The sequence below is a fragment of the Papio anubis genome, chromosome X (genome assembly GCF_008728515.1).
Source record: "Papio anubis isolate 15944 chromosome X, Panubis1.0, whole genome shotgun sequence".
Classification (NCBI taxonomy): Eukaryota; Metazoa; Chordata; class Mammalia; order Primates; family Cercopithecidae; genus Papio; species Papio anubis.
Window position 1 is genome coordinate 25,535,418 of NC_044996.1, and position 72,089 is coordinate 25,607,506.

General features: G+C 37.9%; 1 pseudogene; it reads right to left on the bottom strand.

Moving 5' to 3' along the window:
• Positions 1-23,611: 23,611 nt before the first annotated feature.
• Positions 23,612-46,091, bottom strand: LOC100999704 (annotated as a pseudogene).
• Between the last annotated feature and the right edge of the window lie 25,998 nt (positions 46,092-72,089).

Sequence of the window (72,089 nt, forward strand, 5' to 3'; positions counted from 1 at the left end):
AAACTCAGACCTGTTGGTAGTAGAATCCACTACTAAGCTCCTCTGCCTCTACATAACGAATTTAAAATGGTTGTTCCTTGGATGGACTTTTTTTGGTCATTATCCATAGGATGTATACATGTTAATAGTTTAATTATGAAGAATAATTCTGTTATCATTGTGACTATTAATTGTTCTTTGATATACATGTCAATATAGAGAAGATTGTGTCTGAGATTACTGTTGTGACATGAAAGATGCATGAAAATGAAACATTCTTGACAAACTCAGAAACACTTTTTATGGGCATACACACTTTGAATGAAGATAAATGTATATTTTGAAAAGAAAAGTGTATTGATGAACTTGTATAGGCATTACTTATTATTGGCATTATAGACGACTCATACTCAGTATAGTACAAATATAGTTTTGTGCCACTCCCTTAATTCATGCTAAAGGGCCAGTAGTTTTGCCACTATTGGTTTTGCACTGTAAGTAAAAATGTCAGCACAGAGAAAAAGACAAGGACTGTCTTAGTATTACTATGAAGATAGTCTTGATTTTGGAGACTCCATAAAAGGATCTCAGGTACCACCAGTTGTCCATGGACCACACTTTTAAAACTGCTGCAAACAAAAATTGACAACTACAATTTTCTAAAATCTCAGCTCTCACCTATGTCCCAGATCATGATGGATCTGTTGCCACCTGACTCCCTTACAAATTTACAAATTTGGTTCCCTAGAATGCCTGTGCCCACACCCAGATACCATTTGCAGTTCCCAAAACAAAGCAAAACAAAACATAACAACAACAACAAAACAGAGTCGTTAAAGTCTCCAAGATATGCTGATATGCTCTTTCTGATTCAAGGTTAAGTTTGTCCCTTGATTTCTTACAACATGAATTCCTTCTTATGACCTCTGATGACCTCTGTATTCCTGACTCAGCCCGGTGGGGCTTGTAGTTATCTGCTTATAAAACTATCTTCTTCACTTAAAGTTTGCCAAGCAAATTAGGTGAATGGTCAGAGATTGCTAGGAGGAAGGAATAAGAATGAAGTTTAATAAAATAGAAGATAATAAGGATACCTTCTTGATCACTTATAAGGAAGAAAATTCTCCAGTCAGGCTGCTGTCCCATTCTCTATAAAGGTGAATGGAATCATTCCTAAATACTTGATAATCAATGGTAATCTCCTATGACTTTCAGATACTGGGAGTATTTAGTCATTCTTAGTAGCTCATAGAAATAATGAAAAAAAAAAAAAAACAAATGAAAGAGAGAGGGTGGTCTTTCCTCCTTCCTCTGGCAAGCTCTGTGGTAGATAGCTTACTATGACACAAAAATTCAAAGCTGACATTTCTGTTCCATTTCTTATGGCTCCTTGCTCTGGCTATACAAGTTCCTTAGAAGAAGTTTCCTGTTAAGTAATACCGAGGTACTAGATTTTGTAGGGAATCCAACCTGGTTAATTCTGACAGGAAAGAGAGCATGCTAGAATCTTAAGTTACAGTAATCAAAGGGTCTAGGTGGAAAGGAAATCTGTATCTGGAAAGATGAGAGAAGATCTTTAGCCATCATCCATGTCATTCTTTCATGATTATCATTAGAATATCCTCTCTGAAGCATTTAAATTTATTTTTAAAAACATGTTGTCTTCTTCTTCCTCCTTATAAAAAATGGCAATGGTTTGAAAGCCAACAAAATTTGAATTTTGGATTACAGGAACTCCCAACTCCTCCAAACATGTTCAAATTACAGCAAAGGTATTTACAATGCTTTTACCTGATTCTTTGTATTTACTATAGTGACAAAACATTTTTGTTTAAACAAATATTAATTAAGTACTTGCTAGGTGCAAAAATCTATTGGGAACATGGGAAGTTGAAATAATTAATATGTGCTGTCTTGGTTCATTTTGTGTTGCTATAACAGAATCCTACAGACTGAGTAATTTATAAACAATAGAAGTTTATTTGGCTCATGGTTTGGAGATTAGGAAGTCCAAGGTCAAGGGGCTGCAACTGGAGAGGGCCTTCATGCTCATTATCCCAAGGCAATAGGCAGAAGAGCAAGAGAATGTGAGAGAGCCAAACTTGCTTTTATAACAAAGCCACACTTTTGATAACTAATCCTCTCCTGTAGTAAGGACATTAGTTGATTTACGAGGGCAGAACCTTCATGACCTAATCTCTGTTTATGAGGCCCAGCCTCCCAACACTGCTGCATTGGAAGTCAAGTTTACAACACATAAACTTTTGGGGACACATTCAAATTATAACATATGCCCTCTCTCCAAAAAAAAAAAAATCTTTAACTGGGGTGAGTGGTAGGAAATAGAGAGACAGATATTAATTATTTATAATATAAGTGAGTGAATGAAGGAGGCAGGATATACACCCAACATTGTACTAGTCTACCCCAGGGTTTTAACTATAATGTTGGTGGCAGACAGGAACCTGTACCAGGTGCATAATATTATCCTAATGAATCCTCACTAGGCATTCAGACACAAGGGCTGGTGGTTGGTGGAGAGCCTGCTTTTCAGCACTGCCTCAGGTTGAGGGTGGCCATTGTCAATGACTATCATTTAGACTCTGGATGTAGGCATGGTCAATTTATGGAGATCATTTTTATTCTTCCTCCAGCTGCCATCCCTACCAATACACTGCTCTTGGAAGTCTTGAGTCCCATCTGAGATGGAGATACTTATCTATCTTTTCTTGGGCAATACCACTGAAACATCATTGCAAAAGGACTGATTAACATTTGCTAGTTTTTAAAGAAAGATCCCCAAATCTCATAGTAATCAAGCTGTGATCATTAATACCAAGCAATTTGCTCAAAAATTTATTTTTGACTTTTTTCCATTTGGGTAATTAACATCATAAAGTGAGATAGGGATCAAAGAGTCTGGAGTGTCTCTTCCCTGTAGGAGATAAGAGGCAAGGTCAAAAAAATCAAACAGAAATTCATCTTCTATTCCACTCAGCTTTGATTTGGAAAGGAGGTAGTTAAGTTACAACATGAAGAAAGTGGCAGTTATAAAGCTTGCCTTCTATTGCATGCTTTTGCAGCAGCAATTACTTCAGCTACAAATCTCATTTACAGAACTCTTTGAAAGTGCTATCTGGGCGATGGCAGAATACACTGGAAATCAATGGAGGGTGATTTCATTCCCAAATTGAAGTTACCATTTAATCGTCAGGGAAAAAAATACACAAGCATACCCCAACCTCCTTCCTACTCATTAATAGATCCCTCAGTAGCAATTATGAGGCTCAACTTTCACAAATTCAATTACTACTCGAAAAATATGAATTATAAACACTCTTTACCAATTGAAATGCAATAGCATCCCAGCTTTCAGAAGGAAACTAGACAGGAACTGTTGGGAATGCTCATAATCATGATGCTAATAAGTAACGGCCCAGTACGCATAGGCTGCAAAACAGCCCAGCGCCTGCCTTTCTGCAACTACCATTATGTGATATTTAATTTCCTGATTTACATATAGCATCCTAGCAACCACCAAGCATGTTAGTGCTAATGGATCTAAAAATGATTGCACTGGGAAATCTGTTCCAAAGGGCCTCATGCTCCAGGGAGGGATTCTTTCTCCTTGGAGGACATGTCAATAGCCAAATAGATATGTGGGGAGTGGAGTTACTTTCTTTTCCTTGAGATTTTATTGCCCTTCCTGATCCTGTATATTCAGAGGGCCTGTAATCCAGGTTTAATCTAAATAGATGGCAGTACTGCCAACAGATCCTAATTACACATGAATATTCAATAGCACAACAGAGGGGCCTGGGGATGTTGCCTACTGGAGATGACCTTCAACCTAGCAAAACTGGACACTGACAATAGCCCTAAATTTCACGTTATTTACTATTCATTGATTTAAGACAGAAAGGGCACTGTCAAAACGTTCATGCAACCCAGGATTAGTGAGGCTTTAATGCTTTCTCTGGCACTCTCATTTTACTGTTAATTAGATTAGTTATCAGCCCAGTTAGGCCTTGTGATAAAGGTTGGTTCCTTTTTCATGTAGAAAAAGACAGATTTAGAAACAAGCATAGGGCCCAAGAGCTGGAGAAAAGCCAGATTTAAAAAAAAAAAGCTAGAGAGATCCTCTCTCTTTAATTCTAGCCTGGGTTCTCTAAAATCAGCTATCAGATGCTCTCAGGGACTTTTCCAGATAGGCCCTGTATGATGCAGTAGACTAGGAGAAGGTGTGGGAAATCCATTGTAAAGCTGAATGGCCTATTAGTTTCATAATGTTGTCAGGGAAGACTTTAGTGAAGGAAGGCAATGCTGAGTAATTAAAGATTCATTCCATTTTGTTCCTGAACTCATTTCCTCAACTCCATATTCCCTTCATTTCAACCATAATGTACCTTGATCCATGGTACTGAATTCTGATCCTCCTCTTTAACCATTGGCTCTCTGACCCTTACCTTCCACTGAATGTTCTCTTTTTGGTCCAATCATCACCTCCAAACTCTTAATTAGTCCCAATTTTCTAGCCCATTACCTCCCACTGTGGTTTGCCTCCATACTCACTGGACTCTGTGGGCAGCCATTTTGATTATATGCTCACTAATACCCTGCAATTCCTTAGCCCCTTGAAAACTCTGTCAAAATTTTTGCCTTGCTGATGCAAGTCCTGTGCAACTTCTTCTAACAAATCCATTTGCTTATCAGGTGCTAAGTGTTTCTAAGGAAAACTATAAAACTATGGAGATTTGATTCCTTATAACCATGACAGCTAATTTCAGCTGGGCCTTCTAGGATGTTCATTTACATGTCTTTTCATTACTTGTTGGCTTTCTTTGCCATTCATTCATTCTTTGGACAAACTTTTATTTGCCAATTATTACAATTATTATACAATTAGTACAATTATTATACATCCCAACTATGGCCAAAGCACTGAGGATAAAATGGTGATGAAGATTGACAAGGTCTCTTCCCTCATGGACTTTATCATTTAGCGAAGGAAGGTGGAAAACAAACGTGTTTTTAAAAAGGCAATTTCCTATTGAGATAAGTTCCATGCAAAAGAGTGCATGCAAATGTTCTGAGATGAGAATAATCTCAAGGGGTTCAAAGGATAGAATGAAGGTCAGTGTAGGTGGGCCAGAAAGGGAGAGAAAGAGTGATAAGATGTGAGGTCATAGAGATAGGCAAGGGATCATGAAAAAGTCACAGGATATTATTCCAGCACTAATGGAAAGCATTTTGAAAGTTTTAATCAGGGTACTCACAATATCTAGTTTATGCTTTGAAATGATCACTGTAGCTGCTGTGCAATGGATATAAGAGCCAATCATGGAAACAAAGAAACCAGTCAGTAAACTGATGAAAGATCCAGGTGAGGGATGATCATGGCTTGGACTAGGTTTGTAGCAGTAGAGGTGGTGAAAACTCTACTGAGTTCCAGTGAGAAAGCTGAAGGCTAAATAATGAAGTGCTGTTCCCAGGGTCTAATGAAATGACAACGGTTACCTTTAGAAGTCAGATTTGAATTGTCATTTTGCTTCATCTGAAGGAGAGAAATTGTGTTTTATCTTCTGCCCACCCCTCTACCCCACTTTGACTTTAGCTCTGGTGCAAGTGTTTAATAAAAAAGCCATCAGTATCTCTTTTCTCCTTAAGTACCCTCTCCCTGTCACTTTCTCGTGCTTGTTCTTACTAAAGCTCTGCACATTTTTTTTCTTCTTCTTCCCATCATTCAAACTCCCTTTGTCTTGCCTCCTCTATCCAGAGAGGTGACTACAAGGTGAGAATGTCAGTGACCTTGCAAAACTGTAAGGGCAGGCTATAGAGCAAGGTTAGGGGCTAAGAGTATCTCTGGAATCCCTCACAATAACCATGTGGGAGCAACTTTGCTACTAAACCTAGGAATAATCTCAGTGGCTACTACTGAGCTAGGTTTCTGAGAATGTCTTTTTAACTATCCTTTTATGGTCAGATATAGAAATGCCAGACTTCTTGAAAAAGGTTTTCAAAGGTACTAGCAGACCCCATCATGCTGCTTCATATTTGCAGAGCACTGGAAACATTTGGAAGGAAATAGAAAATTGATCCTGATATGTGCATTTACTCTGGACTTATACCATCTCTTATTTAACAAGCTCAAAGCAGTGCCAATGTTAATGTTTTATTACCTTACTAATCTCAACATCACAGCTGTGAGGCCAAATCAGTAGTCAGATTTGTCATTTTCTAGATCAATCAATCATCATAGATATTTTCCAAAGCATGTACTACTTTGAGCAGCCATGGCCTAAGTTTTGGCCTAAAATGTAGATGTGTGATTCATGATTCCTGTATCAGGGACACAAGCTGAATGTAGAAGAAACAATTCAGACAAAAGCAGCAATTAATCACATGCCAACCTGGATAATATAGACTCTAATTTTAGCATGAATTCTAAGATGGAAGCATCAATTTTTATATAATGTTGACCTGTAGACTTTTAGACCTGGGAAGGAACTTAGAGTCTTATCTACTCATTTCATAAATATCCAATATCTGATACCCAGAGAGATAAAGTAAACTAGCCATAGTCACAGAAAAGTCAGTGGTAGAGTCAGGACAGGGACCCAGGTTTCTCTGATTTTAAACCCAGTGTTGTTTATGTTATAAAAAACTTCCTCATCAGTCACATTCTCAGTGTGCTTCTGTGTTGCTACATTTTAATGACCATTTGACTGTGATGCTATTAATGCAAGAGGAACATCTGCAGCTTCTTTAGCCATTTAAGCACCTCAGGAATGGTTTATTATGGATATTCTAAATCTAGGGGCCAACGTTGTGTGAAACAGTTCTCTGAGATAAATATTCAGCTGCTCTCAGCATCTATTAGTAATCTCCAGGCTCTGCTCTATGCTCATGTAATTAATCAACAAGGAATTGACTGTCAGCAACATTTCTGGGTAAGACTTGGAGCTGGATTGGAGAAAACTTTGTCAGGAAAGCTCAGTCTAATGGGGAAGATATACATGTTACTCATGACATGAGTCTTACTATACTAGCAATATAATACTTGATCTCAAAAAGTTTCTAGCTTGATTTACGAAAAAGGAAAACCAGAAAACATAAGCATATATAAAAAACACACACAGAGACACATATATCACAGTTACATACACATATATCAAATTGTCACATATGTAGAGCAAAGAACTGCAATGAGTAAATCCATGAATTGGGGTTTTATATTGCTATTTAAAAAAGTATTTCATGAATGCATAAACCCTGGTTAAAAGAGGAGGCTAGATGCACTTGAGTTTCTCCTACATAATGCAGTCTGTATTGAACTTCAAATATTATTATTATCTGATATGGACTTTGATGATTTTGATGATGACAGATTACTTCACTTACAACAAATGTTCAGTTCACAGTAGTGGTGCAAATTGAATCTTATTATTGAATTTCCTGTGTATGGTATTATTATTTATTGTTTAACATTGGCACAAGGAGAAGACTGGGGCAAGTGGTAAAGAAACTGGTCTTTATTGAGTCCCTACTGTATACTATACACTTTGTGGAAATTATCCTTTAAACAATCTTGTGAGATGTGTATTATCTCAATATTAACAATGAGATAACTGAGGCTGAGACAGGATTGGAAATCAGATCTGACTCAGAACCCCATGCTTCTAACATATTACAGTATGTAGCCACATTGAAATATTCTATTTAAGTTCTGAACATTGAGAGTGGGGTGTGACCACTGGAGTTTTCCAAACACATTGGGAAAAAAAAATAGTTCAATTATTTTAAAAACTATTTTGATATATGACAAGTATTACAAACAATGAGTAAAATTTGAGGAGAGCAGTGTATTTAAGCTAAGTCAGGATTTGGTTTGAATGAACTTCTCCTACCTAGGTATTTGGTTATTTCTGATTAAAGAGTTAAATTTTTGCAGTGAAATTTTTGCCTGATTAGTAATCATCAGAGAGCGGGTTTTTGTCGTTGTTGGTTGTTTGTTTGTTTTTGCTGGACTTAAACCTCATTGGTTGAGTGCATGTAATTACTGGACCTTTACTCAAACCAAAAGTTTGGATTGAGGTAAGAGTAAAGGAGGAGGGCACATAAAGTATACATGAACTGTGAACTAAGATTCAGAGAATTTCTGATTGGTTTCTAGAAATGAGAGTTCCAGACAAAGAGTTAAAATTTAGGTGTGTGGGGAGGGGGTACATTTTAGCTTTTATGAAAAGCAGCTATAGAGTGTTGACATATTCATCACAAATTCTCTTTTGGTAATGCAGTTTCTAGAGTAGTAATGTGAGAGACATCAAATCTCCATGAACACTTGCATTATAACGTTCTAAATCTTTTCCTAATAGATGTCTTTTCAGTAAATCCTCACGTATCTGCCTTATTCTAGTAAACTAAAGTACAAAATTACCCTTTCAAAAAGTTCTGATGTTAAGGGAGTGATGAGACTAATCAAAGAGCAATGTTACTCTACACCCCTCCTTACAAGTGTCTAGTGGCGACATTGGCTTCTGATAGGACTTCTTTTTAATCATATTTTTCTTAGTAAGTAAATAATATTACTAGTTGAAATTCAAATATGTTTCATTAATAGTAACTTGACTAAGCTACATTCCAGTAAAGTCCCAATTACATTAAATTTAATTAACTTGGACCCCTAGTTATACTGAATTATGGCTTGTTGTTATTGCCTGTCTCTTCCTGAAGAAAAAATAAGTAAAAATGATGTCATATCAGGTATTTAGTAAAACAAAAATATCTCCATAGGACCCCCTCAATTCAATACAATTGCAACTATATCTCTTGGGATTATCTTCATAAGGTCCTGGGCAGTGAATAATTAAGAATGGTGTTCCTTTAAGAGCCTGAGGCAACAAGAAATTATTATGTTTTATCATTTAGATTCTAGTTTCTAAAGCAGAGATGTATACTGAAATACTATAGAAAGATTTTTTAACTAAAATAAAAGATAAAATTACAAAGGATTTTCACATGTATGACAGAATCTTAGAAGGCTGGAACAATGGACTGAAACTAACAATATAATATAATAAGTATAATAATAAGTATAAAAATAATACAATAAGTATAATAAGGACTAATGAAAAGTTCTGTACTCAAGTCCTCCCTACCCCCACATCAAAAGGTCCAGGTGAGGAAGCCAAGGTTTAAATTATTGCTTCTGAAAAAGCCCAAGGGTTTTAGTTGACTATAATGGCAAAACTAGTGAACACTATGTTGCAACCAAAAAAGTAATGCAATCTGAGAGTAAATTGTGTGTTTTCTAGATGGTTATAGTCCCAATATTCTCTGTGCTGATCAGTCACTTACATAACATGGTGGGGTTTTTTTTTTGAGGGGGAGGGAGCATTGTAGAATATTGACAAATGGCTGTGATAAGTAAAGATGACCAGAAGTTTTTAGTTTCTATAAGCAATGTTTAAAGGAACTGAAGGTATGAAAGCTTAGTTGAGGGTAGAGGGCTTAACAGCTGTTTTATAACTTATAACATGTTGACGTGTAGAAGACAACAGATTTATTTTGTGTAGCTTCAGAGGATCTCACTATAACCAATAGACTTTAAAAGATAGAAACATGTATGTGTTCTATGAGCTGATTCCTGCACTTTGTAGGGAGTTGTGTTAGATGACCTTGATCCCTTCAAGTTACAACAATCAAGCTTCTGAAATGTATCCAGCTGATTGTTAATCCTTTCCTCATCTTCAGGCTCACAGTACAAAATTCATTTGGCTGAAAGAGAACAAAAATCACACCAAGTTAGCTTGATCTGTATTCCTTCACACAAAATATAGACATTTCTGCATTTTTCAGGTAACTGTGTTGCTTTGTCTTCATCTGTTTGATTTTTCTCTATATTTTTGTCTGTTGCTCTTTCCTTCTCCCATGATTTTTAAATCATTTTTTGGAGATGCTATTATTCAAACTCAGCGAGTCTTAAGTTACAATACGGTTATATAGTATTAAGACCATCTCCAGTGTTGTGGGCTATGAAAATATGTCTTTTTGAACTGTGGATTTTAAAATGTCTACTCCCTTTCCTTCTTGACTGAAAACTAAAGTTTAAAGTATTGGAAGGAGGAATGGTAACTTTTGGGTAGATTTTTAAGAAACTTAAAAATAGAACAATTCTCAGTCCTGAGAAAGGAATGGCTTTTGAAAAAAGACCATTATTTGGCAGTTTTTAAAGGCACTTGTAGCAGCAACAGTAGCAGCACATAGAGTCCTTCCCTGGGGTAAACATAGTAACCATGCAAGAGGTTGCTTGACAGAAGGGCATTAGGTCATCCCATAATTTCTGTTAGCTCTGCCCTGCCCATTCCAAAAGCACTTCAGGCTAATAGTGTCTCAGCTTAATTGGTGGAAGAAATGTGTAGTCTACCACTATAAAAATAGATCAACCTTACTAAGCACATGAAAAAGATGTTCACTGTCACTAGTCATCAGTTAAATGCAAATAAAAACCATAGTGAGATACCACTACACACCCACCAGAATGGCTAAAATTAAATAAACTGACAAGACCAAGTATTTTTGAGTATGTGAAGCAAGTGAGATTCTTGTACTTTGTTGGCAAAAATATAAAATATTGCAACTGCTTTGGAAAACTGTTAGGTGTTTCCTTCTGATGAAACATACACCTACCCTGTGACCCAGCGTTTGACTCCTAGTAAATCTTCCCAGAAGAAATGAAAACATATGTGCACAAAAAAATACTTGTATAAGAATGTTTAAAGCCACTTTATTTATAACACCCCCAAGATGGAAACAACTCAAATATCCCTCAACAGGAGAATTAAAAAGTTATGACATGTTCTCAGCAAAAAGAATGAATTACTGATACATGCTACAGCAAACATCAATTTTATACATACATCATTGAGTAAAAGAAATCAGTCGCAAAATGGTGCATACTGTATAACTTCATTTAAATACATCTCAAGAATAGACAAAACTATCAAAATGGTGGTTGTCTGGGCCAAGGGTTGTGATGAGGGGTTGACTAGGTAGGAATACCAGGGGGACTTTCTTCTGAGATGATGGAAATATTACATATCTCAATTCGGGTGCTGGTTACAGGGATGTGCACCTTTGTCAAAACTCATTACATTGTACCCTTAATCATGTGCATTTCTCTATAGATAAATTTTACCTCGATAAAAACAAAAATTTTAAAAATAGGCCAATCATTAACAAATAAAACCTTTAATGTATAATCAAAGCAAGAATCATGTGCTCAGCTTTATATGGAGATGCAGCTTCAAGATAGTTTTCCTAGGTAAGTTCTCAACTGCATCACCTAAGCTCTTTCACCACACAGAAACACTGGAGTTTCCACCGGCTTGATTGCAGTGGAAATTAGCAGGAGGACATGCTCTTCAGAGGCCAAGAGATCCCTGCATAGTCTGGATACTTGGCCATTGAAATATGCACCTATCTAAAAGAGATTCTAAGGAATAGAAGAAAGTCTCAAATGCAAATTTGATGGGTAGGGAGAGATCAAAGCCTTCCATGTGGATTTTCATGGAAGCCATTGGTTAGTAAAAAAAGATTATGGCTTTAGAACTAGACATGCCTCTTCAGGTACTCAGTCCTTCATCTGTGAAATGGAGCTCATACAAGCTCCAATAAGGAATTGAAGTGAGGATTATCGATAATAGATATAAATCATCTAGTTCTGTGGAAAACAACCAGTTCAGTGACTTGTATGTGAGTAAACTGGAGCTAATACTAACATTCCATCACATTCTGCTATTGCCAGCAGAACAGCCCCTACACTCACATATTTCTGTCCCTGCTTATACTATCAATCCTCACGCAATGAAAACTCTCTTTTCCCATTCAGTATACCAATATATACATATCCTTCAGGCTTTGACTCCTTTGAATTTAACAGAGAATTACTCTTCCCTGTTAAGCCTAGCAGATTCCCTGCAAAGACCTCTACCTCTCTCTGCTTGGGGCTAAAGATATCTGCCTTGCCTTATAGATAGGGAGTAGTACAAATTAGATATACTTTGAAATTGAACAGACTATGATTCAAATCCTGGTTCTTCCACTTAATAACTGTGATTTTTGGAAGGTAACAGGCTCACTGAGGTTCAGTTTTCTCATCTATAAAGCGAAGAGAATAATAGTACCTACCTCACAAGAATAAATTATATAATATATGTATAAAGGGCTTAGTATGGTGTCTGGCTCATAGTAGATACCCACTAGGTGGCGCTTGGTATTATTAGGATCAAAGATATTAATCTGGTCTACCTGTAGGTGGACCCATTTGTTTGCCTTGTTCTCCTTTTAAAGGGATTATCTGTCTTCCTATTTTACTTTATTTTTGGTTGCCTTGTGCCCAGTTTGAACTAATCACTCCATATACACTCACACTATGCTACCCCTGAGCCCTAGACTTGTCCCAGCTTAGATATCATAGCTGATCTGTTCCTTCTTGTTTAAATTAACAGCTGGTAGAATGATATATGCTTTTTCCACTTGGTCAACCTATAGTCTCTTGACCTTGCCTCCTGGCACTCAGGCTCTAACCTTGTATCTATGTGCCATAAACCTAACAAGAAACATCTAGAACTTGGCTCAGTGCCCTCACTTCTCTTGGCTTGCCTTGTCCTAGTTTCACCCTCAATTCAACACCAACATTTAAATATTATTTACTTTCCCTATGTTTTATATTTCTGATTATGTCCTATTAGGAAGTAAAGGTCATGCTCTTATGTATTTGTTGTTCTTAGTGGCAAGTAGATAGATGTTCACTCAACTTCCATTTTCTGATCATACAGAAAAGACACTGCCAATGTACTGCACTGTACAATATGGTAGTCACTGCCATATCTGGCTACTAAAATTAAAATTAATTAAAATTAAATAATGTTATAGATTTGGTTGCTCAGTTACCCTACCCATATTTTAAGAGGTCAGTAGCCACATGTGGCTTAGGGGCTGCTACATAGGATAGCTCAAATATGACTAGGACATTATAAGATCTCCTTAATTATAGCAGCTGAAGTTTGCTGAGGAGAGAATGTGGAATGGCAGATAAATTTTATCTTTGGCCTTATAGTCCAAAGGGTACAAGTACAAAAAGTGGTTAAGGGCATGAACTTGAAAGCCAGGTAACCTGGGTTAAAATCACACCTCTGACATTTACTAGCTACATGACTTAGGGTAAGCTGCTTTTTTGTGTGTGCCTGTTTCTCTACAAGTAAAGTTTGGGTGATAGGAGTGCTTGACTTATAGGTAAATCTCATTAGAGGTTTAGATGAGATTGCATATATAATTTAAAACAGTGCCTGGTACATAGTAAGTCCTATATATCTGTTTGTTGTCATTGTTATGACATAGGGAGATAGTGTTTTAGAAACTGAATTTTAGGGCAATTGTCCACCAGCAATGCAGTTTTTGTAAATTATGAGTAGCAGAAACAGTGGTTTAAGAGACACTGATTTGACGATAATTCGAATACCTGTGGTATGTTAGAGAAAAGAACCAAAAATCAGATTGCATGCTTCACACTTGGGATTGTGTCTAGTTTTCCTGCAGAGAGGAAGAAAATGGTATGTTGTATTTCCATGCTGAGTTTCAAATCCTGGGGAGATATCCTAAGTGAGTGTGGAACAAAACAAGAGAGTCAGGAATGGTCAGAGGGGAGTATTAGGCTGGAAAATTAAATTGAAAAATAATCTCTGTAAAGACAGCAGTTGCAGCAAGAGGGGAAGACTCATTGAAGGAGATATTGAATAAACAAGCTGAATTGTAGTAAAGGGGATGAACCTGGGATACTGTTAGGTAATGAGGAGCTTAAAGAAACACATGAAAAGTACCTACAAAGAGGCATTTGAATCCCTTCCTTTTCTCCCTTTCAGGTTCATTGGTAGAGCACTACTCATAAACAGAAGGGGCCCACCTCATGTTGTAATGAAGGTCAAAAAGTTTGAACCTCAAAATCTTTCTCTTGCTGGCCTAACTCTGGATTTGGATTCTTTACCACAGAATAATTTATTTGGATTAAAGTATTGAGTAAGTGTACTACAAAAATATTTAGGTAACTCAAGCCCAATTTAGTCTAGTGGTTTTTTTTTTTTTTTTTTTAGCTGGGCTGGATGACCTCCTGGGCAGACATGTTGCCCTTGGTTCCCTTCCTCACCTCAAGCCTATCTATTCTACCATTCCCTACCCCAACAAAAACTCATCTGACTAATTTAGTCGTTTTCTTATAGCTCTAAGTGGTGATGGGCCAGACTGATAAAAATGCAGATGAACTGTGCTCAGAAAGAAAATCAAATAATATATTTGGATACCCTGGTGTGGCCACAAGTAGTATAGAGTCACTTACTGTAAAATTACTTTCACTGAATATTTGAAAATACTCAGTTACAGCAAACAGTCTCTGTAAAGATATGGAGAAAAGCAAGAGAGCAGTATGTATTTAGTGAAATGGAATTAAATTGTTATGATTCAGGCATAGAAGGTTAGATATTGTCAAAAGTGATAAAATGACACTACAGGGGAAGCCAGGGGCTGAAACATGAAAAGCAAAGCATGTTGTATCGTATTTAGAACAGAGTTGGAAACACAATAAATGTTGGGCAAATAAATGAGAATTGGGTGGTTGTGATAAGGATTCTGGATTTCATATTGTTGGTAGCAAATGATTAGTGGTGAATTGGAGAGAAAGATAACATTTTAAGAGATAACTAGGAGGGAATGTTGATAAGATTTGCTTGTATTGAAGGGATGAGAAAAATGGAGGAATTAAGAATGACTCCCACATTTCTGATGTAAACAATTGTACAGAGAGTGGTGCCATTCACTGGGAGCACTGAAAGAGGAGTATATTTGAGGTGATGGTAGATGATAAGTCTAGTTTGGGAAGTGTTGACTATGAGTTACCTGTGCATCATCTAAGTGGAAAATTTCAGGAGAAAGCCAGATAATGAATCTAGAGCTCAGGAAACATCATAGGGCAGAAGATATCAACTTGGAAAATGACTAGCAAAAGGCAGAAGAGTAGATGATATTTCCCAGGATGATTTTAAGAAAAAGAACCAAAGAATAAACCTAGAATATATCAATATTTAAGTGGCGGATGAAGTAAAATGAGCCAGTGAAGGAGAATGAAGAGAAACAATATTAAAAATGTGATGACAGCCAAGAAAAAAAATGATGTTACAAACATTACCAGAAGAATTACAAACACTTGGTAGTCAGTGGAAATATAAATAGTCAATGGCACACAGAAATCAAAGATTTTGCATTTAGAGGTAATTGCTGAGTTTAGTGAGATAATTTCAATAGCAAGAATATTTCAGTAGCTAGATTATACTGAGTTAAGATAGGAAAAGTAGAGCCAGTGAATATAGATTACTCATTGAAGATGCTAATCTATAAAAAGGTGAAGAAAGGGAATAATAGCTAGAGGGAGATAGAAAATTGAGAATGTGGTACCTTTTTTGTTTTTTGACTTAAATATATATATGACTTGAACATGTTTGACCGAGGGAAGGAGTCCGTTGCTTGGGGGAAGTTTAGAAAATGAGGTTGTGACATCCCTTCCTTTATGGAAAGGACATAGAAATGAAATTTTGACTGAGGTCACAAAAGCTACAGCACTATTGGAGTGAGCCGTGCCTGAAAATCTCATCTGGTGCATGAGTGATCATTAATTACCTCATGTATTGAGCATTAATGAGAAGGCGGTGGTGATCATTAATTAGGAGATGTTTGCAAGGTGAGAAAAAAGTGTTCACTCTTGAAAAATTCAATGGATGACATTAAAGGACAGTGACTCCTAACAGAATTAAAGAGGGGGGATTAATGACATGAAAACTTGCATTAAAAGATGTCATGAAATGGCAGCCAGGCAGGTGGAAGAGATCAGAAAACTCCCATTTTGAAGTGGCCACTAAATCTGTGTCTAAACAAGCAAAGGGAAGTGGAAAGTTGAAGTAATTGTTTCAACATCTCAAGGTCTCCAACCCCATTATGGATAAAGATAAATGTATCAGAACAGTTAGGACTTCCCAAAGGCATACGAGGCTCAAGGTTCATTTCTGGAGTTTGTGAAGCCTAGGAAGAATCATAGCACTATCTACCTATCCTATATTACTGATCTCCCTCTCCCAGTTTATACAAAAGGAACCAGATTGTAAAGAGCATTAAATAAAACTTAAAAGGAAAACAAAATGAAATCTTTATAAAGGCCATTCCTGTGGGTGTAGCTCCAGGTAGTTGGAGCAGTCCCTTCACTTTACTTGGATGATGAGTTTTTGTTGTTGTCTCGCTCTGTCATCCAGGCTGGAGTGCAGTGGTGCGATCTCGGATCATTGCAACCTCTGCCTCCCAGGTTCAAGCAATTCTTCTACCTCAGCCTCCCGAGTAGCTGGGACCACAGGGGCTCACCAGCATGCCCCACTAATTTTTTGTATTTTTTTTAGTAAAGATGGGGTTTCACCGTTTTAGCCAGGATGGTCTTGATCTCCTGACCTCGTCATCTGCCTGCCTCGGCCTCCCAAAGTGCTGGAATAACAGACATGAGCCACTGTGTTGGGGCCGGATTATGAGCTTTAAAAGCCCACTTTATGTCTGTGAGCTTCTGACTTGGTTTTCTTTATTTTAGCATAAGGTGGAATCTATCTTCTCCCCTAAGCTATATCATTAAGGTATATCTTCCCTAAGGTTTACCCCTTTTTCCTTGGAGCGTGATTTACCTGATATTTTGGATATCGAGGGAACATAATTAAAGATCATATACTGCCCATTTAGAATCAGACAGGTGAATCTTCAAGGCTTGCTGCTTTAGGTAGCTTTTTCAGCAGTTCCTTCTAGAACTGGAGGAGGTAAATTCATATTTTTAGTTTATTCATTCGTTCAGTAAATATTTATTAAGAAGTAGCTATGTTCCAGTTCCAGGCACCATGTTAGGCGTAAGTGATACAGTAGTGAACAAGACTGGCAAAACCCTTAGGAGGCCATATATACTACTGGAAATTTTGGCTTCAGAGGTTTCTTATGTCTTCACCCCTTAGCCCAGCATCTGATATTGCTACACCCTATTTTGGACAAAGAACCTGACCACTTTGTCCTGCCCTGTGACTTTCCTTCATACTGACCCACTCAGCCTTTTTGGTCACTGGCTTGCCTCATCCTGGCATTTAAGCCTCCTGGGTCCCAGACATGGGCCTTGAGACATGGGGCACTTTGCTACTGCTACTTTGCAGACCTGCAGGAGGCACTAGTACAAGGAAGTTATTTTGTATCAACCTTGGTTGTGCAGACTGCATTTCCAAATTTGGCAAAGAAAACAAAGAATTAGGAAATTCAAGAAAATACAGGCCCATATGCTAGCTGTTGGCTCCATTGCCCTTGGTAAAATTTGAGACACTGTACAAGTGAATGCAGTCTATCCTTTGCAACTTCGTTTGCACAATAAAGGAGTTGAACTAGATAAGTGGTTCTCATTATATTCAATTATGAAGAACCCTTATTATTATCAAAGAGTTTTACAGCTATGATAATGTATGCTTAATGTATCTGTGAGTTGAATACCTACTTAAAAATAGTAAGACTATAAAATTAATATATTTAATAATTACATCATCTGCATGGTTTGAAAAGCATAATACTTTGTTCATTCATTCAGTTATTTATTTACCCATTATTTACTAGCATCTAAGATGTGGCAGGAGACTTGCTAAGTGGTAGGGATATAAAGATGAATGAGCCGGGCCGGGCGTGGTGGCTCACGCCTGTAATCCTAGCACTTTGGGAGGCCAAGGCGGGAGGATTACCTGAGGTCGGGAGTTCAAGATCAGCCTGACTAACATGGAGAAACCCCATCTCTACTAAAAATACAAAATTAACCAGGTGTGGTGGCACATGCCTGTAATCCCACCTACTAGGGAGACTGAGGCAGGAGAATCGCTTGAACCTGGGAGGCAGAGATTGCAGTGAGTGAGACCCGTGCCATTGCACGCACTCCAGCATAGGCAACAAGAAACAAAACTCCATCAAAAAAAAAAAAAAAAAAAAAAAAAGAAAAGAAAAGAAAAAAAAAAAAAAGATGAATGAACCAATGTCTCTGTTTAAGACTCATGGTCTGTAGAGGAGACAAGAAAGCTATCAGATCATTGTAGGGTGATAGGTATTATGGCAGGGGAAGTGCAAGGTGCTCTGGCAGCTAAGAGGAGAAACACTTAATGCAGACTGGGGTTATCGGAGAGGGCTTTCCGTTGGAGGTCATTTCTTAGCTAAGGACCAAAGCATTAGGAAGGGTTAACCAGGAAAGAGTGGGATAAAGGCATTTCAGGCTGAGGAGACAGCAAGTCATGTTATTTATCATGACTACAAATGACCCTGGTGCATACAGATTCCTGTGACAGCACCCTACCTCAGGGTCTTTAATACATAATATGGGAAATGCTAGACTAAATATATATTAAGATTCTCTCTAATTTTTATAATTGATGATTAATCTATGGCCATTTGGAAAATGTAAAAAAAAAAAAAAAAAATTGCAAACAAACCAAAGGAACACAACCAATAATTCCAGACAATGACATTTCCTTTGCTTGATTTAATTATGGGGACTTTGAGACCTCCATCTGCCTAGGTCCTCTCAAAAGTGTCCCCACTTATGTTGTTGTGGGTGTGGTGAAAAGGGAATGCTTATATATGCTTATATACTGCTGGTGGGAATGTAAATTCATACGGAAATTTGTTAAAAAACTGAAAATAGAGGACGGGTGCTGTGGCTCACGCCTGTAATTCCAGCACATTGGGAGACCAAGGCAGGTGGATCACCTGAGGTCAGGAGTTCAAGACCAGCCTGGCCAACATGGCAAAACCCCATCTCTACTAAAAATATAAAAATTAGCTGGGCATGATGGTGGGCACCTGTAATCCCGGCTACTTGGGAGGCTGACGCAGGAGAATCTCTTGAACACAGCAGGCAGAAGTTGCAGTGAGCCGAGATCATGGCACTGCACTCCAGCCTGGGTGACAGAGTGAGACTCCATCTCAAAAACAAAAAGAGACCACTAAAAATAGATCCACCATTTGATCTAGCAATTCCACTACTGGTTATCTACCCTAAGGAAAAGAAGTCATTATATCTAAAAGACACCTGCACGTGCATGTTATACTGCAGCACAATTGCAAAAATATGGAATCAACATAAATGCCTATTCACTAATGAGTGCATAAAGAAAATGTGGCATATATACACTGTGGACTACTACTCAGCCATAAGAAGAACAAAATAATGTATTTTGCAGCAACTTGGGTATAGTTGGAGGCCATTATTCTAAGTGAAGTAACTCAGGAATGAAAAATTAAATACCGTATTTTCTCACTTACATGTATTAGCTAAGCTACGGGTATGCAAAGGTACACAGAGTGGTATAATGGACTATGGAGACTCAGAAGGAGGATGGTAGGAGGGGGAACAAGGGATAAAAATGTAAATATTGGGTGTAATGTACACTACTCTAGTGACAGGTGCACCAAAATCTCAGACTTTACCACTATGTAATTCATCCATGTAACCAAAAACCTCTTGTACTGCAAAAGCTATTGAAATAACAAAATTAAAACGGAACAAAAAAATGTGTCCCCACTTCATAAGAATTTTAAAAGGTGCTCTAAAGTTGTCGTTGTGGTATTTTTCCGCTCATATCCACCTTGAGTCTGAGTGATGACTCTGTGCTTTACAGCTGATAAAAGACTGAAACCTTTGAGCAGTACTGGCTATATAATTTGTGGGACACATTGCAAAAAGAAAATATGAACCCATTGTTAAAAATTATTATGAATTTCAAGGTGGAGACCACAGAACATTAAAACATTCATTGTTCCTTGTAAATTCTGGATATTAGACCTTTGTCAGATGGGTAGATTGCAAATATTTTCTCCCATTCTGTAGGTTGCCTGTTCATTCTGATGAGAGTTTCTTTTGCTGTGCAGAAGCTCTTTAGTTTAATTAGATCCCATTTGTCAATTTTGACTTTTGTTGCCATTGCTTTTGGTTTTTTAGTCATGAAGTCTTTGCCCATGCCTACGTCCTGAATGGTATTGCCTTGATTTTCTTCTCGGGTTTTTATGTAAATGCATATTAGTTCAACCATCGTAGAAGACTTTATGATGATTCTTCAAGGATCTAGAACCAGAAATACTGTTTAACCCAGCAATCCCATTACTGGGTATATAACTAAAGGAATATAAATCATTCTACTATAAAGACACATGCACACGTATGTTTACCGCAGCACTATTTACAATAGCAAAGACATAGAACCAACCCAAATGCCCATCAGTGATAGACTGGATAAATAAACTGTGGTACGTATACACCATGGAATACTATGCAGCCATAAGAAGGAATGAGATCATGTCCTTTGCAGGAACATGGATGAAACTAGAAGCCATTATCCTCAGCAAACTAACACAGGAACAGAAAACCAAACACCACATGTTCTCACTCATAAGTGGGAGTTGAACAATGAGAACACATGGACACAGAGAAGGGAAAAACACACACCAGGGCCTTTTGGGGGGTGGGGGGGTGAGGGGAGGAAACTTAGAGGATGGGTCAATAGGTGCAGCAAACCACCATGGCACACGTATACCTATGTAACAAACCTGCATGTTCTGCACATGTATTTTATTATTTTTTTAGAATAAATTTTAAAAAGAGAGAAAAAAAACATTCCTAGGGACCCTGTTAAGGGTGGATCCCTGTGCAACTGCACATGTTGCACACCCATGAAACCAATCCTTCCTTTCAGAACGCTTTACTGACAGTTTGGGGATCATGGAAGGGAAATACAACATTGAGGATTCTTTATCATCACCACTAGTAGTATATGTGGCTACTCTTAGAGCCCATAGGGACAAATCCATAATGAGGATTTCATAAAATGCATTTCTCTGCCTACCTCTTGGTTTGCTTCTCTGTGGCCTGGAGCTAGCTAACTGCTACTCCCTGCCCCTCCCAACAAATTGTGTAAGTATATTTACACAGTAGGTTCCAGATCAAGCTCCAGCTCCTTTCATGCCTGAGAGAGGAAAAGCTGTTCCTTACTCCTGTAAATTAAAAATAAACTCCTAAGCCTTCCTTCAGACTAAAAGAAACCCCTCTTGGCCAAGGGGATTACATAAAAACCTAAAAATCGAATTCCCAACCACAATGGGATGGGAGGTTGGACATAACGCCTTCCTTTTGTGGTTTAGATACAACTGACCAGCATTAATGTTAACATAAAGACTATAAGACTGAAAGAACAGACTCTTTGTGGCAATAAGATAATAAATTATAAACAGGACTTAGAGTCATGCCAGGCAAAGGTTAAGTTACACACCCCTAAAATTAAAGAATAAACTATGTCCTAACTGCCATAAGGCTTTTCTTTTTTCTCTAGCAGCTAAACAAGCAATGGCCTCAAGATAAGCAATATTAAACCAATTACAACTCATCCAGTTCACAGACACTGACTAACTGAACTCTTGTTCCACCAGCCATAACCACAGCTTGAACTGGATTAATTGGACAACAGATTGATTTCAGTGACTTTATCTTGATAAGAAGACCACTGACCATGGACTGGTTCTGGCTGTGCACTTGAGTGCCTTTGTATCCTGAAAACACCTTTTGATATATACGGCCTAATTAGAATACATTTAAATGTTAAGTCTCCGCTCCAAGGTGAACATAGGCCATATGTTACATGCATGTTTGTTCAATATGCATGTGTCAGGACTACTTCCATGATTTTTTGTTAGCTCCTCCTGTAACCTGTTGAATACATATACTTAGCCAACCTCTTCAGCATAAAGCTCCTACTCTAACCCCTCTTCCTTTGAAATGTCTGTCTTTGGTCTTTGCCAGAAGCACACTTCCCAGACTGTGGGATGGCCACCTTGCAGGCTGTAATCCTTCACAAGAAATAAAATCTTCTTTTCTAAATTTATAAATTGTGTGTTTTTTAAGTTAACACTTCCAAATGAGGACCGATTCCCATGTTCTTATTTTTAAACCCAAGCCCTGTCATTTTTAAGGATTATTGCTAATGAGAATGTCAACCTGTCTGAGACAACAACTTCCACACCCTCTACCTTGTAGCTTTGTTGAATTGTACTCTTTAACCCTAAAGGTAGTAACATTGGAAGTTGATTTATTCAGCAGTAGTGTATTTTTCAAAGTTTGAGTCATTTGGTTTCAAATTAAAAAGTACATTGTAAAGAACACTACCATGCTAGTCAAATTTAAACCATGTAAACCTATTGTGGTTTGCCTTTGTAAGAAAGTTATACAGCAGATATAGATCACACCTTTGTATCTTTTTGTAGTTCTCTAGGTCTCAGCTAAAACTATCCAGTGAGAAATTGCTAAAAACTCCCACAACTCCAAGTGAATAAGCGACAGTCCAAGCATAGTGTAGTCTAAATTCATAGAAAGCCATCACTCCACCATTCCAAAGCAATAAAGTCTGCAGATAGAGCCCTGACTCAATCATATACAGCAATTTACATTACCAAAGAGAACAGTTATTTTGGGGACTAAAATATCTACATTCAGAGTACTATATAGTTTCCTCCAAGAATAATAGATACATATTTTTTTAATTTATGTAACAAGGGCCATTCAAGGCACTTTCTCCAAAACTGAAGAACAGGTTGCCCCAAAGGTGATTCAAGTTCTTACCACTTGAGAGAAAGAAAATGGCTTGCAGTATTTACATGACAGTTTTTCCCTCTTGTATCCATCAAGGTTTCTAAGATCATAAAGCCAATCTACAGTCAGTGTAAGGGTATCCTATTTCAAGAAGAAAAAGAAATAAATGTTACTCATAATTCTGACATCACTAAAAACTTGTGCAGTGTGTTTATCTAGCCTTGTGTCTTTTAAAAAATATATATTTTTAATTGCACATGAAAATCACAAATACATTCTAGCCGTGAATGTTTAATAAAGAATAGAAAAATAAAAGTCCCTTTTGACCTCACCTGCCTCACTTCCACTCCTTTATCCTAGAGATAGAGGTGACCATTGAAAAGAAGATGGTTTGCATCCTCACTGATCTTATTTTATACATTTGCCTTTATAGGTGAATATGTAACTAGGAAAACACCTAGAATATGAATTCTAGGTCAGAGGATATATATATATATATGTGTGTGTGTGTGTGTGTGTGTGTGTGTGTGTATGTGTGTGTGTGTATGTGTATCCAATGATCTCTGAACTTTTTTTTAAATTTTACTTTAAGTTCTGGGATACATGTGCTGAATGTGCAGGTTCGTCACATAGGTATACATGTGCCATGGTGGTTTGCTACACCCATCAACCCATCATCTAGGTTTTAAGCCCCTCATGCATTAGGTATTTGTCCTAATGCTCTCCCACGCCTTTCCCCTCACCCCCCGACAGTTCCCAATGTGTGATGTTCCCCTCCCTGTGTCCATGTGTTCTCATTGTTCAACTCCCAGTTATGAGTGAGAACATGTGGTGTTTGGTATTCTGATCCTGTGTTAGTTTGCTGATGCTGTCCTGCTCCCCAAAGGGCACCCTGCTTCTGCTGGCTTAGTGTCTCAGAACTTTGGTGTCGTTGGTCTCAGATACCACTTTGCGGTTCACTATCCTGCAGGTGGTGGTCTTTTGGATGGTTTGCATGAAGTTGCTGCTGTATAGGGCATCACCAAGATTGAAGTCCTTCCTGTCTTCCCCCAGGTGGTGGTAGGTGGTGATCTCAGCCTCCAGTTTGACCTTGATGTCCAGCAGGGCCTCATACTCCTGGGCCTGGTGCTGTCCCTCTGCCCATGTCTGTGCTAGCTCAGACTCCAGGTGCAGCAGGACCCCATTGAGTTGCTTCATCTGCCTGCTGTAGTAGGCCTCCGCTTCCCTCAGACTGTTCTCCAAGCTGGCCTTCAGATTTCTCATCTAGTCCAGGTCAATTTCCAAGGACTGGACTATATGTCTGAGCTCTGTGAGTATCATCTCAGCAACTCTGATCTCAGCAGCCTGTGTGGTGACCACTGTGGTGCTCTCCTCAGTCTGCTGGGACCCGTACATATCCAGCTCCTCTGGGTTCTTCTGAGCCAGTTTGTCGTATTGGGTGTCTGTCTGATCTTACAGAGGTGCTGAGATTTGGGGGCATCTAACTCCATGGTCAACCCACAACTGGCAATCTGGGTTTTTAGGCCTTTTACTTCCTCTTCATGGTTCTTCTTCACGAAGAGCAGCTCCACCTTGAGAGCCTTGATCTCTGTCTCCAGCTGCAGCCAAGTGACATTGGTATCATCGGTGACCTTGCGGAGCCCATGGATGTCGCTCTCCACAGACTGGTGCATGGCCAGCTCTATGTCGTACTTGACTCTGAAGTCATCAGCAGCAAGATGGGCATTGTCAATCTGCAGAATGATGCAGGCACTGTCCACAGAATTTGCAAAGATCTGGGCCCTCAGGTCCTTCAGGGTCTTGACGTAATGTCCCCAGTCTGTGACCTAGGATCCCTTCTCCAGGTGATCCCGGATTTTGCTCTCCTGCTTTCGATTCTCTGACTCCAGGCCCCTCACTCTGTCCAGGTAGGAGGCCAGGCAGTTGTTCAGGCCTTGCATGGTCTCCTTCTCATTGTGGATGCCCCCCATTCCTATCAGACCCCTGGCCAGACAAGTAGACTGCAAGTCGCCCCAGAAGCTGGTGGAGTGGAACACGGAGATCTGGGAACCCAAGGCCCCAGCACCTGCATAGACACTGGTTGTGCTTCTGACCAGCAGGGTGCCACAGCTAGGCAGCTGGACTGAGCCCAGGGACTGGTAATTGATGGAGAAGGTGGTGGAGTGAGTGGTGAAACTCACCCTGTCTGGGGAGGAGAGCCAGAGGAGAGGACTCAGGTCTTGCTGACCCAGAGGACATATTTTTAATGGTCATAAACACTGCCAAATTTTCTTCAAAAACACCATGACCAATTTGAAGTACGTTGTTTGAAAGTGCCCATTGCTCTGCATCATTACCAATATTGAACATTATTATTTTACATTTTTCAATCTATTTTCTACTCTCCCCATTAATATTCTAATAGCTTTTGATATAACATAACTACTTTTGATATCTGGTAGAGCATGTCCTCCTTTTGTATGCTTTCTCACCTGTAGGATGAGACTAATAGTGGTATCCTCTTCATAGGGCTGTTATAAAATTTAGAAAAGTAAGCAGGAGTCAGATCATGTGCTGCCTGACAGGGTTTGGTAAGGAGTTTGGATTTTATTCTGAGTCAGACAGGAATTCAAGGAAGGGTTTTAAGCATGAGAATGGTGTGATATGCTATATGATTTAAAAGATGGCTCTGACTAAGAATTTTGCTGCTGATAAAGTTCAAAAGAGGCCCCACATATTGGTTTGCTGCCTCCTCTCTCAGACTCTTTATACAGTGAAATCTCTGCTGGGGTTATCACAAAGAGAAATGGCAGGGAGTAAAGTTGGGTGATTTAACAGGATGCCCAGTTAAATTTGAATTTCAGATAAATAGTGATTTTTTAAACTGTAAATTCTCCCAAATAATACATGTGGCACACTTTAAATAAAAACAATTGTTCACCAGAAATTCAAATTTGACTAGGCACTCTGTGTTTTACCTGGCAAGTGGTTATTATATAAACTCTCATGGTTCATTTTTTCTTCTTCATTTTAAACACAGATTCCATCATCTCTTCCTATTCTGAATTATTATGGACTTTTCTCTCTTTCTCAGTATACTCCTTGAAGGCAAGGCTCATATCTAATTCATTCACTGCTTTTCTGAACACAATGCCTGAATGTAGTAGTTACTCAGTAAATGTTTGTTGAGTAAAAATTAAGACATTTAGAAATAAGAGGCAAGGATAACTTGAATAGCCAGTATTTCAGTTTCCCTTCTGTATTTTAGTGTCAGAGTAATCTGCAAAGAGTCTACTGAGAGATGATTTTAATTAGGGCATTTGGCAATCTATAGAACTTGGGATATTAAGAGGAACTGGTCCCCATTGATTAAACTTCCAGCAGGAGGATGATACCTATTAGCTTAAAAGCTCTATTAGTGAGGCTTCTCAGGCTGTGGGCTATTCCCTTCTCTACAGCAGCACCATTTACTCCCTGGTTGCCTCATTCTACTCTGCTTTTGTTTCCAGAGGGAGACAAAATCAAGTCTTTTGAGTATTGGACATCCAGCCTCTCAGTTCTTCACAGTTATTTGTCCAAACAGTTTCTCCCAGAAGAGTAAAAGGAAACTTACTGGAATCCGATTTTGTGTGTGTGAGGTATTAAATTATTTGCCAGTAGATTTTTTTCTTTTTTTAAAGAAAGAATTCCTGGGTCTTTACCCTATTTTTAAAAAATCTTTTCTTTTTACTTGACATGTAATAATTGTACATATTTATGGGATACAGAGTAATGTTTCCACATGTGCACACAATGTATCATTCATGGCAACATAGATTAACCTGGAGGACATTATGTAAAGTGAAATAACCCAAGCACAGAAAGATAAATAGCACATGTTCTCGCTCATCTGTGGGAGCTAAGAAACAATTTTGAGCTCATGGAAGTAGAAAGTAGAATTGTGAATATTAGAGAATGGGAATGGTAGAGAGGAGATGAGGATGGGGAGAGGTTTCTTATCAATGGTTTTACTGTTCAAGTGGAGTAAAAAGAAGTGAATTCTAATAACAGTGGCTGAACTATATTGGGAGGGAGCAAAATGAAAGTGATTTTTTTTTCCCCCAGGAAAAGCAGTTATTGCTAAATTTCTTGCCTTTAAACCTGATGTCAGGGAGGAATATGGCTGGAATATGGGTTTGTTACCTGCCATTCTCATGCATTGTAACATGTATGACACCTGATGCCCAAGGAGGGTAATGTTGAGGGGGAAAGAAAGTCAAAGCTTCAGGTCAAGTAAGAAGGGGTGAGTATTTATGGGTCAATTGTCTGTGTGTGTGAATGTGCGTGTGTGTGTGTGTGTGTGTGTGTGTGTGTACGAGCATCAGCACTAGCCAGAGTTTCATCTTCATATCCTCAGTTCCTCCATGAATTTTGGAATGTGCCCTTTAAAATTGGATGTCTCTCTTTGGGATGAGCAGCTTGTACTTAATTTGAGACTGCCAGTAGCTAAATGTATCATCAAAACTGGGGTGCCTGATGTTTGAGCTGATGTCTTGACACACATGTGCAGAAGGCATTCTATCTTTATTTTATGGAAATCACCAATCACTCTGGTTATTTTGGTCCTTATGTATTTTTAGATTTCTACATTGGTATCACCTTGGTCTTCCTGGTTTAGTTTTCCTCTATTTTTATCTCTTGGATTGTTGGTAGCATCTTAAAAAAGAGGAAGATCCTTATTTGAAATAGTACTGACTAAATACTGTGCAGTGTACTTTGAGTTTGGGTCCTGAATTTTCACAGCTAGTGACGCAGATAGATAGAGAGTTCTGTTTATGGTTTGTGGGAAACTGCTGAAAGATCCTGAATTGCCCACTTAGACCACCCCCGCTCTCTAATATGAACTTTGACATTTCACCTGTATCAATAAATTTCAAATAACACTAACTAGGCACGGTGCTATCTCAAGTGTGAATCTCAGGTGGGATTGTTCTGGATTCTGTGGATTAGGTGTCCCTTCTGGATTTCCCATAAAAAGAGAGCAAGTAGAGAAGAATAAAGTAAATCTTTCAGGAATACTAGGAGAAATTTACTGCTGCACCATCACAGCAAGAAAATCTTATAAACGATAAATCAATCAGAAAAAACTCAGTAAGGATACAGAAGATTTGAATAACAAAATTAACAAGCTTAATTTAGTGGACATATATAATTAGAATACTGTTCTGAGCTAACAGAGAATAGAGACTCTTTTCAAGCATACAGCAAATGGATCATGTCTTACTCCATAAAACAAATTTTAACAAATATCTAAGAGTCAGTATCATACAGATTATATTCTCTAACCAAAATACATTTAGATAAGAAATAAGTAACAAAAATGTAAATTCCCTTATATTTTGAAATTTAAAGCACATTGCTATTTAACTCATGAGCCAAAGAAAAAATTATACAAATTAAAATGCATCTAGTACTTAATAAAAAATTAGTGCACGTCTATGTATAGTGGGGGATTATAGATAAAGTGATAATCAAAAAGAAGTATATAGTAAAAATGCTTATAATACAAATTCTTATAATACAAATTCTTAAAAATGCTTATAATACAAATTCTTATAATACAAATTCTTAAAAATGCTTATAATACAAATTCTGAAAACTAATAAGTTAAATATCCAAATTAAGAATTTTAAAAAACATTATAACAAAAGCAAATATAGGATATGTAGAGAACAAATAAATGTACGAGTGAAAATTTAAAAGTTCAGGAGTTACATAAAGCAATAGTTTTCAATACTTATTCAATGTTATGATAACCTGGAAATTTTTTAAAAATACCAATATTTAGGCCTCATCCCCGGTCAGTTACATCAGAACTTCTATGTGTATACCTTAATACATGGCTATTTTTTAAAAAGCTTCCTAAGTTGATTTTAGTGTATAGGAAGTGTTGAGAACAACTGAATAAAGAGAATAAACTGAGACCATGGTATTTTTAAAAGGACTAACGTGGTACTTTTAAAAGGGCTAAAAGTATTGTCAGATTTTTACCAATATTGATTAAAAACAAAGCCAGAAGGTACAGAATGCAGTAAAAATACAGAAAAACTAGACAAAACCACAGATTCAGTAGATATTGAGATGAAATTAAATAATATTGTGAATGACTTCATGACAATGAATTTGAAATGTGGATGAAGGGCAGAATTTTCTATAAAAATAAAACTTATCAAAAAGGCTCAGGTAGTAATAGAAAGTCTGAATTATTAAAGTCTTTCTCAAAAGAAAACACACACCCACGTGACTCAAAATTGTAAACTATGAAATATTTAAGCACCATATGATTGCAATCTCTCACAGAAAATAGAAAAATAGGGAATACCCCAAACTCATTTATGAGTCTATTCATAACCTCATCAGGAAAAGAGATAAGGATGATATAAGGAAGAGGTATTACAGATTGTATCACTCATTAACATAGATATAAAAATAAAAAAACAAAACATCAGTAAACTAAATTAAGCAACGTATAAAAAGAATAACACATCATAAGTACCTTAAGTTTTTTCCCGGTAATTCAACGATAGTTTTTTAATGCAATTTACCACTATCAGTTTTAAGAATTAAAGTCACATGAACAAAGAATTAGACTAAATTTAATTTCCATTTATAATAAAAGCTTAGTATAAATAATTCTTATCAAACTAGGAATATAAAAATACTTTCTTCACCTGATAATGAGTATCTGCAAAACACCTTTAGCAAAACTTGTAATTAATCATGAACCATTAGAAGCATTCTTTTTTTTTTCCTTTTTCTTTCTTTCTTTTTTTTTTTTTGAGACAGTCTCTCTCTGTTGCCCAGGCTGGAGTGCACTGATGTTATCTCGGCTCGCTGCAAGCTCCACCTCCTGGGTTCATGCCATTCTCCTGCGTCAGCCTCCTGAGTAGCTGGGACTACAGGTACCCGCCACCATGCCCGGCTATTTTTTTGTATTTTTAGTAGAGACAGGTTTTCACCGTGTTAGCCAGGATGGTCTCAATCTCTTGACCTCGTGATCCGCCCGCCCAGGCCTCCCAAAGTCCTGGGATTACAGGCCTGAGTCACTGCCCCCGGCCTAGAAGCATTCTTTTAAAATCAGAATAAAAGATAAATGATGCCCATGATCACCACTTTTAATCAGTTATACAGGTGATCCTACCCAGTGCAATAAAGCATATAAATAAAGTTATATGGATTAGAAAGATTAAAAGAAGAATGTCATTATTGGCAGGTGAAATGATTATCTATTTAATTCTTTGAAAAAGAAGAATATATTTATCAGAATTAACAAGTGTTTAGCCAGGTTGTTGAACACAAGATCAAAGTACAAAAATTGAGACACCTGCACTTCCAGACACCAACAACAAACAATTAGGAAATGTGATTAATTAAAATAAATCTACGATTTAAAATGGTGACTTGTATTTAAAATTTTGGATTGAATCTAATTAAAAATATGTAATATATTTACAACAAATTTAGGATTTGTTTTAGTCATTAAATTGAGCAATTTATCTTCTTGTTGATGGAAAGGAAATCTCAGTTTTGTACACATTTCACTTCTTTCCAAACTGATCAATCCCAGTAAACACCCAGGAAAAAAAATCACAAGATGTTTTTATGGAACCTAAAATGCTGAGTATAAATTTATATGGAATAATATATTATGGGAAATTATATGGAAAAAGTTCTATGAATATTCAAGACACATTTGAACAAGAAGGAAAAGAAAGTGGAGATTATACTCCTACCCAGGCATCAAGACTTGTATTATAAAAAGTGTATTAATTAGACCTTTTGGTCGCAGTACAGGGTAATCATGTGGACCAATAGAATAGAACTGAGGATCCAAAAATACATCCGGACTCATATGATCTTGATCTATGGCAAAGCTGCGTTATACTCACATTGGTGAGTAAAAGTGGGAGGGCACTCACATAATGGTGCTAGGACATTAGAATCTTTACGTGGAAAAAAATAAATTATATACTTTACATAATTCACACACAAGAAAACCTAGTTAAAGACTTAAGTGGGTAAATAAAACTTTAAAATTCACGGAAGAATATATAGATTTTGTTTACTTTGGCATAGGGAAGGATTTTTTTAAACATGACACAAAAAACACAAATCATAAAGAAGACTGATACATTTGGTGACATTAAAATAAGAACTTTCTTATTGCGGCACTATTCACAATAGCAAAGACTTGGAACCAACCCAAATGTCCATCAATGACAGACTGGATTAAGAAAATGTGGCACATAGACACCATGTAATACTATGCAGCCATAAAAAGAATGAGTTCATGTCCTTTGTAGGGACATGGATGCAGCTGGAAACCATCATTCTCAGCAAACTATCGCAAGAACAGAAAACCAAACACCACATGTTCTCATTCATAGGTGGGAATTGAACAATGAGATCACTTGGACACAGGAAACGGAACTCACACTCCAGGGCCTGTTGTGGCGTGGGGGGAGGTGGGAGGGATAGCATTAGGAGATATACCTAATGTAAATGACGAGTTAATGGGTGCAGCACACCAACATGGCACATACATACATATGTAACAAACCTGCATGTTGTGCACATGTACCCTAGAACATAAAGTATAATAAAAAAATAAATTAAAAAAAAAGAACTTTCGATCACTGGATTAATGTTACTTAGCTGAATAGAAGTTTCCAGTGCTAATTTCTTCATAGTAACATCAATTAGAACAACCAACCACATAGGAAGATCTTCACAAGCACTAAAGAATACAGATGAGATATTACAAGCACCTGGATAAAGCACAGAAATAAGAAAAAATGTATTAAAAATAATTGGGAGAACATTTTCACATTAACCACATCATCTCCTTCCCAAGCCTGGGTAACACAGAGAGAGATATCCTTCTTGTGGGTGAAACAGAGCACAGTGAGTACCCAACTTCTCCAAAGATCCCAGCACCAGGCCCATTTCAGTGAACCCCAGTGCCAGGCCCACCCCTGCAGACCCAGGCTCCAGGGCTACCTCAGCACCAGGCTGGACTTGGAAAAGGAAGAAAGAAACAAATGTACTACAAAATAGAAAACAATCAACAAAATAACAGTAATAAGTCCTTTCCTATTAGTAATTAAATGTAAACAGATTAAATTCTTCAATCACAAAACATAAAGTGTTTGAATAGTTAAATAAATATGATGCAAGTATATATAACCCAAGAGAGATTCACTTTAAAGACATAGGCTGAAAGTGATGGTATAGAAAAAGGTATTCCATGCAAATGGTAACCAAGTAAGAAATACACTTTAAGTTAAAATCTGTCACAAGAGGCCAGGCACGGTGGCTCACGCCTGTAATCCTAGCACTTTGGGAGGCTGAGGCGGGCGGATCACGAGGTCAGGAGATTGAAACCCTCCTGGCCAACGTGGTGAAACCCTGTCTCTACTAAAATACAAAAAATTAGCCGGACGTGGTGGCGGGCACCTGTAGTCCCAGCTACTCGGGAGGCTGAGGCAGGAGAATGGCATGAGCCCGGCAGGCAGAGGTTGAAGTAAGCCGAGATCACGCCACTGCACTCCAGCCTGGGTGACAGAGTGAGACTCCATCTCAAAAAGAAGAAGAAAAAAAACATCTGTCACAAGCGTAAAAGAAGGTCATTATATAATGATAAGGGGTTCAATTCATCAACAAGATAACATTTGTACATATATATGCACCCAATATTAGAACCCCTAAATATATAAAGCAAATATTAACACAAGTAAGGGAGGAATAGACATCAATACAATAATGGTAAGAAACTTCAATACTACACTTTCAAAAATGGATAGAACATCAAGACAGAAAATCAATACGGAAACAGTGGACTTGAACAGCATTATAGACCAAATAGACCTAACACACGTATGTAGAGCATTCAATTTAACACAACAAAATACACATTCTTTTCAAGCACATACAGGACATTATCCAGGATAGATCACGTGTCAGGCCACAAAACAAGTCTTTACAAATTTATGAAGATTGAAATCATACCAAGTATCTTTTCAGACCACAATGGTATGAAATTAGAAATCAATAGCAGAAGGAAATTGGAAAATTCACAAATAAGTGAAAAGTAAACAACACATTCTTGAACAACCTATGGGCCAAAGAAGAAATCAAAAGATAAATTAAAAAATACCTTGAGAGAAACAAAACAGAAACACAGCACACCATAATTTATGGGATGCAGCAAAAGCAGTTCTAAGATAAGTCCATAGTGATAAATAGGTCTATTAAGAAAAAGAAGCTTTGGGAGGCCGAGGCGGGTGGATCACGAGGTCAGGAGATCGAGACCATCCTGGCTAACATGGTGAAACCCCGTCTCTACTAAAAATACAAAAAACTAGCCGGGCGTGGTGGCGGGCGCCTGTAGTCCCAGCTACTCGGAGGCTGAGGCAGGAGAATGGCGTGAACCCGGGGAGGCCCGGAGGCTTGCAGTGGCCGAGATCACCCACTGCACTCCAGCCTGGGTGACACAGTGTCCATCAGTGACAGGTGGATTAAGAAAATGTGCTTTACCCTTGATACTATGCAGCCGCAAAGATGAGTTTGCGTCCTTTGTAGGGACATGGATGCAGCTCATCATTCTTAGCAAACTATCCACAAGAACAGAAAACCAAACACCGCATGTTCTCACTCATAGGTGGGAACTGAACAGTGAAGGTCACTTGGACTCCAGGAAGGGGAACATCACCGGGGCCTATCATGGGAGGGAGGGGGAGGGATTGCATTGGGAGTTATACCTGAGTATAAATGACGAGTTGATGGTGCAACAGACCAACGTAACACAAGTATACATATGTAACAAACCTGCATCATTATGCACATGTACCCTAACAAGTATAATATCAGCAGCAAATTTAAAAAAAAAAGAAAGGTTTCAAATAAACAGTCTAATTTTACATATTAAGTAACAATACAAAAACAAACTAAACCCCAAAGCAGCAGAAGCAGAAGGGATAAAGATCAGAGAAGAAATAGAAATGAAAGAGAAAATAAACAATAGAAAAAGATCAATAAGATTGAGTTTTTTTTGAGAACACAAGCAAAATGGCCAAACCTTTAGCTAGACAAACTAAGAAAAAAAGAAAAGACTCAAATAAATAAAATCATAAAAGAAAGAGAAGACATTACAATTGATACTGCAGAATAATACACATGCACACACACATATGCACACACACACACAATGGAGTATTTTTCAGTCTTACAAAATAAAAATAAAATTCTGTGTTTTAAAATAACATGGATGAACCTGGAGGATGTTATGCTAAGTGAAGTAAGCCAGACACAAAAAGACAAATACTGCATGATCTCACTTATATGTGAAATCTTAAAAAGTTCAACTAATAGAAGCAGAGAGTAGAATGGTGGTGACTAAAGATTAGAGGGTAGGAGAAATGGGGAGGTATTACTCAAGGGGTACAAAGTTTCAGTTTTGCAGGATGACTAAGTACTGGGGACTTAATAAATATTGATGTAACTGTAATTAACAATACTATATTGTATATTTGAAATCTGTTAAGAGAGTAGATCTTTTTTAAAAAAAGTTTCATTGACACATAATGAATACACATTTATGGGATACATGTGATATTTTGGTACATACATATAACATGTAATGATCTAATTAGAGTATTTAAAATATCCATTGCCTTGAAAACATTTATAATTTCTTTGTGTTGGGAATATTTCAAATATTCTTTTCTAGCTATTTTGAAATATACAATAAATTGTTAACTATAGTCAGCCTACTGTTCTATCAAAACAGTATGGAGGTTTCTCAAACAAATGAAACATAGAACAACCATACGATCCAGCAATCACACTACTGGGCATTTATCCAAAGGAAAGGAAATTGTTATATCAAAGGGAAACTTGGACAGCTATGTTTATTGCAGTGCTATTCACAATAGCCAAGATAGGGAATCAACCCAAGTGCCCATCAACGGATGAATGGACAAAGAAAATGTGGTATATATACACAATGGAATACTATCTAGCCATACAAAATAATGAAATCCTGTCATTTTCAGCAACATGGACGGAACTGGAAGTCATTACATTAAATGAAATAAGCCAGGCACAGAAAGACGAATACCACATGTTCTCACTTATGTTTGGGAGTTATAAAATTTGATCTCATGGAAGTAGATAGTAGAATGGTAGTTAGCTGAGGCTGGGGAGGATTGGGAGAATGAAGAGAGATGGTTAATGGGTACGAACATACAGTTAGATAGAAGAAATAAGTTCTAGTGTCCTCAAGTGCTTTTAGATAGTTATTTTATTTTTTTTCCCAGATATAAGCTATGGGAGGTTTGGTTCAATTACTTTGCCATTACTGGAAGTAAAACATGTACTATGTCTTTAATTATGAAAAGAATGAGCCACTGACTTTCTTGCCTGAAGAAGTTGAATGCAATTTAATTGTTAAAGTGAGGGCTGTCTACTTCAGTCGACATAAAGCATACAAATAGGGATGAATTCTTTAGTTACCATAGGCAAAACATGTGTCATATGTAGATCTGTACATTTAGAAAAGTGAAACATTAATTTAAATAAATCATGTTCTTAACAGAATGCCTTGATTCGAAATATGTGAGCTCTTATAACAAATTATTGGAATTGACTTTCCTCCACAGCATACAGTGTCTTAAACCATAGCATGTTCCCTTCAGCTACACTCTCAGCTGAAATAACTTTGCATGTGTGTGTATACACACATATGCATGTGTGAGGTATGCACATATAACGTAGAGATATATTTTCAAAGGAAAATGTAATCTTATAACATCTCTTTGCAACATGCTTTTTTCATATAACAGCATATTTTCCAAGTAATAGAACACACTTCTAACAAGTAATTTTTTTATTATACTTTAAGTTCTGGGAAACATGTGCAGAACGTGCAGGTTTGTTACATAGGTATACACCTGCCATGGTGGTTTGCTTACCCATCAACCCGTCATCTACATTAGGTATTTCTCCTAATGCTATCCCTCCCCTAGCCCCCCACCCCGAAAGGCCCCAGTGTGTGATGTTCCCATCCCTGTGTCCATGTGTTCTCATTGTTCAACTCCCATTTATGAATGAGAACATGTGGTCTTTGGTTTTCTGTTCCTGTGTTAGTTTGCTGAGAATGATGCTTTCCAGGTTCATCCTTGTCCCTGCAAAGGACATGAACTCATTCTTTTTTATGGCTGCATAGTATTCCATAGTGTATATGTGCCACATTTTCTTAATCCAGTCTATCATTGATGGGCATTTGGGTTGGTTCCAAGTCTTTGCTATTGTGAATAGAGCTGCAATAAACATACATGTGCATGTGTCTTTATAGCAGAATGATTTATAATCCTGTGGGTATATACCCAGTAATGGGATAGCTGGGTCAAATGGTATTTCTCATTCTAGATCCTTGAGCAATTGCCACACTGTCTTCAACAATGGTTGAACTAATTTACACTCCCACCAAGAGTGTAAATATGTTCCAATTTCTTCACATCCTCTCCAGCATCTGTTCTTTCCTGACTTTTTAATGATTGCCATTCTAACTGGCATAAGATTGTATCTCATTATGGTTTTGATTTGCATTTCTCTAATGACCAGTGACGATTAGCTTCTTTTCAAATGTTTGTTGGCCTCATAAATGTCTTCTTTTGAGAAGTACATATTCTTTGTCCACTTCTTGATGGGGATGTTTGATTTTTTTCTTGTAAATTTAAGTTCCTTGTAGATTCTTGATATTAGCCTTTTGTCAGATGGATAGATTGCAGAGAGTAGACCTTAAATGTTCTCACCACTTGCAAAAAATGTTACTTTGTGAGGTGATAGATATGTTAATTAGCTTGTTTGTGGTAATTATTTCACAATGTATATGCATATTAAAACATGTTTTATAAAGTATGTTATATACTTTAAACATATACAGTTTTTGTTTGTCAATTATACCTCAATAAAAGTGGGGAAAAATCACTGTTGATCATCAAAAAACATCTTCATGAAAATAAAATAAGCCATAAGTCGGAGAATATATTTGCAACACACTAAACTGACAAAATATGAGAACCCAGAAATATGAATAATTGTCCTGAATTAAAAAAGAAAAGGATAAGCATTTCAACAGAAAAATGGGCTAAACATAGGGAGACACATCACAGGATAGGAAACACAAATGTCAAATAAAGGTATGAAGAGACCACAATAAGATACCTGTTCACAATGAGATACAACCCTCTGAAATGGCTAAAATGAAAAAGTCTGACACCATAAAATGTTGATAAGATTTTGGAGCTACTGTGACTCATGTATTGCTGGTAAGAGTGTGAAGTATAAAATGACTTTAGAAACTTTTTTGGCAGATTTTACTCCCTCGCTCAGCAGTTACACTACTAGGTACTTACGCAAGAGAAATAAAAACATTGTCCACACCAAGCTCTGTATAAGAATGGTCCTAGCAATTGTCTTGGCCCTTTTGGGCTGCTATAAAAAATTACCACAGACTGGTTGGCTTAAACATAAAATTAATTTCTCATAATTCTGGAGACTGAAAATCAGAGATCACAGTGCCAGCATGATCAGATTCTGAAGAGGACTCTTCTCTGTTGCACACTTCTGACTTCTTACTGTGTCTTCACATAGCCAAAAGAAAGCTAAACAGCTCCCTTGGGCATGTTTTTATGAGGACACTAATGCCAGTCATGAAGGCTCCACCCTCGTGACCCAATTACCTCCTCCAAATCTCACCTCCTAATATTACCACATGGAGGGTTAAAATTCCAACATATGAATTTTGAGAGGACACAAATATTCAGTCCATAACAGCAGACTAATTAATAAAAACATCAAACTAGAAACAGTCCAGATATCCATTAATAGGAGAATAGACAAATTGTCTTCATACAATGGAATACTACTCATCACTAAAAAGTAAAGTATCAATGATATATACAAGACATGGAAAAATCTCAGAAATATAGTGAGTAAACAAATGGCAGACATGAGAGCATATACACTGTATGATTTTATTCATACTAAGTTCTACAATAGGCAAAACTAATCTATTGTAATAGAAGTCAGATCAGTGGTTACTTCTGGCCCTGGGTGCAGGGACTGGGGAGAGGATTCAAAAGGGATAAAAGGAAGCTTTCGGAGGCAATAGACTGTTTTATATCTGGATAGGGATCTGGGTCACACAGCTGTAAGCATTTGTCAAAAATGAAAGTACTCTACACTTAAGGGTCTGTGCATTTTACTGCATGTAAATTATTCCCCAATTTTAAAGTCTTATAAATGCTGAAAGTGATTATGTAGCAGAAATAAAAAAAAATCAAAAAGTTACTTGAGGCTTAGGATAAAAATTTCAGTGAAAGCATCATGCACAGACTTTTAAAAAACTGGATCTTAAACAACTTAGAAGAAAATATAATGTGACTCAAAAAATGGCTCTGGTTTTGTTAAAAAAAATTATGCCAATGACGTGAAGAGTTGAAATAAAATTATTTCGTGAAAAAATGAATAAAAGTTCAGTCTCATTAGTCATCAGAAAAATAATAATTAGACATCATTTTAAATCTACAGATTGGCAAACATATTTAAGCCTGATAATGTCAGTGTTGGTGAAGTTGTGTAGCTATGAGTATCTTTTATATACTCATAAATATAAAAGTGTATATTGATATGGTTTTATTTGATAATAATTTGGTATTCATTATGATGTTGAAGGTATATATACCCTATGATCCAATAATTCTACCATATATATTCTAGAAATACTACCACATATTTTCTTGAAATACATGTTTAGTAGTTTTTCATCTCTCCCACAATAAAAGCCCAAATTCTAACAATTACCTAAAAGGTTCTACAGAAACTATTCTGCCCACCTTCTCATTACCTGTCTGACTTCATGTCCTTTAACTCTCTTCTTTGCTTACTCGGCTCCAACCTCAGAACCTTCCCTGCTGTTTTCTTAACACTCCAGAAATGCTTCTATCTTAGGACTTTTGCATTTGTTGCTAATCTCTGAAACACTCTTCACCAAGAGGAGAATGACTTGCTCCCTCATCTACTTCAGGATTTTACTCAAATATCACTTTCTCAGTAAGCCTTACCCTGACCACTCTCTTTTAAAATTATACCCTGCCAATACTCCCTAACCCCTTTTCCTGCTCTAATTTTATCCATAGCACTTAGCACCATCTAATATGCTGTTTCCCCCCACTGCAATATAAACTCCATGAAGCCACACATTTTTGTCTGCTGTTTTACTACTGAAATCCATGGGCCCAGACTAGTTTCTGGTCCATTCTAAGAGCTCAGTGACTCTCTACTGAATGAATCCTTGTATAACAGTATTGCTTTTTTAATAGACTTTATTTTTAGAGCAGTTTTAGGTTCACAGAAAAACTGAACAGAAAGTACGGAGTTCCCATACACTCTGCCCCCACACATGCATAGCCTCTCCTACCACTAACATCCTTCACCAGAGTGGTACACTGTTACCGTCAACAAGCCTACATTAACACATCATTATCACCCAAAGTCCATAGTTTACATTAGGATTTGCCCTTGATGTTGTACATTCTGCGGGTTTCGATACTGTATAATGACATGTATCCTTCATAGTAGTGTTATACAGAATTGTTTCACTGCCTTATAATTCCTCAATGCTCTATTTATCCTTCCTTCCTCCAACAACATTGTTTTATTAGCAAACATCTGGAAACAATCCAAATGTACATTGACAGGAGAATAGTAAATAAAACATGATGTATTCACACAGTAAAATACTATACAGTTGTAAAAAAATGGATCAACTATGACAATATATATCAGCATGAATGAATCTTACAAATATAATGTAAGTAAAAAAAGTCACATAAGAATGCATATGTGATTACATTTACATAAATTAAGACCTGTAAAACTTGAAATGTATTTTTAGGGCTGCATATGAATTTAGTAAAATGTTGAAGGAAAGAAATGATGATCGACATATTTTATGATAGTGGCTACCTCAATGTGGGGGTGGGGGGTCAGAGAGGTCAAAAACCTTCTGTTATTGTGATCCCTGGAACTAACTGGGTTCCTGTTCCTTTAGGTTCTAGCTTTTTAACTGTTCCTTCCATTCCATAGTACACTATTTCAATAAATTCTATTTCTTGCTTTAAATTAATCCTCATATTCAACATATATATTCTGCCTTCACATTTGCTACACAACTGGTATGGTGCAGTATTATCTGTTTCTGCATGTAAGATCTCAGAAAGAAAAGAAATACTCAATAAGGCATAAATCCTTTAATTTGTCTTTTACTGGCCATTATGAATGGTAAAATTATGTGAAGTGAGGTGGTTTTATCATATTTTCCCTTTGTTTTTGGTCATTGAAACCATCCTACACCACTGCTTGAGTCCCCGGGGCAGTGCGAATAATTCAGGATAGTCTTTCAGTTAATTTAGTCTAATTTTGCAGGTGCTTTTAGAAAAAATCAGCTGGCGTGGATAAAATTGCCCCATAGATGCTAGCTAGCCATGATGTTATCAGCTTTTTGAGGGTTTTCAGAATAACAGATGAGATAATAGTAGGTTTTTAAAATCCCAGTTTAGATCTAATTTTGCTGTATTTGACTCCAGTGATTTTGCAGAAGCTGTTATGACTCAGCTCTATCTCTTAAAAACTCCCCTCCCTTCTTCTCTTCCTCCATTTTCTCAGAAAATGAAATATCTTTCCCTCCTTCTTTCTCTCCCCTTCTTTCTCTCTCATACACAAGAAGAGAAAAGCCAAAACATCATCATATATATAGGGAGCATATCTCAAGTCATCCTTGGTGCAACAGAAGAGCTCTACTTCCAGCCAATTGATGGCAGATTGTAGAAACACCTGGCAGGCCTTTTTATTAACCCAGGGGACGTTATGCTAAGTGAAATAAGCCAGACGCAGAAAGATGAATGGTATGTGATCTTACTTATATGTGGAATCTTAAAAATGTAAATTTATGAAGGCATAGAGTAGAATGGTTGTTACTGGGGCAAAGGGGGGCAAGGTGGGGGTAGGGAAAGGGAAGATGTTGGTCAAAGGATACAAAGTTTCAGTTAGTAGAATGAATAACTTCTAGAAATCTAAAGTACAACATGAGGTCTATAGTTAATAATACTGTATTGCATAGTTGAAATTGCTAAGAGACCAAATCTTAAGTGTTCTCACCACAAAAAGAAAGATAACTAAGTAAAGAGATAGATATGTTAATCATCTGGATTATCATAATCAACTCTAACCACCTCATTTCACAGATAAGGAAACTAAGATATAAACAGATTTATAGTTTACCCAAGGTCATATAGCTAGATAATAGCTATAAGCTCATGATCTTAGGTCTGCACGTGCTGTTCCCATTTTCCAAAAAGACTCTTTTTGGGTATCTTTTTTGGCTCCCTCAGATGTATTCTTCCGGAGCAGAGGTGGTCAGACTATGGCCCATGAACCAAATTCAGATAGCAGGCTGTTTTTGTAAATAAAGTTTTATTGGAACACAGCATTGTTTTTGCATCACAGTAGCAAAGTTGAGTAATTGTGACAGAGACCATATGGTCTGCAAAGCATAAACTATTTCCTACTTGACTGTTTACAGAAAAAGTTTGCCAACCCCTGACCTGGAGCCTAAAGTCTGTTCTAACTTAGCCAATCAGAGGCAGTCTATGCCTTCTCTTACCTCTAACCACTAACTGCATGGAATCAGAAGAAACAAAAAAGTGAGGAAAGTGAGGGTGATGACATGTTTTGTGACCTCCTGCCAGAACAGTGAATCCTTGAAATGGCCCTTTTCCAATTAGCCCTTTCCTTGCTTGCCAGCTTCCAAGTCACTCCAGGCTGCTAACACCTCCCCCTACCCACCATTTGCCAGGCCATCTGCATACAATCAGTCTCCTTAGTAATAATTCTAGCAAGATTTCTGATCACTCTTAGCCCATCTTCTGATTTTTTAAAGGCTTCTCGTCCTTTTTTTTTTTTTTCTTTTTTTTAATCACAAGACATTTTAAAAAACACAGATATTCAAAATGTCATATTTCTTTTAATGGAGAAGAGAAGGTGCTTCTTCACAGAAAGCCAGCCTCCAGATAATGAACTGCTTCATTTGCCTTGTGTCCTGTGGGATATTTTGCACTAAATGCAGAGGTAGGCCTGATGACACTGATCAGTGTCCCAAAGCCTCTGAAAGTTCAAGGGAATATTCCTGTGCCTTTTGCAAGCAGTTGTTTAGTCCTGGTCCCTGACTAGGGAAAGACTTTGGGAGAGGAGTGGGTGAGGATTTAAAGGGCTACATTTAAGCGATAAATGTGTTTTATTCAGGGCCTGTGGCATTCTTTTAGGGATATATAATAAATCTTAATAATACTTTTTAATATTGTTAGGTAATGTTAATTGAGCACTTACTGTCTGCCAAATTATTTGCTACATATTTACCATGTAGAATAGGGATTAGTTTCCTCTACATTTTGTAGGTGATAAAATTGAGACTCAGAAAAATCAGGTGACTTCCCTAAAGTCACACAAGTAATAAGTGATGGAGTCAGAATTTGTACCTAGATTTGTCTGATTCCAATGTCTTTTAACTACTTCACTAGCTGCCTTTTTAATGGGAAATATTACAAAACTTTTAATAGTAACATGCAGAAGCAAAAAACAATCTTTCTCTGAGGCCAGATGAGTAGCTCCAGGAGGAGTAGTGTGTGTGTGTAAACTCTGTCCCAAAATCTTTTACTGGCTGGTCTTCTACACATAAGATATTCAGATTATAGGCAAAGATAGGTTGCATTTACAATAGCTGTGATAAATCAATTCCATCACCATATTCTGAGCATCTATTACGTGCCAGGAACTGTGTTCTAGTCATCTAGAGATGTCAAAAATACAGTTGTCTTTCTCAAGGAGTTTACGGATTGTCTTAGAAGAACAGCTATTGATAATTAACACATATTTGTTGAATAAAGGAATGAAGTGTGAATAGTATACTGTCTGAGAAAGACATTTACCTAGCCTCCTAAATCTCCTAGTCCAGTTGGTAAGGAAACCTAGAATGTGCAAATTCACAAAGATCTGAGATAACCTGATGTGTTAAGGGATTTATAGGTAGTTCCATACTTCGAGGGTGAAAGAGGTGACAAAGAATGTACCTGGACACATTGAGAAAACAAAGAGTGATTTTTTTCATATAACCAGAATTTATTGAGTATAATTTCTGCAGGGCCCTGAAGTGTGATATGTGGGAGGCATGAGAAATAGAAGAAATTGCTGAAGAACCCTACTCTCAAGGTGATAGTCTGCTTCTGGAGAGAAAAACAACTAAGGCATGTAAATAAGTATATGCATGTGTGGCCCAAACGGAAAGTTTGAGTCCTGAAGATGTATGAATAAGGGTGTGATCAGTAGAAAAGGTAATTTTGCAGTTGCACATTGAAAGAAAAAGGCTGTCCTAATTAGAAAACATCCAGTGGTTTCCAATGTCTGAGCCATAGACATCTTGGGAAGAGGAAAAGCACTGCATTATTGCAAGGGACCAAGGATGTATTTGAGGACCAAGCACTGTGTGTGGATTGAATAAGTAACATATATGGTTACTTTATGTGGTATCATTGATTAAATAAGTGCACGTCACTTCTGTGATGAATAAAGTACATGGTGATGGGAAAGTATTATTCAGTTCAATTACTATTTATTAGCATAGATTTTCTCAATTAAATGATATTGGGCAGATAATAGTTTCACAAACATGTTGTTAAAGGTCTTTAGATTTCTAAAACATTGGAAACCACAGGTTTTAGGGAAGCAGAAGAGTAATTGTTTTCTCCATGTTACTGCTTTGTGTGGCTCTGGCTGGGTACTGGCCTGATAATGAGATATGGCGAAGAGACAATTGTTGGAATACTGTTTATTATAGCAGCATAGATGACATGTCACAGGAAATATCTCAGAGGAAAGAGCTTTCGTGACCAAGTTAATCATAAGCAAACATGAAAGGGAGAATAGCATGATTTTTTTCTTCTAAAAGATAATATTTTCTCTTCAAGTTGAAGAAAGTGATTCAGAACTCTTTCAAGAACTAAAGAGAAGGTGAAACTCCATGCAGAGAAGAAGGAGATGGTAATTTGAAGAGGCAATGATAGGTTGATACCAAGGCTTAGATGTTTTGAAGAGTAAGTTACTTTTTCTTCCAAGATTTTCTCCAATTCCCACTCCCAAAGGGAAATCCTCAGAGGGAAAAATAATGGAGAACCCTAAGCTCCCTTCTTCTCCAAATTGCAAATTGGGAGATAAAGGGAATTAGGATAAGCCATGCTTTCTCAGGGCTTTGGACTTTGGACTTTCTAAGTTATGCTTTGGGTGAGGAGAAAAGTTCATTTGTAAAAGGGGCTTTCCTTACTTGAATAGAAATTTACCCATGCCTTACTCTTTCCCCTCTTTTCTGAGTCTCCTACTTACCTCATTTTATGTCAAAACCCTTATTTTTTGGTTGTTTTTATTCCTATCTTTTCTCCTCTTCTACTTTTGTCTCCTCCTTCATCTTTCTCTTCCTTTCCTCTACTTTTTTTCTAGGAGTGTTAAGAAAGTCTCTCTACAACTTAAAGTATAATAATAATGAAGAGATTTAAAAAAAAAAAAAAAAAAAAAAAAAAAAAAAAAAGAAAGTCTCTCTTTTTCTCTGTCTCTTCCTTTATCTCTGTCTCTCCGTGTAAGGGCTAAGGACTTGGAAGAAGACTTAGGAAGAAGAGAGGGATCTTTTCAGTTATTTTTCATTTCAACCTCAGACAGAAAGATCTCATCATCCCCTCATGTGCCAAATAGAAGCATTTGAACCTAAGCCTTAAGTTGCAGTTTTTGAAATTTAGATAACATTATATCTGAAGCCTATCCCAGATTCTGTTGGAAGTTCATTGCCCTCCCATTTTATTTCTCTGGAAATTAAAAGGGACTCACATTTTATTATTACTTCCAGTTCTGATGTTTTGCTTCTAATGAATTTTCATTCTTACTGGCCTCTTTCTCCTTCCATTGTTCTTTTCTTTCCTTTGTTCCACGCCAGTCCAGAATTGCGGGCTTACCCACATTTCTTTGATTTTCACAACACATACTCACCCATATGAGCTTTCTGTGTTTGGGGAATTGAAGGAGGCTTATTTCACAGCATCACAAATGTCCTTTTACCTCGCTCTCCTACCACAAACTCTTATTAAATTTTTATGCAGGAAAGTTAAACTTGCTCTATTTTAAGCTTTTTCTTTCTAATGCAGGTTCTCCTGATCTCACCTTTTATGCCCAATCGACTATCAAGTTATTTTGTAACAAATATTATTGCTTCTTCTCTGAGGAATTCTGTCCAGTTATTAAAATAACATTTTCTCCCTAATATAATAATAGTTAAAAGGATACCTTTTACCTAGGAGTTCTGCAAAGTCCCCTGAGGAGCCACTAAGGGACTGGGGAGGAGAGGGAGGCTCAGGCAGCAGGGCTTCACACATCCACAGCCCTGCTTCAACCAGACGAGCTTCACTTTGATCTGTCTTACATATTTGATTTCTTGATCATTTGGGGTAAAAAGAAAAGTTTCCATTCCTAAAATAAAATGTGAAAACCACTGCTTTAATGGATGAAACTTGTTAGCCCTAAAAGATAGCATGAACTGGGTATATATAAATATGTTTCAAAAGAAGAAAAAGAATATCAAGGATGTCATATCTACAATATTCATTGGAAAATGATTCAAGGAAAATTAGAATGTTTAGGGGTCATGGCAATTCCCCGAGGTTGACAAAAAGGAAGATAATCAGATCCTATGATGGCTCAATTCTTGTTTATTTGGACTCCAGGGCATGATGGCCTTTCTGGGAAGAGAAGCCCTTTTTGTTTGTGGCTGACTTTGGAGTACTGGTATATAGTGTTTGTATGGGATAGGAAGCCTTGCCAAGTGGGCAATTAAAGATAGAGCTATACTTCAGAAACTCAGCTCTTAGTTTCCTATATTTATTTCCCCTGGATGTGAATGATGAACAGTTTGGCTTTTGAGTATAGGATGATTTTAGTATTTGATGCCATGCTAAATTTTTCCCTTGCTTCACATACTCCCCTGATCTTGACTGTGCCTGACAATGTGAGAAAGGACTCCAGCTGTCTCTCAGATGGATTGGTTTGATGTATACTGCTGTCATTTAAGAAAAATAAAATTTTATGAATTATGCATTTCTTCTTCTGATTAACTGTTGTGATTAATTTTAAAACAGCTGGTGAATTTCATAGGACTTACCAGAAATCTGTGGCATTTTGACTTGTTCTTCACACTGAGGTCATTTGTGCACATCTTATTTCGTTTATGAACTGTTTTTCCCTTTAAGGTAGGAGTTCTAATGGTATATTACTAAGGGTGTGATCAATAAAGAAGGTAATTTTGCAACTCCATTTTGAAAGGAAAAGGCTGTTCCAGGTAACACAAAGGTCGTGTTTGATTCATGTTTGTGTCCTCCACAGTAGTGGCAGGTAGTAGATGTGCAGAAATAATGTATTCAATTTAATTGGTGGCAAATTGGACCTTAGCCCATTATGGTATTTCATGTTTTAAGAAAGGTGTCTTGTTGAAAATAAGTTCAGACTGGTAGGAAATAAATAGGAAGGGAATTGACAATTTTATAAATTGACAATGTGCTACACATGGTCCTCAGAATCTTGTCCAAATCATCTCATTTATTGTGCTTATATACCAATGTCTTAGGTTTCATGATAGGCATTTGTGTCTTAGGTACTTGGCAAAGAATACCTAAGACACAAATGCCTTGTGGATGCCTTGTTGGATGCTTGTCCATTCTAACATGTAGACTCTGATTTAAAAAGTTTCATTTTGTCTTTGCTGCTATGATGTTATCAGGGTTTCTTTATGGGCTGTGGCCAGAGGGATACAACTTCAACTCCGTCCTCAGTAGTGAGTTTACATACCATATTTTCTGACTGTTTTCACTGGATTTGAGATCCAATTTGCTATAGGTATGTTGTTATTATAGGTCACAGAGTGTTAAAGAGACAACAAACATGCAAATAACCTTGGTTCTATAGGTGTGAAATAGCCTTGAAAGATAGCCTCTTTCAGACTCACATCTTTCCCTTCATGCATCTCTAACAAGTCTTCACTTCCTCATTCCTCTGTGATCATATCCCAGATCAGATTAGAGATTTCCCTAAGTTTACCTTGCCATTGAAGGGACTGGCGACTCTATCCTGCAGGTAATTGCTTCTCCAGCTTGTGAAAAACAATATCTGAAGCTTAGGGCTCTTGAGCTTCATAGCTCTATCTCTTTATGGTTCTCATTGTTACAGAGACCTTCTTTTGGTGGTAGCCTCCTCCTTTTTACTTTGTTTTTCTTCTATACAGAGGCCTGAGCCCCTTTTATCTTTTGTCTTGCTAGCTACTGGCAGCCCTTCAATCCAATCAGTCTAGTTAAACATGCAACACTACTTGTTTACTTCTCTAAATTGCTCCATGTAAATCACAGAATTGTGAGAAGGTCACACACTGAACAGCAGGCTAGCAAAGAGGACCTAGACAGTGGGGAGAACATTTCTCCCCAGCAGGTGAATTCAGATATGAAAATCTGGATTTATACAACAATAAATCAAGGGAATTGTTTTCACTTTACAGAAGGATTCACCATAGGGTTCCCTTAAATAGCTGGTTCCCTTAGTGTATGCTACAATGGTATTGCATTATTTAAAAAAATCAGATCTAAGTGAAAGTTTTAGAAAATAGGTGATTATTATGATGCCTGGTAAATGTTATAGATTTTTCTTTTCCTTGAAAATAAATTTTAAAAATAGATCCAGAGTTAATATATATGGCTTGGTAATATAATAATTCTGAGGGGAGCTAGGATGTTCAGTTTGATCAGTATTCCTCCCCATAAGCCACTTGTCGCAGAAACACCTGTAGTACTTTTAAAATGTAGACTCTTGATGAGAAAGGCCTAAGAATTTGTATTTTAACAAAGTCTTCCAGGTAATTCTAATTTACACTAAAGTTTTCAAGAACTACCGGACTAGATGTTTTTCTGTTTGAATCTTTCTTGCCTGTCTTTCCTGGGCTTTAAGGTCATGTATTATAGCTTGTGACCTAAACTGTTTTAATTGTTTTATCAGTGAGGAAATAGAGATACTAACATTGAGATACTAAAGAAGGGAATATTAGGAGCAGGGATGGTGATGGTGATAAACTTATGTTAGTATGTATTTATGTGTATAGGCAAATGTCTAAAAACATATAAGGAAAAAGCTGGAGAATAATCTTATGTACACGGTTTTTACTTCTGTTGTATCTGATTATATGTGGTAGGTGAATAGACATGCAATGGATATGGCTGTTCCAAGTTTTGGGTTCTTATGCTTTTTGACAGTGTGGTTCCTAAATAGTCTGGTATTGAAGGATACCCCATTTTTCATATCCCTACTTTTTTCCTCATTCTCTCTCTCTGCCCACCCCCCAGACACACCTAGTTTCTTTTTCATGTCAATAAAATATTAGTCACACTTTGAATGTTAAGCTTTGTGCAGGTGAGCTTACAACAGAGATATGGGCATGGTGGTGAGGGGGCTGAGTCAACCAAGAAGCCATTATAAGTTCCAATGTAATATGAAGTGGCATGCATGACTCAAACTTAAACATGACAGTGAATGACCACAGAGTGACACACCTGTTATAATTATTACACAAGTCAATAAAGAACATTACAAGGCCGGGCACAGTGACGCAAGCCTGTAATGCCAGCACTTTGGGAGGCTGAGGTGGGTGGATCACCTGAGGTCAGGAGTTCGAGACCAGCCTGGCCAACATGGTGAAACCCCGTCTCTACTAAAAATACAAAAATTAGCCAGGTGTGGGTGGCAGGCGCCTGTAGTCCCATCTACTCAGGAGGTTGAAGCAGGAGAATCCCTTGAACCCAGGGGGCAGAGGTTGCAGTGAGCCGAGATCGTGCCACTTCACTCCAGCCTGGGTGATAGAGTGAGATTCCATTTCAAAAAAAAAAAGAACATTACAAGGCCCCCAAGCCCTGCTTTACTTCCTGTATTCATTATCCCCATCGGCTTCCCCAGAGATAACCACTATCTTGATTTCTAACCACATAGATTAGACTTGCGTGTTTTGAATTTTATAAAATTTGTGTCATCTACTCTGTACACTTTTTTATATGGATTATTTCATTCAACATAATGTTGATAATATTCTTAATTTGGATATGTACCCTTTGTCAGCTATATATGGCAAAAGCCATTTTGTGGCTTGTATTTTCACTTTCTTTGTAGTAGCTCTTTTTAAACAGAAGTTATTTAAATTTGGTAAACTCCCATTCCTCCTATTTTTTTCAGATTAGAATTATTCAAGATCTCAAAAATATTGTTCTATATTATTAATACAGCTGTGCTGTTTTATCTTTCACATATTGATCTATAATCCATCCTGAAATTATTTTTGTGCGTGGTGTAAGTATCATGTTTCACTATTTCCCTATGTATATCCAAGTAATCCAGAACTTCATTTTCCACTGCATTCCAGACCATATTTGTCATTAATCAAGTATTCCACATATGTATTGGTCTGTATCTGGACTTCATATTATGTTTTATTGATCTCTTTATCTATATCTGTCCCAATAACACACTGTCTTAAGTGTTGTGGTTTCATAATAAGTAGTGATTATCTGGTCGTATAAGTGCTCCAATACTGTTCTCTGTTTTCAAGATTGCCTTGACCATTGTTGACGTTTTATGTTTCCAATTAAATTTTAGATTTATGTTACTAATATCCACCAAAACATTACAATTTTAACTGGAATTATGATAAATCTGTAGCCAGATCAATTTGGGAAAATCAACATTTTAAAAATATTGACTCTCCTAATCCATGACTTTATTTCTCCATTTCAGTCTTATTTAAGTTTTACAAATAATGCTTTAGAGATTTTTTAAATAGAACACCTTTCATTAGGTTTATTCCTAGGTATTTAGTCTTTCTTTTTCTTTTCTTTTCTCTTTCTTTGTGCTTTTATGAATATTAGCTTTAAAAATCTGCATTTTTATTATTTGTAGATAGTATATAGAAATACAATCAATCTGTGTGTATTGACATATGTAATCACCTTGCTAAATTCATTATCATAGTTTACTTTTAATTATTTTATATTTACTAAATATATGATTATTTCATGTGAAGATATTGAGAGATTTTTTCTTCGTTTTATTCCTTACACTTTTGTTGTTTTTTTCTTGATCTCTTGCTCCAGTGAGTTTCTTGAGTATAACGCTGAATCTGAGCAGTGATGAGGGGCATTCTTGTCTTATTCCTGATCTCAGGAGGAGAGCTTTCATCATTTCACCGTTTGCTATAAACTCTATGTTTATGTATTCTGTTAAAATAACAATGTTCCTTTTTATTATTAGTTGGCAAAGTGTTTTTAAAATTATAAATGGATGCCAAATTTTATAAAATGCTTTATCTGCCTCATTTGAGATTATTTTATTATTTTTTCTTGATTCTGTTTATATATTGAAATACAATGATTTGGTTTTGAAAGCAAAACCAGCCTTGCATTCATGGAATGAATCTAACTTGTTTTTTATGGACTGTTCATTTGACATATGACTAGATTCAGTTGGGTAAGATTTTGTTGAGGAATTTTGGAATTTTATGTCTATATTCGTGGGTGATTGGATTATGAATTTCTTTTCCTGTAATGTAATTATCAACTTTTGTCATCAAGGTCATGCTTGCCACCAAAAAAAAAAAAAAAAAAAACCAAACACTATTGGAAATTATGCCTTCTCTTATTCTCTGGAAGAATTTGTGTCAGATTGGAATTATTGCTCTCTTAAATGTTTGTGTAATTAATCAGCAAATCCATCTGGACCTGGAAGGTTTTAAATTAAAGACTCTATGTTTTTAATGGGTAGAGAAGAATTCAGATATTATTTTTTCTTCTTGAGTCAGTTTTTATAATTTTTTAAATAATTTTTCATTTAATCTTAATTTTCTAACTAAATGGCAAAAAGTTGTTCATGATATCTTATTTCTTTGCAAATTTCTGAAATATTTGTGATCACATTCTCTTTCCCACTCCTGGTAGTCTCTCTTTTTTTCTGGTTCTGTTCTGTGATGAGGCTTATCAATTTTGTTAGTCTTAAAAAAACAACTTTTGACCTTGGTAAGCATGTTTTCTGTTTTCACTTTTATCTTTGCCATTTTGTCCTTCAGGTTTCTTCTGGTTTTCATGTTTCTTTTAATGTATTGTGATATATGCCAAAATAATAGATTTTCAGACCCCTCTTCTAATATGTGCACTGAAAAGTACTTATGTCTTTCTAAGCATGGCTTTAGTTGCATTCCACTTTTTGCCTCTTCATGCTTTGGACAGGTCTGTATATTACCTACCTTAATGTCTTCTGTGTTGTCTAGTTCACTTTTAAACTCAGGGATTTAGTCCTTAATTTGTTAAATTATATTTTTTACTTCTAGAATTTTAATTTTATTTTATAATTTTCAGCTATTTACCATAATTCTCCATCTTTTGGTTTAAACCCATAAACCTATTAGTCATAATTACTTTGATTGTCAGCCTGATATCTTCAATATCTGGATCCTCTATAAATCTCTTTCAATTTTCTTTTCTTATCTTTTGGATAGTTCTTATCTTTTAGAGTTAATGGTTATGTTTTGATTAAATATTATACTTCATGTATGAATAATTATAAAGAGTCAAAATTCTGAATAATGTTATCTTCCTCTAGAGATAATTTGTTTTTTGTTTCTGGCATGCAGTTAGGCTAGGGGCAGGTGACTTTAAAGGGATTCAAAGCTAGCCTTCAACCATTTGAGGTTTCAGCTCTTTCTGGTTCACCCTCACTGTTACGGTGTAGCCATTTTGAAGATACCAATTGAAAATCTGCAACATTTAACAGAAACCCTTGGCAGAACCTAAATTTCTTTTTTTTTTTTTTTTTTTTTTTTTTTTTTTTTTTTGAGACGGAGTCTCCCTTTGTCGCCCAGGCTGGAGTGCAGTGGCCGGATCTCAGCTCACTGCAAGCTCCGCCTCCCGGGTTCCCGCCATTCTCCTGCCTCAGCCTCCCGAGTAGCTGGGACTACAGGCGCCGCCACCTCGCCCGGCTAATTTTTTTGTGTGTGTTTTTAGTAGAGACGGGGTTTCGCCGTGTTAGCCAGGATGGTCTCGATCTCCTGACCTTGTGATCCGCCCGTCTCGGCCTCCCAAAGTGCTGGGATTACAGGCTTGAGCCACCGCGCCCGGCCGGCAGAACCTAAATTTCAATTTGTATTCCTTCCAGTCCTGTGAGATTCCAGTGCACATTTCTTAGCTTCTCAGTGACAAACTGCTGCATTTTCTTTCACAATTAACGATTGTCTTGAGGGAAAGAGCAACCCCAAATGCGAGGCTTACCTTTTCTGAGTTCTGCCTTCTTTCCAATCTTGGTCCTGAATATTCTCCCTTGGTATTGCTTCAGTGTCTTTACATAGCTTTTGCTTTGTTTGGTTTTGTCCCCTTTTTCTAATTGCTCTCAATGAACAACATAGTGAAATAACATAGTCAACCATTAATGGAAGTGAGTCAAGTTCTTGGACCACACCCTGTGATAATCCAATTCAGTAGGTTTGACATCGGGCCTAATGATCTACATTTTAAAAGAAGAGCTACAAAGTGTGTTTGACCTAGGTGTCCACAGAATGCCCAGGCAGAGAACCTGTCTTAGACATGCATATAGCATGGACTGTCAAGGAAAATACACTATGTCCCTTAAGATTTATTCTAGCCCAGAGTCTCTGGGAATTCAGTAAGCAAGCCTCCTAAGTCTGTGGTAACATTGTCATAAAACAAAGCTGAGTAAGGTCAGAGTTCAGGTCAGCAATTTTCCTCCAGCTCCATGGAAGCTGTTCTATCAGTGTATTTAACAGTCCCCTGAACCCCAGTATTAACATCTTGCCATACCCTGCTCCATACTCATCGCAATAGGAAAGGTCATGTTTGTCTGGATAAGAGGAAACAGGAGAGGGAGGTTTTTGTAAAGAAGATTACATTTGAGGTGAGCCTTGAAGCACATGCAGAATTTCTAAAGAGGTTTAGAGAAATAGTATCCCAAAAAGAGGCAAAAGTAGGAGCAAAAACATGAAAAACATAGGATAGTGGTTCTCAAACTTTACTGTGAATCACAATCACTTAGATAACTTTTGCAAGATGCAAGTAACAAGATTCTACCCTCAGAGATTTTCACTTAGTAGGTCTGGGTTGAGGTCCAAGAATATGTTGCTTTTATAGGCTCATACAGTGATTCTGAAGCAGGTAGTCTATGGACCACACTGGGTAAAAGACTGGTTGAGATGAAAAAGAAAAAAAAAAAAAAAACAAGCGAACAATGATTCTCTATGAAATAATAAGAAACGAGTTCAAATGCTAAGTTATTTGGTTCATTGATACATAAATTTCAAGGACATAACATATGAAAAAAAATGGTTTGCAGGGAGGAAGTCACTTATGACATTGGGGAGAGTAAATAAAGTAGAAACAAAATGAGAAAAAAACTGATTTTAAGGAAAAAAGGTGTTCTTTGCTCACAAAAAGATTAAGCTATCAAAGCTATGATATACACATTTCAGAAGCTGTCCTCCACTTTTTGAAGAAAGTAAGAATTGTGGACCAATGTGATATGATTCACCTTACTCTAGAAGTCTCTATGTGACCTACCCCCTGCCTATGTCTCCTATCATATTATTTCTGCTTTATTATTCTAAAAATGTAAGTCAGATTGTGTCACCCTTTTGTTGAAAACCTTCCAAAGGCTTCCCATTAGAATTAAGTCAAAATGCTCTATTATATTATCTGGCCCCAGTCTCTGCTCTAATCTCATCTCCTATCACTCCACTCCCAGTTTCCTATAATTCAGCCACATGACTTTTCTTTCTGTTCATTTAAAATATCAAATTAATTCCCCTTACATGGCCTTTGACCTTGCTGTGTTCCTTGTCTGGAATGGTTTCCATCACAATTCAGACTTCTGTCTGGCAGATTCCATTCTCATCATTCAAATCTCAAGTCGAATGTCATGAACTCAAATAAATCATCCCTTACCATACTATATAAATATTCAATCACTCTCATGCCTGTTACCGTTTATCCCATTACCCTGCTAAATAAATTCCCTTCATATTGCTCACATAATCTAAAATTATATTTTCTTGGTTATTTTTTTCCTATAGGATGTAAACTCCCTAAGTGCAGGAACCTTATCTTATTTTTATTGCTAAAGTTCCAAAGTCTAAGAAAGAATTAACAAATGGTGTCAATATATATTTGCTGAAAAACAACCAAATAAATGTAATAGGCATTACCAAAGGTATCTTCTAGTCTAATCTCTTCATATCTCTCTGTCTATCAAAATTCTCTGAATGTTTTTACTCTCAGAGAAACATTTTCCTATGTTAAAGTATTACCATACTCTTAGAAGTTTTTAAAATGGAATATATCCCTGGGAAGTACAATGCCTTAAGCTTTGATCAGCCATGTATATCCCAGGTCAGATATTGAAGAAGTAGAATTTTGGCTTGGGAGAAAGATAGGAGGGAGCTGTTGGGGTGGGCCCGGGGGGTGTGGGGCAGCAATTTGAAGAAAGGATCATTTCTAGAGAAGGTGGGCCTAGCTGGGGTGCCACAATAGCCAATTCAGATGTTGGGTACACTGAGAGAGTAGAAGGAACCCTCTAAATATAAATTGTGTGGACCTCCAACTTGGCCAAGTGTCAAATCCGGAATGAAGAAACTGTCTTTCAATTTGTGAATGGTTTTCATTTCACTTCCAGAAATTACCACCTGCCCTCCCTTCAGAAAACTGTCTTTTGAAACTCATGGGACTTATTTATCATTTTCTTACATGCCACAACCAGTTGTGTCTGTTGTGTATTGTCCTATTGATATACCTATTGACATAACATAATTTACCATGACACATACAACTATAGTATCTTAGTGATTCTCAAATGAGAGATGACAAAGGGTTGGATTCTGGAGAATTGTGATGGCACATGCCTTTGCTGATAGAATCTTAATGACCAGATGTGGTTTCGTGCCCTAATTTGTGGGATGAAGCATTAGTGGATGGATTTAGGCTTTTAGTGGGGATAGTAGGGTTAGAAACACGCACTGAGAACATGCTGTTAGCTAAAATTAGTCACCATTGGGACCTGTGAGCAAAGTCCTCAAGACGTTTCTGAAAATACTACTAAAAGTAGCTAATATTTACATGGCACTTACTCTGTGCCAGGCACCATTTCTAAGTATTTCACATATGTTAGCTCACTTAATCTTCACAATCCTGTGAGGCAGGCACGGCTATTATCGTAAAATCACAGAGGAAACTGAGGTACAGAGGAGATAAGCAAATTGCCCAAAGGCACAAAGGAGTGGTAGGGCACATATTGAAACTCAAGTGTGGCTGCCAAACCTGAGCTCTTAATAATCACTATCCTATCCTATACTCTATTGGTAATCCTGAAGATAACTGAGTAACAGTAATAGGTGGTAATGATAATAACTACCATAACTACCAGTGTTTTGTGCTAAGTATTAAATACTTTACATGATCTCACTTAACTCTCACAGTACTTCTGCGAAATAAGTACCATTAGAATCCTTGTGTTGTGGATGAGAAATGTGAGGCTCAGAGTGTACATTCTCTTGCCTACGGTCTTGTAGCTAGGAAGTAGGACAGCCAGGACCTTGAACCCAGGTTTCTCTGAACCTGGTTCCTAAAAAAAAAGTCAAATCATTATGCCATAGGGTCATGCTAAAGTTAGCCCATAAGGCCAACATGTAAAGAATTCCTTTATCTTACAACGAGGCTCCCTGATAAGTGGGAAAGATCAGTAACTCACTCTCCCTTTGCTGTGTTATAAAGGTGGAGCCTCAGAGTATACATGTTGGACATTGCATTCCACATTTCTGCCAATAAGTCAAAAGTAGCCGTCAGCTTAACACTTGGGCCCTGTAGAAGAAAATTCTGTCCAAAGGTAACTGAGGCAAGACTTCTTTTTCCTTTATACAACTCCAGTTTGTTCTTTGCTGTTTTTCGTATACAAAGATAATGCAACCCGCCCACTGCCCCTAAATGTTACTTTGAATTGGTTCTCTTTCTGTAGGGATAAAGCAAACATATGCCTTCTATTTTATTTGGGTCCCTGATGTGATTTTAAAAACAGCTGGTCAAGATTAGGTGCTCAGGCTGTGGTCAGGGTTAAGCATCCCTGCTTTGTCCAAGGTGAAGGTTTCAGGCAGTGATGAGGATAAGAGCAAAACTTATTGACTCACGGGGGAACTATACCTTTGTCTTAATTGTCCTGCCCTTTAGCCAGTTCCTGGTGAGGCAGCAGAAACTTCAATTTTCTGGTCTTAGTGGCATTTGCAATGCAATTCAAATTGCTCAGTATGATCTTTCCTGCTCCCACCTGCTGCCATATATGTGAGTTACCTGCCACTTCTACCCCTCAGTGAAGTGTGCAGTGAAATGAATCTGTTTTATTTCCCTCATACACAGTAGTCAGCGACTCCCTGTTGGTGCAGTGAGACAAGGCAAGGGTAGGGCATCCCAGACACTTGACTATTAGTATCTATCTTATATAAATCCTCTGACCACTGCTCTGGGTCATCACCCAAGTGACCTGGTAACATTTACAGAAGTCTTATCAAAGTTAGAGACCAACCGCCTTTTCCACCCCCAACAGAACTATTGCCCAATCTATCACGAGGGGAACTTAGCCAAGCTCAGTTGGAAACTGCTCTTTGCATGCCCCCGGCTGCTGTTTCTAATGTCTTTCCTTTGACATTAGGAAAACTGTACTTGGCTGTCAGTGTACCCCTTAACGCACTGAAGATGGGCTGAGATCAGCATGCTGTCTTGGTTTTATGAAGCAGCAGCAGCATATTCTTTTAGTCACTACAACATTAAGGCCAGAGCTTTCAGAGGGAAAAAAAATATTTTAGGCCCTAAAAATGGCATCAAATCTCCTTCATGATAGCCTCTGCCACAGCAGTACATAGTACCTCAGATCCGGAGTACTGATGACAGAAGGAAATGAGTTGTGAAGAAGGTGATCCCAGGAAGACAAGTGAGAGGGATGACATGTTTGCGTTCATAGGAAATGTTCCATTGTCTACTTCTACTATTTGCAAAGAAACAGCATTCTCTTCACTTCAAGTGTTTGTCCTGCTCTATATTCTGCACCCTGCACCCTGTGTGGTGTTTTCTGTCTAGGCCAGTGAGTTTCAAGCGATGGAGAAGTTTGTTGCTGTGTGTGTGTTTGGGGGATGGGTGGGAAGGGGTGTGGTGTTAGGACAAGACTATATCAAAATAGGGCAGGGGGTATGTATACTTCAGGAAAAAAAATCCATATTATGACAAAAGTAAAGATTGATAAGCTTTTCTTGCCTGATAGAAATCAGTATTACACACACTATCTTCCTTATATCAGTGAGTCTCAAATGGTCAGGTGGCAAGACCCCCTGAGAGGATTTATCACAACAAAGGAAAAAGTTATGCTTTATGTTTTTCAGAAGGAGCCAAGAGTTAAAAGCAGATAGAAAATATAAGCTTTATGTCTCATGCATTTTCCATCTCACTAGTGGTGCTTTGAATTTACCCGTGTTCTGTATAGGAGAATGACGGAAGAGTGCCTTGTCTGATAGCACCTTGCCTTTTTTAACAAACTGAGCTCAGGGTTTATTTATTCATAAGGTGTTTGTTTTTTCCCCTTGCCTTTTGCTCTCTCCCTTTTTTGAGCTTTAACTCTGCCTTGTTTACTATTCTCATTGTTAATTCTTACCCTGCATTTGGTGACTTCAGATTACCTCTTTCAGTGTCTTGTCTCCCTGCATGCCTGCTTGTCTCTGTATTTATTTATTTATTTTTGAGACAGGGTCTTGCTCTGTTGCCCAGGCTGGAGGGCAGTGGTGCAATCTTGGCTCACTGCATCCTCAAACTCCTGGTCTCAAGTGATCCTCCCACCTCAGCCTCCTGAGTACCTGGGACCACAATTGCGTGCCACTACAGTCAGCTAATTTTTGTATTTTTTGTAGGGATAGGGTTTTTCCATGTTGCCCAGGCTGGTATTGAACTCGGGCTGAAGTCATCTGCCTGCCTTGGCCTCCCAAAGTTCTCGGATTACAGGCATATGCCACTATTCCAGCCTCTGCCTTTCTCTTTATTGGGGTCTGTCTCTTTCCTTGGTGTGTTAACGTCATCTGTCTCTCATTTTTAAAAAAACATTGTCTTTCTCTGGGTCTTTTCTTTGTGTCTCTATCACTCTTCTATACACAACCCCATGTAAAAATCTCCTCTCCCACTCTCCAAGCTTCTTAGTTACTTCAGATACTTTATGGGGTAAGAGAGGGAACTGTGATGTTTCACTTGTCTGTGGTACCTACTCAGTCCTTTGCCTTCCCCAAACGTAAGATCTCTTAATCCAAGGTTTGGTAAACTGAGACCTGCATGCCAAATCTGGACCTGTTTTTGTAAATATAATTTTGTAAAATATTTACTATCTGGCCCTTTACAGAAATTTTTGCTGCTTCCCTTCTTAACCAATGCTTTAGTGGGCATCAGAATTGCATGGGTGTAGCGTAAATGCACCTGATAGCAATAACTTCAGCATACCCTGAGAATGACCCTATATGGCAGACTCACCTGAGAGTGTGTTCCGAGCTAGGGAACCTGGGAGTAGTCAACCTAGAGAATCATTCCTTGTCTATGAAGAACATCTAAATCTATGGCCTATTCTGTGGAAAACTGGCTGTACAGGGAATCAAAGCCCTGAATTTTGGGTTGCATGAATCTTGCCAGGTGGAGTTTGTTAGGGAGAAGGTGCTAAGTGAAGATGCTATGTAAACTACGTGTTTTCTTTTCAAGAGGCTGCAGTTCTTCTGCCCAGCCTGCCATCACTGGGCTGTGTGGTTATTCTGCCCAGACCTCCACAACTGGTCTCTTTTCCCTGTATGTAAACCCCCACTAAAACCCTATGTCTCATTTGCTGGCTCTGGGTCTCTTCTTTGGCTTCTTGAACCTGGTGCCATCCCCATTGGAGTTGATAGGGTTTTGGTACAACAGTGGGGAGAGTATTGAAATGCAGCCTTCTAGAACCCATGACCAAAGATACCCATTCAATTTATCTAGAGTGTGAACACTAATCTGCATTTTCAACAAGCAGGTTCTTGTGATGAGGCAAATTAGGAGAATGCTGAAAATGCACCCATTGCACAGATAAGGAATCTAAATCCAGAGATTCCTAGCTGACTGTATGTGCATACAAACATAGAAAATGGCCCTATTTTAAATAAGATTATAACCTTCTATTTGCCTTTTTGTCCAAAACTAGGAAAGAGTATGTTGTGCCTGTGTTAGCCTCTCTTTTGTCTGAGAGCTGCTGCTTTGACTTAGGACCTTGCTATTCAATGTTTGGTCCACAGACTAGCTACCAACCACATAGGCATCATCAGGGAGCTCATTAGAAATGTACAATCTCAGGTTCCACTCTGCACCTAGTGAATCAGAATCTGCACTTTTATAAAATCCACAGGTGATTCACATGTACATTGATGTTTGAGAAACACTGATCTTGGGGAAAGAACACTGGTTCTGCCCCTAAGTATACCCACCTGGGAGGTACTGTGTAGTGCTGAGATGAGCATGTGTTTTGAAATGAAATGGTGCTGTGTTAAAACCCCTGAACTGCTCCTTATTAGCAATGTGACTTTGACCACGGCACTTCCCCTCTCAGTATTGTTTTCACATCTGTAATAGAGAAAGAATAACACCTGCTTGCCAGTGATAGGAATTTCTGTGGGATAATTAATGTAAAATGTCTGGCAGATATTAGATGTACAATAAACACTCATTTTCCTTCCTTGCCTCGGTTTCCTCAACCATAAAATGAGGGGAAGGATAACAACACCCACACAGCCTCTAGCACAAAGTTATGAGGAATGTCTACATGAAAATTATTTGCAAACCGCTATCCTTATTCAAATATAAGGTGGCATCAATACTAGTTCTGAAAGTGTATAAAGTCCCCAACAGTTATTCATGAGAACCAGAAAATACCAGAGTAATTCTCCTGACAGGCTCTATGAACCATCTTTTGATTTGATGAGAGTGTGGAATATAGACAGTCAATACCAGTGAAATTTGTGAACCAGCAAGTTTGAAAAAGTGTGTGTGTGAAAGTCAACTTTGTTATAACCCTCTCACTTGCTAGTTATTCCAGTTACCACCTGGCATTAGCCAGATTTTTGCCTGATGTTAGTTAGCTTTTGCATTTAGGCCAAAGTCGATCTGGATACAGAATACAGAGAAAATGATGCCACTTTCCAAGAGGCTCAGTCTTACCATGAGAGATAGAAGAGTGAAGAGGCAGCACCTGGGGAAGAAGAGCAGGAAATAGCAATAAGAACCTCCAGCAGCTGGCAATAATAATAAAAACACTACCTGAGGTATTTGTATATAATTAGCGTCAGTACCACAATTCCCAGCCCGCCTTCCTCTATCACCAAGGCAACGTGGACGGGACGGAGGTAAGTCTGCTTCTCTTTTTTCTTTCAGACATGATCTCCTCATATGCTATGACTTGTGGCATATAGGTATAGAGATGATTTCTTGTGTAGAGCACTCACTGTGTGCCGGGCATTGTGTTACATTCTTTACATTAACCTCATTTAATCAATCCTCAGAATAATCCTATAGAAGACAAAATTGTCATTCACAATTTACAGATCTGAAAACTGAGGCTCAGAGGAGTTGCAAACCCTTCCTAAGGTCTAACAGTTTCCCCATGGTAATGCCTGGATTCAGATCCAGGTCTTTTTTATTTCATCTCACGTACTCTTTGGTTTTGCTTCACTGACCCCTGCGTTCCTAGGTTGATTGACTCCATTTTCTTCATGTTTCAGAGTTCCAGAAGTCTGTGGAAAGGGCTTATTTCCCAGGATCTATCCTCAGTCAGAGTATCTTCTTTTCTATGGAATGCACTGCAACTTCCTTCTTTTCTGGGTAGCTAGGATACCAATTTAGCTTTGTATGTGAGGCAAAGACCTGAGTTTGATGAAATCCACCCAGCCCACTTGCACTGCATGTGTAATAAATAGGTAAGGGACAGAAACCAAGGATTTGAGGGAGGGTCAGAAAATGTGTAGGACTTAGTGTAATTGCCAAAAATAACAGCTTTTAGGAGCGAGCATAATGGGGAGGTGTACCACCAGTGCACTTCTTATTCTTCGTCTGTGGTCCCATCCAAAGATAGTAGAGAGTTTTGTGGTTATAGACTATGAATCATATCCTCTCCCTGCCTCCAACTGTCTCTTGAGGTTCCCCAATGTAAAAATCTCATGCTACTGTCTATCTTCCCATGAGTCTGCCCATTATTGATTGTCCACTATGTGTTCAGACAGTCACACATTGTACACTGAACTTTGTGACTGTTGGTTTTACTAATGCACTGAAGGTGGTGATGTTAGGATGGGGAATTAATCTCTACAAAAGTAGGGATTTTTATATATTTATATATTTAATGGTATGTTTAGTGTAACGTGTGCAACTTTTGCCAACTTCTTTGGTTATTTATTTATTTATTTTTTTGCCAAGTTTTGACCACCATTGCCTAGGCTACTTATTACTCTTCAGCAGGGTAAATAATGTCTGCCTTTTCAGATAGTTTAGTTTCTGTTTTTTTCCATGAATTTTCTGAATTAAAACTCTTTTTCTATTTACTTCTTCTCAAAGAGTGGTCACGAAACCACTGCATCAGGATCACCTACAATTATTGTTAAAATGCAGATTCCTATGTTCCATCTTAAACTTATGGAATTGGAATCTCCTAAACATTGAGCCTCAGAATCTGCAGTCTTATCACATTGATGTTAAAGAACCCTTGCTCTAATTGTTTTTTTCCTCCATTTCGGACAGACATCTGAGTCCTCTTTGATCTTACTGTTTCCTATTTCCAGAGCAGCTTAGTGTCTCCAGGAGATGCTTGAGAGGATCTTTTATGTACCCAGGAGTTAACTGCTAGTCATTTAAGAGTAATACTCTGAAGCCATCAAGGTAATTAAAGCAACTGTGTTTCACCCATGCCCTGAGGAGTGCGAGGTACTTAAGAGGAAAATGTGTGGATGTTGCCTCCAGCATGCACAGGATGGCCTTATAAGTAGATCTGAATGCCAGCATATAACCTATTCACTAAAAGAAACTCTCATTTCAGCCTCAAGTGCATAGGCTTGTCAGTGGGATGGTTTTCTACATCCTAGTTCATCAGCTCCATTGAACTGTGGAGACACTTACTTCCAAAATAACCTTACAAACACCTGGCCCTGAAGGCACAGTTTGGAAAGGGAAATTGATTTCAGTTTTCAGGTGTAATGGCTAAAGGTTGTCAGTGTACTGTTAGGGTGCAGGATGACAACATTTTGGGGCATACCCTGGCTTCCAGGGCCATGTGCAAAGCATGCTTAATGAGATGCTGCAAATAATATTTACTACGGGAGAGGTTCCAAATTGTAGAGGTGTCCTAAAGACATTTAATGCAGTTTTGTATACTGAAAAATCATCACTCACTTTCACTTGAAGCTACTGGGCTTAAAAATGTCTAGTGGTGGTTGAATAGGAACAGGTCTGGTCTGCAGTTCCCAGTGAGACCAATGCAGAAGGCAGGTGATTTCTGCATTTCCAACTAAGGTACCCAGTTCATCTCATTGAGACTGGTTAGACAGTGGGTGCAGCCCATGGAGGATGAGCAGAAGCAGGGTGGGGCATCACCTCACCTGGGAAGTGCAAGGGGTCAGGGAACTCCCTCCCCTAGCCAAGGGAAGCAGTGAGGGACAGTGCTATCTGGCCCAGATTCTACACTTTTCCCATGGTCTTCGCAACTCACAGACCAGGAGATTCCCTTGGATGCCTACACCACAAGGCCCCTGGGTTTCAAGCACAAAACTGGGTGACCATTTGGCCAGACACTGAGCTAGCTGCAGGAGTTTTTTGTTGTTGTTGTTTTTTTTTTTTTTTTCGTACCTCAGTGGCACCTGGAACCCCAGCAAGACACAACCATTCACTCCCCTGGAAAGGGGGCTAAAGCCAGGGAGCCAAGTGGTCGTGCTCAGCAGATCCCATCCCCATGGAGCCCAGCAAGCTAAGATCCACTGGCTTGAAATTCTTGCTGCTAGCACAGCAGTCTGAGGTCAACCTGGAATGCTCAAGCTTGGTAGGGGGAGGGGCATCTGCCATTACTGAGGCTTGAGTAGGCAGTTTTCCCCTCACAGTGTAAGCAAAGCCACTGGGAAATTCGAACTGGGCAGAGCCCACAACAGCTCAGCAAAACCACTGTAGCCAGACTGCCTCTCTAGATTCCTCCTCCCTGGGCAGGGCATCTCTGAAAGAAAGGTAGCAGCCTCAGTCAGGGGCTTATAGATAAAACTCAATCTCCCTGGGGCAGGGCACCTGGGAGAAGGGTTGGCTGTGGGCGCAGCTTCAGCAGACTTCAGTGTTCCTGCCTGCCATCTCTGAAGAGACCAGTGAATCTACCATCACAGTGCTCAAGCTCTGCTAAGGGACACACCGCCTCCTCAAGTGGGTCCCTGACCCCTGTGCCTGCTGACTGGGAGACACCTCCCAGCATGGGTCAACAGACATCTCATACAGGAGAGCTCCAGCTGGCATCTGGTGGGTGCCCCTCTGGGACGAAGCTTCAGGGACAGGAACAGGCAGCAATCTTTGCTGTTCTGAAGCCTCTGCTGGGTGATACCCAGGAAAACAGGGTCTGGAGTGGACCTCCAACAAACTCCAGCAGACCTGCAGCAGAGGGGATTGACTGTTAGAAGGAAAGCTAACAAACAGAAAGGAAAGTGTCAACATCAACAAAAAGGATGTCCATGCAAAAGCCCCATCCGAAGGTCATCAACATCAAAGATCAAAAGTAGATACATCCATGAAGGTGAGGAAAACCCAGTACAAAAAAGACTGAAAATTCCAAAAACCAGAATGCCTTTTCTCCTACAAAGGATCACAACTCCTCACCAGCAAGGGAACAAAACTGGAGAGAGAATGAGTTTGATGAGTTGACAAAAGTAGGCTTCAGAAGGTGGGTAATAATAAACTCCCCCAAGCTAAAGGAGCGTGTTCTAACCCAATGCAAGAAAGCTAAGAACCTTGAAAAAGGTTAGGGGAATTGCTAACTAGAATAACCAGTTTAGAGAAGAACGTAAATGACCTGATGGGGCTGAAAAACACAGCACGAGAACTTAGTGAAGCATACACAAGTGTCAATAGCCAAATTCATCAAGCAGAAGAAAGGATATTAGAGATTGAAGGTCAACTTAATGAAATACAACATGCAGAGAATATTAGAGTAAAAAGAATGAAAAACCAACAAAGCCTCCAAGAAATATGGGACTATGTGAAAATACCAAACCTACATTTGATTGGTGTACATGAAAGTGACTTGGAGAATGGAAGCAAGTTGGAAAACACTCTTCAGGATATTATCCAGGAGAACTTCCCCAACCTAGCAAGACAGGCCAACATTCAAACTCAGGAAATACAGAGAATATCACAAAGATACTCCTTGAGAACAGCAACCCAAAGACACATAATTGACAGATCCACCAAGGTTGAAATGAAGGAAGAAATGTTAAAGGCAGTGAGAGAGAAAGGTTGGGTTACCCGCAAAGGGAAGCCCATCAGACTAACAGCAGATCTCTGCAGAAACCCTACAAGCCAGAAGAGAGTGGATGCCAATGTTCAACCTTGTTAAAGAAAAGAATTTTCAACCCAGAATTTCATATCCAGCCAAACTAAGCTTCATAAGTGAAGGAGAAATAAAATCCTTTACAGACAAGCAAATGCTGAGAGATTTTGTCACCACCAGATCTGCCTTACAAGAGGTCCTGAAGGAAGTACTAAATATGGAAAGGAAAAATCAGTACCAAGCACTGCAACAACATACCAAATTGTAAAGACCACTGCCACTATGAAGAAACTGTATCAACTAATGGGCAAAATACCCAGCTAGCATCATAATGACACAATCAAATTCACACATAACAATCTTACCCTTGAATGTAAACAGGCTAAATGACCCAATTAAAAGACACAGAATGGCAAATTGGATAAAGAGTCAAGACCCATTCATGTGCAGTATTCAGGAGACCCATGTCACGTGCAAAGACACACGTAAGCTCAAAATAAAGGGATGGAGGAAGATTTACCAAGCAAGTGGAAAGCAAAAATAAGCAGGGGTTACAATCCTAGTATCTGATAAAACAGACTTTAAACCAACAAAGATCAAAATAGACAAAGAAGGGCATTACGTAATGATAAAGTGATCAATACAACAAGAAGAGCTAACTACCCTAAATATATATGCACACAATACAGGAGCACTTAGAATCATACAGCAAGTTCTTAGAGAACTACAAAGAGACTTAGTCTCCCACACAATAATAGTGGGAGACTTTAACACCCCACTGTCAATATTAGATCAATCAGACAGAAAATTAACAAGGATATCTAGGACTTGAACACAGCTCTGGACCAAGTGGACAAAATAGACATCTACCCACCCCAAATCAACAGAATATACATTCTTCTCAGCACCACATCACACGTATTTAAAATCGACAGTAAAACACTCCTCAACACATGCAAAAGAAGAGAAATCATAACAGTCTCTCAGACCGCAGTGCAATCAAATTAGAACTCAGGATCAAGAAACTCACTCAAAGCTGCACAACGACATGGAAACTGAACAACCTGCTCCTGAATGACTACTGGGTAAATAACAAACTTAAAGCAGAAACAAGTTCTTTGAAACCAAAGAGAACAAAGACACAACATGCCAGAATCTCTGGGACACAGCTAAAGCAGTGTTTACAGGGGAATTTATAGCACTAAATTGCCCACAGGAAAAAGCAGGAAAGATCTAAAATTGACACTCTAACATCACAATTAAAAGAACTAGAGAAGCAAGAGCAAACAAATTCGAAAACTAGCAGAAGGCAAGAAACAACTAAGATCAGAGCAGAACTGAAGGAGATAGAGACACCAAAAAAAGCTTCAAAAAATCAATGAATCCAGGAGTTGGTTTTTTGAAAAGATCAACAAAATAGATCTCTAGCCAGACTAATAAAGAAGAAAAGAGAGAAGAATCAAATAGGCACAATAAAAAATGATAAAGGGGATATCAGCATTTGATCCCACAGAAATACAAACTACCATCAGAGAATACTATAAACACCTCTATGCAAATAAACTAGAAAATCTAGAAGAAATGGATAAATTCCTGGACACATACACCATCCCAAGACTAAACCAGAAAGAAGTCAAATCACTGAATAGACCAATAACAAGTTCTGCAACTGAGGCAGTAATTAATAGTTTATCAACCAAAAAAAAGCCCAGGACCAGATGGATTCACAGCCGAATTCTACCAGAGGTACAAAGAGGAGCTGGTACCATTCTTTCTGAAACTATTCCAAACAATAGAAATAGAGGGACTCCTCTCTAACTCATGTTATGAGACCAGCATCATCCTGATGTGAAAAACATGGCAGAGACACAACAAAAGAAGAAAATTACAGGCCAATATCCCTAATGAACATCGATGTGAAAATCCTCAATCAAATACTGGCAAACCGAATCCGGCAGCACATCAAAAAGCTTATCCACCATGATCAAGTTGGCTTCATCCCTGGGATGCAAGGCTGGTTCAACATATACAAATCAATCAACGTAATCCATCACATAAACAGAACCAATGACAAACAACTCATGATGATCTCAATAGATGCAGAAAAGGCCTTTGATAAAATTCAACACCCCTTCATGCTAAAAACTCTCAATAAACTAGGTATTGATGGAATATATCTCAAAATAATAAGAGCTATTTATGACAAACCCACAGCCAATATCATACTGAATGGGCAAAAACTGGAAGCATTCCCTTTGAAAACCGGCACAAGACAAGGATGCCCTCTGTCACCACTCTTCTTCAACATAGTATTGGAAGTTCTGACCAGGGCAATAAGGCAAGATAAAGAAATAAAGGATATTCAAATAGGAAGAGAGGGAGTCAAATTGTCTCTGTTTTCAGATAATGTGATTGTATGTTTAGAAAACCCCATCGTCTCAGCCCAAAAACTCCTTAAGCTGATAAGCAACTTCACCAAAGTATCAGGATACAAAATCAATATGCAAAAATCACAAGCATTTCTATATACCACTAATAGAGAGTCAAATCATAAGGGAACTCCCATTCACAATTGCTACAAATAAAATAAAATACCTAGGAATAAAACTTACAAGAAATGTGAAGGACCTCTTTAAGGAAAACTACAAATCACTGCTCAAGGAAATAAGAGAGTACACAAACAAATGGAAAAAAAATTCCATGCTCATGAATAGGAAGAATTAATATAGTGAAAATGGCCATACTACCCAAAGTAATTTATAGATTCAATGCTATCCCCATCAAGCTACCATTGATTTTCTTCACACAATTAGAAAAAACTACTTTAAATTTCATATGGAACCAAAAAAGAGCCCATATAGCCAAGACAATCCTAAGCAAAAAGAACAAAGCTGCAGGCATCACGCTATCTGACTTCAAACTATACTAAAAGGCTACAGTAACCAAAACAGCATGGTACTAGTACCAAAACAGATATATAGATCAATGAAACAGAACAGAGGCCTCACAAATAACACCACACATCTACCACCATCTGATCTTCGACAAACCTGACAAAAACAAGCAATGGGGAAAAAGGATTCCCTATTTAATAAATGGTGTTGGGAAAGCTGGCTAGCCATATGCAGAAAACTGAAACTGAACCTCTTCCTTATACCTTATACAAAAATTAACTCAAGATGGATTGAAAACATAAACGTAAGACCTAAAACCGTAAAAACCCTAGAAGAAAACCTCAGCAATACCATTCAGGACATAGGCATGGGCAGAGACTTCATGACTAAAACACCAAAAGCAATGGCAACAAAAGCCAAAATTGACAAATGGGATCTTATTAAACTAAAGAGCTTCTGCACAGCAGAAGAAACTGTCATCAGAGTGAACAGGCAACCTACAGAATGGGAGAAAATTTTTGCAATCTATCCATCTGACAAAGGGCTAATATCCAGAATCTACAAAGAACTTACACAGATTTAAAAGAAAAAAAGCCCATCAAAAAGTGGGCAAAGGATATGAACAGACACTTTTCAAAATAAGACATTTATGCGGCCAACAAACATAAAAAAAAGCTCATCATCACTGGTCGTTAGAGAAATGTAAATCAAAACCACAATGAGATGCCCTCTCATGCCAGTTAGATGGCAATCATTAAAAAGTCAGGAAACAACAGATGCTGGAGAAAATGTGGAGAAATAGAAACACTTTTACACTGTTGGTGGGAGTGTAAATTAGTTCAGCCATTGTAGAAGACAGTGTGGCGATTCCTCAAGGATCTGGAACTAGAAATACCATTTGACCCAGCAATCCCATTACTGGGTATATGCCCAAATGATTATAAATCATTCTACTATAAAGACATGTGCACACATATGTGCATGTGTTTCTGTTTCTCCACATTTTCTCCAGCATCTGTTGTTTCCTGACTTTTTAATGATTGCCATTCTAACTGGCATGAGAGGGTATCTCATTGTGGTTTTGATTTACATTTCTCTAAAGATCAGTGACGATGAGCTTTTTTTCATATGTTTGTTGGCCGCATAAATGTCTTCTTTTGAAAAGTGTTCATATCCTTTGCCCACTTTTTGATGGGCTTTTTTCTTTTAAATCTGTGTAAGTTCTTTGTAGATTCTGGATATTAGCTCTTTGTCAGATGGATAGATTGCAAAAATTTTCTCCCATTCTGTAGGTATGTTTATTGCAGCACTATTCACAATAGCAAAGACTTGGAACCAACCCAAATGCCCATCAGTGATAGTCTGGAAAAAGAAAATGTGGTGCATATACACCATGGAATACTATGCAGCCACAAAAAAGGATGAGTTCATGTCCTTTGCAGGGACAGGGATGAAGCTGGAGACCATCATTGTCAGTAAACTAGCACAGGAACAGAAAACCAAACACTGCCTGTTCTCACTCGTAAGTGGGAGTTGAACATTGAGAACACATGGACACAGGGAGGAGAACATCACACACCATGGTTTGTCAGAGGGTGGCGGGGGGGCAAAGGGAGGGATAGCATTAGGAGAAATACCAAATGTAGATGACTGGTTGATGGGTGCAGCAAAGCACCATGGATGGCACATGTATACCTATGTAACAAGCCTGCACATTCTGCACATGTACCCTATAACTTGAAGTATAATATATATAAAAAAAGAAAATATCTAGTGGTGGATTCACAGACAGAAATCCAAACATTAATTAAGTTAGAACAACCCCAAAACAGTTGACTCAAGAAATCCCTTTATCTCAGGTGACCGTATTATGCATAGTTCAAACAGAGATAATTTGGGGAGTGAAAGGGGGCACTGTTAATCAAGTCAAGACAGTAAACATAAATTGGTATGTAAGCAAACCTTATTTCCATGCCATTTAATCTTAACTAGCACACTCTGCCATATAGTCTCCTTTGCTATTGCAGGGAACTGTACCAGTCAGTATTTCGGGATGCAGAAACACACATAGATTTGAGGAGAAGATGACTAGAAAGTCAGCTTTCCCACCCTTCTTTCTGAAGGACGAGACAGCTTTTTCTGTGTTTTCAATCAAATGTGAATATTTGGAATATATATATGATGCCAGGTGACTGGATGACACATGTACCAGGGCATCAGTCAGTTCTTTAGCTGATAACAGCCAAGTATAAGGTTATACATATATATATAATATATTTATATAGTATATAATTATATAGTATATATAAAATATATTTATATAGTATATAAGTATATATTATATATAAATATATACTATATATAATATATTGTATATTTGTATATACTATATTTATAAAGTATATATATTTATATAGTATATATAATGTATTTATATAGTATATATATAATTATATATATAAACATATATACACACATCTTACTGTGAGACAATCTGCTAAGCAATTCCATTACCAAAAAAATAAGCTTAGAATGCATGTGGGCCACTTTAGCCTCAAGTTTCGCTTCAGGATTTGGAAGATTTAAAGCCAAATTAATCTCAGGGAGACTCCTTAAGCTTCAATTATTTTCCTATTTTATTTCAGACACATTCACACATGCTCTCCCAAGCACAAGAGCTCACACCTACATGGACATAGACATGCAAATACACAAAAACTGTTTAACATCTAGTGGCCAAACTTACCTGATGGGGCTATCAGGACCTAGTGACAAGAGTGTGTGCCCAGTGTCAGATCTATAGCACAGAGGACTATCCTCCTGTGCCTCTCTGCTGCAGTCTACCAGCTGCTTGGGAGAAAAATCTGTATTCCTGGAGGAATTGAGGGAAGCATCTGATATGAACCATCTTCCTAATTCAATCCTTTCCTTATTCTCCATTGCCTTTTCAACTTCTTCCCTGCAGATCTGATCTTAACTTTCACCAGCTGACTTAATAATTCTCCAGCAAATTAGTACCTTTCACAAAAAGATGTAGCTTCAGTGGTTATTGTATGCAAATTGAGGGTTAGTGACCCCTCATAGAGCCACAATGCCACACTGTAAAAATCTTCTATAGCTCCTGTGCTTTGACATACATAGATCCCTTGAGGACCCTTCGGCCTCCGTGTCACCAAGCTATGTGAAGGTTGCCCAAGATTTAGCTGCCTTTTGTGGAGAGTCATTTTCAGAAGTTGATAGTGAACTTTCAAGAGTTGATGTGCAAAGGTATTTAAAATTGATTTCCTGTCTGCACTATTGGCCTCCAGGGCTTAGGCTGCTCTGAAGACATGAACTAAGATTTTGCAGATGTTTTGTAACTCCTAATTACCCCTTTCTTTCCCATGGCCCTCTCTAGAGAGTAGCCTAAGGTTGCTAGGTGACCGGGTTATTGCTTTGTCTTTTCTTTACAATCCAAAGGCCAGTCAGCGTTATTCTTTACTCTCCTGGTAGGCTCTGGAAAACTCAAAAGTTATGTCATAGGACCATAATATATTGGAGACTGAATACATTAAAGAGGTCAGTTTATCTACCCCCTCATTCTGTAGGTGAGATCCCCTGAAGTTGGCACACTTCTCCTCATAGGCTCAAGTTTGGTGATGGAACTGAAGCCAAATAACAAATAGTATAGGAAAAAGGTTCAAGCTAAATTAATCTCAGGAATATCTTATCTCCTTTAACTTTTTTTCTATTAATCACTGTAGTACTTTTCTTTATTTTTGCCATCTCTTCCACAACCAGCCACAGGCCCCATATTCAATGCCACACTTTCCTGTTGGGATTTTGATCAGACAGTGGCTTCCTCTTGCTTGCTTCTATTATCCACAGCCACAATTGGAAGTTTCATAGCCCTTCTCTTTCCCAAAATTAGATCAAACAAAGAGTCCTACTTGTATTTCTCTACAAATTCATACCAGTATCTGCGGAAGTAGAAAGCATAGGCTCTCTCTGAGTCACAAGGGGCCTAAAAGGTTAGACTCTACCAAGGACAGAGAAACACTAGTTTCAATGCATCTCAAATTCACACTGACATGAAAAGACTACTACTCAGTTCTTTATTTTTCCCAACAAGAAATCACCCTCCCTCAGTACTCAGAGTACTTTCTTTGAGTTCTGTTTAGCAGAAATCTCATTATACGTTATACCACTATACCTGTCTTTCTCCTCCATTGGATTGTTGGGTCCTTGAAGGGAGGTCAATTACCTAGTTATCTCTAGGTCTCTAACCCTGCCAATATTGTCTGATACACAGAGGTATCCAAAAGAGTTTGTTGAAATTAAATGTAAGACATTATTCAAATGGCCTGTCTATTGCAGACCAGCATAATGCTAGATACAACAATGACTTCAAAAACAGCATATGTCCTTGATTTTGAATTCATTCTTCAATTATAAAATATATTGAATGCCTGCAATGTTCCAGGCATTAAGGAAGTAGCAGGGTTTTTTTTATGATTTTGATGTGGAGCCACATAACACATGTAATATAGATGCTACATCATATTCTGGACCTAGAAAATTTTATTTTGTTGTTGGTTTACCACCTACTTTATACTTGCATTGCAAGGTCAATTCAAACAATTAAAACTCCAAGTGCAAACCTGTGATTC